Raw genomic sequence first — 72,089 nt, forward strand, 5'->3', positions numbered from 1 at the left:
GAATTTCAACCAGGGCAGAAAGTCTGGGTTCTGGAGCCTGTGGCTCCCCGGGCACTTCAGGACAAATGGAGTGGCCCTTACCCAGTACTAGAGAGGAAGAGTAAGGTCACCTACCTGGTGGACCTGGGCACCAGCAGGAGCCCCAAGAGGGTGATCCATGTGAACCGCCTTAAGCTCTTCCATGACAGGGCTGATGTAAATCTGTTGATGGTAACAGATGAGGACCAGGAAGCTGAGAGTGAACCTCTCCCTGATCTCCTCTCATCAGACCCTAAAGATGGCTCAGTGGATGGAGTGATCTACTCAGACACCCTCTCTAGCCAACAGCAGTCTGACTGTAGGAAGGTCCTGCAGCAGTTTGCTGAACTCTTTTCCCTAACCCCTGGTCAGACACACCTGTGTACCCATGATGTGGACACAGGAGACAGCATGCCTGTCAAAAACAAAATATTCAGACAGTCTGACCAAGTTAAGGAAAGCATCAAGGTGGAAGTCCACAAGATGCTGGAATTGGGAGTAATTGAGTACTCTGACAGCCCCTGGGCTAGCCCAGTGGTCTTAGTCCCCAAACCTCACACCAAAGAAGGAAAGAGAGAGATGAGGTTTTGTGTGGACTACAGAGGTCTTAATTCTGTCACCAAGACAGATGCCCATCCCATTCCTAGAGCTGATGAGCTGATAGACAAATTAGGGGCTGCCAAATTCTTAAGTACCTTTGACTTAACAGCAGGGTACTGGCAAATCAAAATGGCCCCTGGAGCAAAAGAAAAGACAGCATTCTCCACACCTGATGGGCATTATCAGTTCACTGTTATGCCCTTTGGTTTAAAGAATGTCCCTGCCACCTTCCAAAGGTTGGTGAATCAAGTCCTTGATGGGTTGGAATCCTTTAGTGCAGCTTATCTTGATGATATTGCTGTCTTCAGCTCCACCTGGCAGGATCACCTGGTCCACCTGAAGAAGGTTTTGAAGGCTCTGCAATCTGCAGGCCTCTCTATCAAGGCATCCAAATGCCAGATAGGGCAGGGAACTGTGGTTTACTTGGGACACCTTGTAGGTGGAGGCCAAGTTCAGCCACTCCAGCCTAAGATCCAGACTATTCTGGACTGGGCAGCTCCAAAAACCCAGACTCAAGTCAGGGCATTCCTTGGCTTGACTGGGTACTATAGGAGGTTTGTGAAGGGATATGGATCCATAGTGACAGCCCTCACAGAACTCACCTCCAAGAAAATGCCCAAGAAAGTAAACTGGACTGTAGAATGCCAACAGGCCTTTGACACCCTGAAACAAGCTATGTGCACAGCACCAGTTCTAAAAGCTCCAGATTACTCCAAGCAATTCATTGTGCAAACAGATGCCTCTGAACATGGGATAGGGGCAGTTTTGTCCCAAACAAATGATGATGGCCTTGACCAGCCTGTTGCTTTCATTAGCAGGAGGTTACTCCCCAGGGAGCAGCGTTGGAGTGCCATTGAGAGGGAGGCCTTTGCTGTGGTTTGGTCCCTGAAGAAGCTGAGACCATACCTCTTTGGTACTCACTTCCTAGTTCAGACTGACCACAGACCTCTCAGATGGCTGAAGCAAATGAAAGGTGAAAATCCAAAACTGTTGAGGTGGTCCATCTCCCTACAGGGAATGGACTTTATAGTGGAACACAGACATGGGACTGCCCATGCCAATGCAGATGGCCTTTCCACGTTCTTCCACTTAGAAAATGAAGACTCTCTTGGGAAAGGTTAGTCTCATCCTCTTTCGTTTGGGGGGGGGGGGGGTTGTGTAAGGAAATGCCTCCTTGGCATGGTTACCCCCTGACTTTTTGCCTTTGCTGATGCTATGTTTTGAATTGAAAGTGTGCTGAGGCCTGCTTACCAGGCCCCAGCACCAGTGTTCTTTCCCTAACCTGTACTTTTGATTCCACAATTGGCACACCCTGGCATCCAGATAAGTCCCTTGTAAGTGGTACCCCTGGTACCAAGGGCCCTGATGCCAAGGAAGGTCTCTAAGGGCTGCAGCATGTCTTATGCCACCCTGGAGACCCCTCACTCAGCACAGACACACTGCTTGCCAGCTTGTGTGTGCTGGTGAGAACAAAACGAGTAAGTCGACATGGCACTCCCCTCAGGGTGCCATGCCAGCCTCTCACTGCCTATGCAGGTATAGATAAGTCACCCCTCTAGTAGGCCTTACAGCCCTAAGGCAGGGTGCACTATACCATAGGTGAGGGCACCAGTGCATGAGCACTGTGCCCCTACAGTGTCTAAGCAATACCTTAGACATTGTAAGTGCAGGGTAGCCATAAGAGTATATGGTCTGGGAGTCTGGTTTACACGAACTCCACAGCACCATAATGGCTACACTGAAAACTGGGAAGTTTGGTATCAAACTTCTCAGCACAATAAATGCACACTGATGCCAGTGTACATTTTATTGTAAACTACACCCCAGAGGGCACCTTAGAGGTGCCCCCTGAAACCTTAACCGACTATCTGTGTAGGCTGACTGGTTCCAGCAGCCTGCCACAACCGAGACATGTTGCTGGCCCCATGGGGAGAGTGCCTTTGTCACTCTGAGGCCAGTAACAAAGCCTGCACTGGGTGGAGATGCTAACACCTCCCCCAGGCAGGAGCTGTCACACCTGGCGGTGAGCCTCAAAGGCTCACCCCTTTGTGCCAGCACAGCAGGACACTCCAGCTAGTGGAGTTGCCCGCCCCCTCCGGCCACGGCCCCCACTTTTGGCGGCAAGGCCAGAGAAAATAATGAGAATAACAAGGAGGAGTCACTGGCCAGTCAGGACAGCCCCTAAGGTGTCCTGAGCTGAAGTGACTCTAACTTTTAGAAATCCTCCATCTTGCAGATGGAGGATTCCCCAATAGGATTAGGGATGTGAGCCCCTCCCCTTGGGAGGAGGCACAAAGAGGGTGTACCCACCCTCAGGGCTAGTAGCCATTGGCTACTAACCCCCCAGATCTAAACACGCCCTTAAATTTAGTATTTAAGGGCTCCCCTGAACCTAAGAATTTAGATTCCTGAAACTACAAGAAGAAGAAGACTGCCGAGCTGAAAAACCCCTGCAGAGGAAGAACAGAAGACACCAACTGCTTTGGCCCCAGACTTACCGGCCTGTCTCCTGCCTTCCAAAGAAACCTGCTCCAGCGACGCTTTCCAAAGGACCAGCGACCTCTGAATCCTCAGAGGACTGCCCTGCTTCAAGAAAGACAAGAAACTCCCGAGGACAGCGGCCCTGCTCCAAAAAGACTGCAACTTTGTTTCAAAGGAGCAGATTTAAAGACCCCTGCAACCCCCCGCAAGAAGCGTGAGACTTGCAACACTGCACCCGGCGACCCCGACTCGACTGGTGGAGAACCAACACCTCAGGGAGGACCCTCCGGCGACTCCAAGACTGTGAGTAACCAAAGTTGTCCCCCCTGAGCCCCCACAGAGACGCCTGCAGAGGGAATCCCGAGGCTCCCCCTGACCGCGACTGCCTGAACTCCATTTCCCGACGGCTGGAAAAGACCCTGCACCTGCAGCCCCCAGCACCTAAAGGAACGGAACTCCTGTGCAGGAGTGACCCCCAGGAAGCCCTCTCCCTTGCCCAGGTGGTGGCTACTCCGAGGAGCCCCCCCCTTGCCTGCCTGCAACGCTGAAGAGATCCCTTGGTCTCTCATTGATTTACATTGAAAACCCGACGCTTGTTTCTACACTGCACCCGGCCGCCACAGTGCCGCTGAGGGTGTACTTTTTGTGTGGACTTGTGTCCACCTGAAAGGTTTGCTGGAATTTAAGCGAAAGTCAGAGTTCCATACGAAAACACACAGACAGTTAACTGTTAAGGTTGCTTAGTTCCAGTGGAAGAATGTAATAAAACAAGTTGAACTTGAACTGAAGGCGCCAATTGCGCAAAATGGATCCATGGGGTTTGTACCTTACTCAATGAGGTTCAGGTTGGGGGTTCGGTCCCTCCCCCGACCCCACACGCACACACCCGAAGGGAGACCACACAGCACACTCATGTTCAGTGGCGAGACGTAGTAGGATCTGCAAAAGAAAAAAGTATGACTTTTCTTGCAAATAACGTTTGTCATCTGAAATGTGCCCTTCCTCTTCCTTTCCTTGCTTTATAATCAGCAGGATGTTTTTGGGGCCCCTTGTTATAATTTCTGCATGTTCAGGAGGGTCACCTGGGGCTTCAACCCACACCTTAGCACTGAGGTTTTTATCTGCTGCACCACAGCATCCCTTTCCTTGCACTGTCAGAAGGGCTGGGGCAGACTCATTCTTTACCAAACCTCCATTCACTGCACGTTTGACAAGTTGGGCCATTCTGTCTCCAATCTGTATGAATGAATCAGATTATTTTCTAGTTATCAGCATAATTTTGATTTCTCCTTGATAATCTGCAGCAATCACTCCCCCTAAAACCTGATCAATTTGCCATATCTGTCCTGGTGACTTTCCTCTCTCCAACTGATCTTTGACTGTTTGTGGGAAAGATTGCTGTTGTGCGTGCTGAATGACAGTTTTTATCAAATCTAGGCGAATGTGCATCTCTCTAATCACTGCCCACCTGTAAGTGGCTTTTTCTCCCACATGTCCACATTTCTGGTGCACCCACTTAGCCATCCCTACTAAGTCAGAATTCTGGGTGGACACTTCTGTCTCTGAATTTTTCTCTTTAACATCTGCAAGGGAATTGAACCAGTTATGTACAAGCCATGTGGCAAACCAAACGGCTAAACCATTGGCAGTGAACCAAGAATCAGTGTAAAAATGACACTTCTCAAGCAGCTCTTGCTTTAAAGTCTGACACACATTGTACAACACGGTTCCTTCTCCTGTGCTAGACAACAACTCTTCAGTCAATGAATCATTAGTCAAACGAACATGCTTTTTATCCTCAGGGGACACGAATTCAAATGGTGCACTCAATTTCACTGGTGACCCTTTTAGCTGTGGTACTCCCTGCACCCTCTCCACGTCCTAAAAAGGGGCTTGTGACACCTGTTCATGTAGGGCTGCAATGACTCTAGCCCTGTCATGCATGTACCAGATCCAGTATATGATACTAGCCTCCTGTGCCTGTCTTAAACTGTGCCACCCACCTCCCATGTCGTACAATCAACTTACTTTGTGTGGCGAGGAGGACGTCCGCCAGGGAACGGGACCAGGCACTTGCACCACCGACAGCGCCCGCCATCAGGACACTGCCAGGCCGTGTTACAGGTTGTGTCCTTTTGGCGGGCGGGGCCGGTGGTGGAACTGCCTCTGCGCCTCCAACCGCTAGCATGACTACTGGAGGATTTCCACTCAAATTGTGGCCGAAATCCTTCAGTACTTGTAATATGGTGGTTGGAAGACTGCCAGCACTGGCGGTCTTCTGGCAGCCACGCCTGTGGCTTCGGCGGTCTTAGGAAAAGACCTCTGAAGTCATGATGAGGGCCTAGATTCTTCTGAATACTTTCTTTGCATTCTTTCCTTAAGTTCAAGGCAGACATCCCAAATAGTATTCTTGCTGGTAGGAGTTTCCACTTGTGGGAGGTTGTCAAATGCCTGCTAAACCTAGATGATTAAATAAAAGTGCTAGTTTTCTTATGGCAACTATAGCAGTCAAATAGTTCTCAAAAATGCGAAGCCACTGTTTACATTTTATTTCTGGTCTACCATTACTTTGAAGAAAAGGCAGAGACTGGACTACACTTTGATTTGTGGCCATTTTGTTAAGTTTTTGATGATCAAAAAAGCAGTATTTACCCAACACACCTCTTTTTTCAATAAATCGTGTTTGAGAATAAAACAGTATATAAAACAGACTTCTAACTGTAAACCCACCAGTGTTTGTCAGTTATGCTGCAACCAAATTGCGTATATTGGCCCAAACCAGTGTGCACCGAGACTCGACAACACCAGCACTGAGGTAATATTCATTAAGCATTGGATTCCCCAACTTGAAATGACCCCCGATGTCAGGGTATTGAGGTAAAACACTGTTCCATGTGGTCACTTTAAGTTTGAGCACTTCTCACATTCAGGTGTGCAGCAGAGCATGGCGTTCACATAACGTCAAAACCATTCACGTCATCTAGAGGAATGAAGAACTCTTGGAGTTCAAACATGCACACATCAGACATCTAACCACGGCCATAAAAAAGTGCAGACATTTCTTCAACACAATCATAAGATTAGTCGTCAACCTTCCTCAAATGTGCTTCAAGTTGGTAGCAGTCATCTTCTTGAGATGCAGATGTTTCCTTAGTTTGTAGAGAAATCTCCACACATCTCAACCAAAGTTAACACACCAATGGCAGCTGCTCTCTACAACCCAAATTCTGGTACCAAATAAAGGGCCTGATTTAGAGTTTAGCAGAGGGGGTAACTCAGTGGCAGCTCCTCCGCTAAGGTGGAGGAGCATCTCCCAATTGATCTGAGCAGTGCAAAAAAGGAAAAATAAAATGATAATAACACAATGTTATCATCATTTTATTTTTCAGTGTGGAGCTAGATTAGGGCGGGGTGGGGTTGGGCTGTGTCACAGGAAGGAGGAGCGATAAGTGCACCATAAATGCACATGATGATTTCCAAACAGACATGTGCACTTAGCATTTCTCCACCCCGTTGTATTGTACAACTCAGTGGAGAACATGCACAGGCTTCCACTTCCTGTTTGAGTGCCGAACCAGGCTCCTCAGATCAATCACAACATTGCTGCCATTCTGGTGACAGCAGCATTGTGATTCACCTAGGGGAGTTTGGGAGCCTGTGTGCTTCCATGCTGCCGGGAGTCAGGAAGGAAAGAGAACGGAGGAGAGACGGCAGCCGTACAGAGGTTAATGTTCTTTTTTTTTTTTTCATCCCCCCACACCCCACCACCCCTGTTCCGTAGCAGCCACCACTAGGGTTACTCTGTCACAAAATGTGACAGATATCCCGTCCACCATGTTAGGATCCCATTAAAGTCATTGGAGATCGTAATACAACAGATGGGATATCCGCCACATTTGTTATGGAGTAACCTACCTGCTATACTCTAAATCAGGCCCATAGTATTTTGGGTGGAAAGGAAGCGTGTGCAAAGAAAAGAGAACCCAGCCTGTATTTTCTGAAGGTTTATTCCATTATCTCATCCCGGTACAGCAAACAAGCCTGTATGGTTCCCACATCAGTAGCATCTGATCTGTTGAGATCCTGGTACCACAGTTATACTCTAAAAGCACATTGAACACCTTGCAATAACAAATTGAAATACAAAATTTTACAAGTACTATAAGCAAAAGCCTTCCAGGATCTAATCAATGACTTTTGGGTATAATATTGGATGCAGATGTGTGTTGTTTGTTTTTCAGTCTGTTGTTTATTTTCAAAAATATTTTGTTGCATATTTAATTACTTTAGTTCATAAACACAACATACTTTAATGCAGGTACAAATGGTGAATGATAATGATCACAAAAAAAACAATAGCAAGATGCAACTGGCCAGTCCTCTTACACTCTTGAATTAATAGTGCTGCCTCTTAGCATGGGACTCTTCTAGATTTATAGCATATTTAAGATTCTGTTTTAAGTAAACTAAACTAACTCAAAAGGAAACTACACAGACTCAAAGGGCACTGGAAGTTATATTTTGTGCCATATGAGAGATTCCATATTTCTACATCAAATACAAGAAAAACTGGAATTAACATCTGGAACAATAAGAACAGGGTCCCAGATTCCGAACATATATACAACGCCAATCAGATTAGTTCAGGATGGACATCAGTGAATAATAAAGATGAAAGAAAGACTAACTGGGTTGTGTGGAGGTTCAACAAAACTATTAAAGGAAGCAAGCAAATAGATAAGTGCAAAGAAAAAAAAACAAGCAGGATGAATGGCAAGGCTCTTTTCACATTATTCAGGGTAAAGAAACCGAAAACTGGATATATTGGAACATAAGTTTGGAGAGGGTACTGATTGAAAGTAAATGCAGGAAGAGAGGCGAACAAGCAGCATTGCAGGAATGAGGAATAAGATAAACCAACTGAGAGTAAGTGAGTTAAAGTGTCTACAAAAAAGAATGATTGGTCTAAATTCACAAACCTATTAGTTATGGTCAAAGTTTTTATGAAGGAATATGGAACTTGATACACTTTGGAAAATGTGTGAGTCAAAACTGATTTGCGTGACATTGTTCTGAAGGCAGTGGTGGTGGTTTTTAAACTACTGATTTGAAGTCTACTAATGACATGTCAGGGCAGTTGAGTAAACAACCCTGAGAGAGGAGATTAATACATTAACCAACGTATGTAAAAGATTATATTCTTCAATTAATTCTCAACTGTAACTAATTGAATTGTATTCATTTAGAAGTTATGCATATTTGTAGATATGGGATTGTTTTTTAGCTATTCCTTGTGACTCATCTATCTCTCTTCTTGCAAAGCAGATGCCCTCTTTATTTTCATGGTTAAGATTTTGGTTTGGAAGAAGCTCAGTTGTGGGACCTTCATGTAGTAAGGTTCTTAACAGAGTAAAACAGTTCATGCTACCCCTTCCGTAGTCTGTTGCTGACTGAGAGGTGAATGGGGCACATACAAATCAACTTAATTTGAATGTACATCATATAGGCCCTCATTATGAGTCTGGCGGTCCACCCGCCATATTATGACCGTGGCAGAGCCACCATGGTCGGATCATCCCCACTGCCAGGCTGCCACCACCAGGCAGCCTGGTAGTCTCGGCGTTTCAAATCCGACAGGGCAGAGCTGTGATTATGAGTCCCATTCCACCAGCCTTTCCATGTCGGTTAACCCCGCCATGGAAAGGCTGGTGCAATGAGGGACTCAGGGGCCCCCCATGCACAGCCCCATCGTGTATTTCACTGCCTGAATTAGGAGCTGGGCATCAATGTAAAGGTCCTGTTTCCTGCTGGGTTGGTGGGCAGAAACAGTGTATCCGCCCGCCAGCCCAGTGGGAAACTCAAAATAGGACCGGCAGGGACTTGACCAAATTGGCGGTCAAATTGCGACACCCCCGCCTGCCAAACTCATAATGACTCCCATAGTCTCAGGGGTGTGGAATTTAATAAAATATCTACTTGTCCATGGGACAGGTTGCTTCATTAATCTACTTGTCCTGTAAAAAAAAACTCTACTTGTCCCTTTGGTGCCATGTGGTGCAGCAACAAATTATGGCAGTAACCTCATTATATGAGAGTTCTGATAATAACCTCTCTGATTATGCTGGGGCTAGTACTATAGCAGGGCTTGAATACTAGCAATTTTAAGTCCTATTATAGCAATTTGCTTATTTTGCCACTAGTTCTAGGGCTAGAATGCCTTTGAATCTGTCAAACCTACTAAAAAGCATGTTTTAAGGATTTTCACCAACTCTTCTCTAATATTCTCCACATCAAGAAAGGTTGGAAATTTACTCCTGACAAGGGCAGAAGTAGAAGTTCTTCCAGGGTTGGGAAAAAAGTGGTTGGAGGGAAAGTGAAGACACCACGACTGATATCGATGCCGGAATTTGACACCTTGGTAAAATCTGTGGTCCTGACCACCCAATCCACTCAAATACGCAATTCAAGGCTGACTGCCTACCAACACACGCCGAGACCAAGAGAGCAGGGAGGCCAACGGAGGACAGGCAAGAGCGGAGTCCGGTGGCTGTAGGCAGCTGCCGCCAAGAGTGTGCCCACAGCCTTGCAGAAGCGGCCCGGCAAGTGCTGGGTACGGTTTGCAAGGCTTTGTTGAGCCTCACTCCTAGTGCTTAGCCATTTCTCTGCCCAGATCTCGCTCAGGCCCAGCTTGCCCCACCACCGACTTGCTATTCCTGATTACCTAAACCGTAGTTGACTTTGTCCATCCTGCCCATCTTTACCCACTTCTGTCTATCTCTGTCCATTTCTGTGATACAGATGCCAACACAGATGTCTGCAACACAGCCTGCAATGCAATGCAATGTAACGCATTCAACACTGCCTTCACTGCCTCCATAGCCCTCAAATGCATCCTCATTCATGGACACAAGCAGCGTTCAAACCATGCAAGGCCATAGATAACGGCATAAGAAAGCGCTCAGCCCCATTAAACAGATCAAACCCACACCTGCCTGCCTGGAAATTATCGTACTTACTGTCTTTCCAAAACTGATTTAACTAATGGCAAGGCCTCTCATGGCCAGACGGGCCTTTAACTCAGGACCATCGAGAACATTACTGAAAGTTCCCCAGAAAAATCCAGCAAAAGCAATCTCTGGAGGCTCATGCCCAGTTCTGTCCTAGCCCTGGAAGCCGTCCAACATCCTGAGGCTGCATCACTGGGACAATAACCAGCCCAAAGGCCTCACTAAAGTGACACTATTTAGCCCAGCGCAAAGCCACGATTTATTAACAGATAGATGCCTAAACAGGAACAGTGCTAAAGTAACAACAATAAGAGAGGGTAGGCCAGCTCAAAGAACAGCACAAAGAACAGTCTTGGACTTCTTTAAGAAAGCACCAAAACTACTGAAAGCACTCTTAGATTAGCCTTCCCCAGGTGTTACTCTAAGTGCCGTGAACCCCATTAAGCAACGCTCAGCAAAGCCCTTGGATCAGGCACACAATGGATCGGTCTAGCCGAAGGATGACACAATTATAGAAATATCAAACAATATTATAGACTCAAACCATACAAACTTTGATGAGTGGATTGAACACGGTATTAGAAATATTAGAAATGTCATCACAACCAGTTTTCTAAACCCTTCAGCTTCCCTGTGGGCTCCACACAAGTGGGAGCACAGGGTCCCTGCAGCTGCGAATCCCACAGCACCCAGTCCATTGACTAGATACCCATCAGAGAGAGATTGCCCTCACCTCAGAGTGAAACCAACAGGGCCACTTGCTTACACGCAAGACCCATACGTCACCACGGAAGGCAGACAGGGGGTCAGCAGTGAAGGAAAGTACACTGACTCGCTTGAAACCCAGCACTACTCGTCCAACAATCTTAGCCAGACGTGCTTACCAAGCACCCAGAAAAGGGTAGCCTCACTGATACTCCAAATGGATGACGACCAGAGCGATCTACTGGCATCAATCAATACAACCTTGACTGCCACAATAAATGTCTTTACTTCACAGTCGGACAAACTAGAGATGCTACTGGACCTCATACAAGTGCTAGCCAAATCCATCAATACGCTAGAGGCAAAGTTCACAGCTCTGGAACAAAGAGGGATTGGCATCAGCACTAAAGCACCCAGCATTACTACAGCTGCATGCCCTTGCACGCCAATAGTAGACAAACTATCTACCTTGCTGGAAGTACTGACTCCCCTGATATCCGAATGGAAAATAGCCCTGCAAAACTCAGGTTCTACTAGGCTGTCAGAGTCTGACCTAATGTGAGCCAAATCAGTGAATCAGACTTCAGAGGCCACACCAAAGTATAAAGCAATCCAAGATGTGCAATCATCTCCAACACCAATCCCATTTTCGGCCTTTCTGCTTCAGTCCAACAACTTGCCCAACCCCTCAAACACCAGAGAGAACATGCAAACAGAGCTCCATACTACTCCACAACAATCTTCCACTCCGCCCCAACAGGAGTTGGAGAGAGATACAAAGAACAGAGATCCACACTGGTCAAAGGCGCTATCAAAGAGAGCCAAAAAGAGATTTAAAAAGGCATAAAATAAAGCAACAAAGGAAAAACTGCAAGCTCAGCAAAGCATGGAACAAATCGGAGGGTTCCCTAAAGAAACAAGCACATATCCAATCTTTAAGTGCAGAACAATTGACAAAGAAAAACAGGAAAATCAGAAATCCCTGCAAGGGTTAGCCAATCAAACTATGCCGAGCTCTCTAAGAAACCAGTTACCAGCCCAAGCTTGCGCATATTATAATAGCAGTACATGTATGAAGCCCAATGAGCTGCCCAGCTATCTGACCTCAATAAAAGCTACACTAGATGCCAAATTTGTCACCTCCATTCACTCGGCTAAATCAGTTCTGGCCAGCGCCGATGTTTTGCCCTAAAAGCTCAAAGCCCAAAGGCCAGCGAATCCAGCACCTGGCATGTCATGACCTGATGTCACAGCTGGATTTAAATTGGGAAAATTAAAAGCTACCGAATTAAATAACCTGGAAGGAATGAATGCTCCACAAAACTGGCACAAACGCTGCCAAGCTAGTCCTTACACCCCAATACCGCTCAGAAGGCAACCATGATGTTCTGACTCGCTCAAACCTAATACGGTTACTTAAGGCACTACCAGAGGTGGCTAACATAAACTCTGATGAAATCTTGAGAGTAGCATTCAAGGTGCTACCATATTACAGTAAATACTGTGAATCAACTATATTGACCTTAAGCTCCTCTGCATTGGCCGAAGGGGTACTGATAAACCAGCTAACCCTCAAGGAATGGTGTATAATGATAGAGATGATTGCTCAGCCTAAATACCCCATCCCCTTAAAAAATCAAGAGAAATCTTACATCAAAAATCCAGCACTTATAGTATTTTAAAAGGGATGGACTACTCCAAGCCACTGGGGTCCAACAATAATTTTTCCATATGTACTTACCTGACTACAATGAATTGCATTAGAAAGGTGTCCCTCGAGCCTGGAAATGAAAACAGCACAATTTGGAGGCCCACTACTTCCCACAGTAATACCCAACAACACTCCTAGCAACGACAAACAGGCGCTGACAACGGAACATCAGTTGTCAATTGTCTCTTGGAATGTGGCAGGCCTGACAAGACTTTTGAAAGAGGATACAGATCAACAGCTCTTGAGGAATGCTGACATATTATGTCTTCAAGAAACTTGGCTAACTTCCCCATGGTAATTCCTGGATTTCATGAAGTGCAACAACTCGCAACAAAAAGAAATATCTTTGGGCGACCTTCTGGTGGCCTTTTAATATATCTAAATGTCAATCAAGATTTTAAAGCCTGCAAGGTTTTAACCTAAGATCCAATGCTGCAAGCAATAAGGCTGGAAATCCTTACACCAAAAGGCCATACGCTAAAATCCCTAGTAGTTAACCTCTTCTTCAACTTCTTCAGCCAAGTTAGAGCAGAAAGGATGTCACAACTAGCAGAGACCTTGGATGTAGTGCTCTGCAACCATGCTGGCTACAATACCATTATCTGCAGGGACTTTAACCTTAGATCCTTAGGAACAAGGTCAGATGCTCACCAGCCGGTATTTTCAAAAGCCGAACAAGTTCAAAACATGTTCAGCAAACACGGCATCTTTTCTATCCAGCATATTCTAGAAACAAGCTCCCTTGCACAGACGTTTCCAAAACCTTTTCACGGTAAGAGCACCTTGGACTACATCTTCGCCTCAAAGAAAGTTATTAAATGTCTGGTAACCTTTGAAATTTTACAAATTAATGCCAGCGAGCACCTCCCACTCATAGCAAATCTGGAGGTGAAGCCAAGGCATCTGGAAACCCAAAAGTCAATAGTAACCTCTTGGGGGGATGAAGATTTACAGACAATTAGGCAAATAAAATGGGGACCGATTGCAACTCCTGGAAAACTTCCAATGGCTCCACTCTGTTGACAATGTCGGGCAAAACCCTTCAGACTAACTGGCCAGAAATCACTAAGGATCTTCTACAATGAGCAGGATCCTCCATCGCCCCACTACGGAGCCACATAAAGGGCCTTCCTCAGCATCCCATAATGGAAAGCATGCGGAGACTTGGCAGACTGCAGAGATCATATGGCCCAACTAGGAACTCCTCAACAAAAACAGAGCTTGTATTAAGGCTATGGGCTCATGCTAGGCAACACAAGCAGCTGATCTGGTCCCTAAAACGCAAACACATGGAAAGGGAGTCTGCCTACATTTACTCACTGCTAAACAAATATAATAATGGCGAATTGTGGAGATTTACCTATGAACTAATGTGACAAATGAAGACTCCTGGATAAAACATGTAAAAAAACTACAGGCAGCCGACCCATTCCCCATAGAACGACAGAGGGATGAACCCTGCACGCATGATGATAACTACCCGGACCCGGGACTTGCCCCTTCTCCGGGCGAAATCACCATCATCCTGCTTAGAATGAGGGCATCTGGGGCCTGGGCCCCAATGTTACCCCAGCACTAATTTCCAAGGTAGATATGGAGCTTTAGTCACCAATACTTTCCTCCCTTTATTGCTCCTGCCTTGAGTCTCAGGAAATACCACCCACATGGAGGGGCTCTATATTACATCCAATCTATAAAAAGGGGATAGGCAAGATCCAGCTAATTATCGACTTATTGCCCTGTTGCACATCAAAGAAAGGGGATTCTCCTCAGTTCTCCTAAAAGAATTACAAAGCTGTATGGAAGCCACAGGGAGAGTTTGTTTCTGCCAAACTGGTTTCAGGGCAAATTCTACGACCATAGACAACGTCGTGGCCCTCTCCTCTTTATTATATCAGGCTGCTGCTAAGAATCCCCCCCCCCCACGTTTTACCTGCTTTGTGGATTATTCTGCAGCCTTCGATAAGGTGGACATGAATCTGCAATGGAGCAAGCTCCTAAGCTGAGGAATCCCCAACAAGCTATTAAGGGCAATAATTTGACTTTCTACATCCACCTGTGTTAGGGTCAAACAGTTGAACTCTGCCATCAGAAAGGAGATCCCCACCACCAATGGGTTAAAGCACGGATACGTGCTAGCACCCCTTTTATTTAACCTTTATACAGCAGATATGCCCCAGGTACTAAGACATGCAAATCTGATTCCACCAAAAATGGGGAACCTTAAATTAGCCCTTTTATAATATGCAGATGATATTGTGTTGCTGGACCATTAAAGAATTGGGCTACGAAAGGCATTAACTGCCCTCCATGGTTATAACCTGGCAAACCCAATGTTCATCCACATCATCTGAAGATAAAGGCAGAATTCATAATAACCAGATTATGCCAGATAAATAATCTCATAGAAAGTCCTTCTCCAAGGCTAATTCTCCAAGTACTCAGAGCCTCCCTTCTCCCAGCCCTAAACTATGGCCACAAAGCATATCCAGGACAGTTCACCACACTGGGGGATAAGCTCCTAGTTAAATCTTACAAAAGAGTGTTACCGCAATACATAAGGACCCATCTGATAAGGCTAGAACTTGGTCTAGAAGGCCAGAATTGGGCCCACATGGGCACCTACCTGAAATTCTACCATAGGATAATCATGGCCCCACCTAGCACTCTGAAATCATCTCTCTGCCCTATTTTTGAAACAAGAATGAATCCCCGGTCACAGTACCTAATTACAGCATTAACTGCCCTTCAAATAGATCAAGCAGAACTAACTAAATTGGTGCAGTCACGTATTTCTATCAAGTCTGTGCTAAAAAGACAGATAAAACCTCTTACCCAGGTAATTGACCTGAAAAAACTGAGCAACACTCCTGCAGAAGAAGCGGTGGTGGCATCTTACATGAATGGTTCACAGCGCTTAGCAGCTCAGCCATACCTGGCCAGCACAATAAGGAAAGCTTGTGTGACACAGATCATCACTACAAAGCTGTTTGGCCTGAAAATAAAGGAGCTGAACCCAAAATTAGCACTCTCTTTCTAAAATAACAAATTGCAGGCTCTGCGGATATAAATCAGAGACATTTAACCATTTGTTATGCTGCTGTACGGCAATGACGAATGCACATCGCACTTTATTAAGACCACCCTTTCTTAACCACAGCACAAGATCCTGCAATGAGGCCAGATCACTAGTGTTTGCCCTAAAGGAGCCAGCTGAACTGGCCAAATTCGGGAAGTTCATTTTTCAGCTGCAAAGAAATCTGAACGAATGCTCCACGCTCACCCAGACTTTTTAATTTAAATCAGACATTGCGCTACAAATGCAAATTAAATATTGCCAAAGCTATGATACTATTAATTCTTTGTCATTTTTAATTGTGTTTTCTAATTTTGAAATGTGATAATATATGCAAAGGTTTTAATTAAGTATGCATAATAAACTTACTTACTACTTACTTACAGTTTACAAATATCATCTAGGAGTATGAATTCCTGATCTACTTCTGTAAGTTCTTGTGAATTCATGAAAGCCAGTAATGCAAAGACATATACCATAGGAGAACTTTTGTGACTTTATTTAAGAATTGGGGCCCCTGTTAGGTCTGACGTTAACCAAGACATTTTTGTTTTTATGAAAATTCTATTTCTCTCTCTATCCATCTATTGGCTGGCTTTACTGTGAGTGGTATCATTCTGCTCTTCCATGAGAAGCATATTGGCAAACAAAGTAGTTTGTTCAGTGCCAGGAACTATTGTGGCAAAGTGTGCTTTTTGCTACCATTGTGGTTTCTTTTTTTTGCTTTCTCCCAATGTTTGTTACAATGGTGAGGGCCTGGAAGCTCCCACAACAATAAACTGCTCCAGAAGTCATCAAAACAAGACAGGCATTGAAAAACCCAAAAGACTGACCACCAAATTCGGATTGGTTGGCTTAGCCAGTGCTTGTTTATTTCCATGATTCCCATATTCTTGTTGAAAATGGTTGCACTGATTTTCCATTATGAGTATTTTTTGGATCACAGTTTACTAAATAATGCTTCAATGAAATAGTGCCTAAAATGTTACAGTAATTTAGCATAGCAAAACGTGTTTTCCCTACTTGATTTTTTTCCGACCAATTTATTTTGAAAGCAAAGAAATAACAATCTTGCTTACAATCTTCTGCAAACATTTGCATTTAGTCAGAGAGCATTCTGGGAGCACTATAAGTAGCCTCACATTGTTAAACCTTTCAAATTTATGTACACCACACTTTGTACAATTGTATAAGTAGTATTTTTTTAGGTTTCTACATACTTACAATTTATGGGTGAAATAAATGGGAACCCCATGGATTAACTCCAAAACCTAGGCATTTCTGAAAAATGACAATATTCAGAAATCATCAGTGGGTCAGTTTTGTAGATTGCTCAGGAGTTTCTCAAATAAACTAATAGTTGAAATAAAAAAGTGAAATTTTACTGGGAAGAAACCAGTACCAGAAATACCAGTAGGCCCAGAACCATGAGGAAAAGAGCAGGGAGAATTAGAAGGATTAGCAGCAAGAGGACCAGGAACAGGCCTAGGAGGCTCAGTGGGACTACAACCATAGAGGCAGGCCCCTGAGTACCAAGCGGAGCAGAAAGACCAGGACCTGAGGGTAGCAGGACCAGGATGAGGAAGATCAGGAGGGCCAGAACAGCTAGAGCCAGGAGGATGACTAAAATGTCTGGACCTGGATTTCCAGGAGTACCAGGACCGAAATGAAGAGGCTCAGAGGGACTCAAACAAAGAGAACCAGGGCCATGTAGGCCCAGACCATTGAGTGAAGTGCCAGAAGCACCATAAGTACAAGGCACAGGAGGGCAAGGTTGATCCAAACTAGGAAGACAAGGGCTATGAGGACAATGCTTAAGAGGGCCAGGACAGAGGAGGCCAGGTAAAACGAGGAAAGCAGCAGGACTAGCAACTGATGCGGTAAAGAATCAGATGAGAAGGATGAGAAGGATCAGGGTGACCGGGGTCTAAATGAACAAAGGTCAAGAGGATGAGCAAAACAAATAACTGGATGGAGGGGGGCTGAAAAGACCTGGATGGTGAAGAAGGCCAGAACCAAGAGGATTAGGCATACAAAGACCCAAATAAGGAGGACCAGAAACAAAAGGATCAAGTCTAGTGGGCACAAAACCAGGAAGGGAACACTGATGGTGAGGACTAGGAATAGGAAGACCATTGCTAGGAAGACCAGACTAAGAATGAGGAAGACTAGGAGAGCAGGATGTGAAGAGTCAGAGCAGATGGCCAGGCAACCAGAACAAGAAGAACAAGAGCTAATAGGACCAGGGCATGGAGGGCAACAAGAATAAGGAAAAGGAAGCTCAAGCTACAGAAGCCAAGGAGTATCAGGACCTGGTATACCAGGACAAGGAAGGGCCAGGATGATGGGAGCCATGAAGACCAAGCTGGGTGTTTAGGAATAGGATGACCTGAACAAGGAGGATGATTACAGAGTGAGCAAGCCAGTCAATGATGACAACGAGCAGGAGGACCAGGGCCAAGAGTATCATGGCATGTTGAAGAAGACCCAGAAAACTATTTGGGTCAGGAGCAGGTGGGCTAGGGCCGTTAAGACCAGGGGCCAGCTGGGGGGAGGATTAGGTGGACCAGAAGACTCAGGACCAAGAACAGGCCTAGGAGGACCTGAATGGTCAGCTCCAAGGGGACCAGGACTTGGCATTTTAGTGAAGCAGGAGGGCAAGGAACGGGGGGATTAGGACTGGCTAGCGAGGATCAGTGGAACCAGAACAAACAGAGCCATGAGGACCAATAGAATCAGAGCAGGACCAAAATGACCAGGCCCAACCCAAAAGGATCTAATAAGGAGGACCAGGACCAGTGAATGCGATACCAGGTGGACCACAAAGCCCGGGGAAAGGTGAATCAGGAGAAACTAAATCAGGAAGAGTAGCAGTTCCAGCCCTAAGTGAACCAGGACAACTGGGCTAGGTGGATAAATACTCAACAGACCAAAATGATCCAGTTGAGGATCAATATTACAAGATTAGGTGGCCCAGGAAGGGCAAATACGAGGATGAGCCAGAAGCAGTTCCTAGAAGGCAAGGGCTAGGAAGGCATAGGGACTGAAGCTTGGTAGAGGAGTTTAAAAGTGGATGGATGAGAATGAGTGTAGTCTGTGAAGGATGGCAGAAAGGGTTTGAGAAACTCAGATGGCTGACGTCAGGAAAAATGGTTAATGGCTAACAAAGAGGTAAAAGGGTTATGGCAGCCAGCAAAAGAGAGCTCAAGAGTATGCAGTAGATAAAGAGATTTCTCTGAGGTGTCAACGTTAGTAACCAGGGCTGCTCTTTTGTCTGTGCCTGAGGTCTCCGTAGGAAGGCAGATGACAACCAGGTGCTGAGATCTCATGCTTCACTGTGTCCTTCTTTTGGATACTTCTGCCATCCCCTAGCACAAACGTTGTTTCTAAGCTTCTGCCAGAAACATATATTTGAAAGGAAATCACCCCAAATCAGTTCTGAAACCTCAATAGTGTATCCACATCCCCTGTCTGAAAAATTAGTATTAAAGTGAAACTGTGAAATTATCAATCAATGGGTCAAAAGAATAGAGGTAACAAAATGTCTCTGTCCATTCGATGTCTTATTTCTTACACTAATTGTAATAAAGTAAATTAATAAAAATGTCTGTGAGGTTCTTTTCTTCTGTGTCCTTAATGCCTGTGTCTTTCTCTGATTTACTGTGAAACTTAATTCATATTCCAATGACATTCGGTTCAATTAACTATAGTCCCATTCCTTTGCTTGTGGCTCCTCCATGAAATATTTCCTCTGATAGCCCAACAGAGTAGAGCCATCAGAGTTTTTTATCCTATTTGGACTAAAACCTGGCTGTAAGGGACAGGACAAAATAATGATCCAGTCATTTTGTTTTTCAGACACAAAACATTTTCAAAATATTTGTTGGCAAGGCCATCATGTCTAATGGTACTGTCTTTCAAACGTTTGTGCATAGACTAGAACTACCATGACAGCAGTTCCTGTCAATATAGGGAATTTTCCACAAGGCCAGTGGACAACTCTAAATTTGGAGATCATTATGGCGAATGTATTGCCCTCCTTCATCCTGACAGAGTTAACTCCATCCAGGAAACTCCAAATCAGGCTCATAGATGTTTTTCCTTCTATCAAGAGATTTAAATGAAACCTCTCAATTATAATGTTTGAGTCATTTCATGAGGAGCCCTATGTAATTGTTTCTATTTTGATTTAAAATAAATCACCCTAAATATAAGATGGCTCTATGTCAGTGGGATACACTATTTCCAGTTCTGGTTTTCGCTTTTGCATTTCAGGTGTTTTAGTCTGATGTGTTCAATTGAACTGAACCAGAATTACTAATTCAAGAATGTACTGATTTCCTGCAGGAAAAGAGGTGTTCTGTTAATATGGAGGATTTGGGTATTCCTACATCTGCCCCTGGTACGCTCCCATGCCTTTGTAAGAGTGAGTATACAGTTGAAGAAAAGTAAACAGTTTTAACTAGTGTTGCAAAGGTTCTAAAGATCTTTCTCATTAGTCACCTCTGAGGGTAAATATCAAGGATTGTAAGTATTTGTGGAGCATGGACAGCTCCATAAAGGCCCTTACAAGTCATTATGTCTTAGACCATGGTGTAAGGGAGAGGTATTCTGTGCCATGCCTATGAAAATAACTTGGACACATTCAAACATTTGGAACCTTTAGACCTCTAAGTTAGTGCTTGCATCAGTTTTGCACTTAGGGCTTCATGTCGTGAAATTGTTTTGGATCCACAAAAGTGCTTATCATTATATATAAAATCATTTTTATGAATTGGAAACTTCTTTCAGCTCGTAGACTACCTTTTGCAATTGTTTCTGAATTACAAGTAGTAGGGTTCATGAAAGGAGTTTCCTCCCTCCCGCCTCTTTCCAATGCAGAAAGGAATTTATTGATAGTTTGTGACTGCAATTGCTATCGCAAACCATTAAGGAGCTAATGACCGCTGAGTTGGGGTGGTAACTAATTTGCAAAGGAGAAGCTGTCCCTTTAGGACCCTTTGGAAATCATGCTGTCAGCCTCAGGGGGGGGAAGTTTTCCAAACCCCAAAACATTTTTTAAACCATCACTGGTTCCTATAAGGAATGGGCTGCTTTGGAAACAAACTGTTTTCCATTTCTTAGTTCAGTCATAGAGAAGGTGGTGTACTGTCCCTTGCTGGCAACCATCCCTGTGATTAAAGGCAATCACAAATGGTCGCAAATTGGCACCTGCATAATGAATATTGATTAGCCAGATTGTTCTGCAACCCTCTGTGATTCAGTATCTTGTAAACGACTTAAAAGTATATAGGTTCAAAATACTGTTGTATTCACTAAATATATGTGCGGAATATGCGACTACTTTTTGTGCAGGATATAATACACCAAAACCCGAACTTTCATATAAAGATGGATGCCAAGTGTGTTCACTACTTGTTGCAGATCTACCTGGCGTAAAAACAGGTTGAAGTCTGTATAAGTTATAATAAAATTAAATTTATGCTGTTTATACAGCAGTCGGGTGAACAGTGAAGTTCCTTTGCTATTTGCCTGGCTACTGGCTACTTTGTGCACACCATCTACTATTTAGCAAGCCACCAGATGAATAATTAAGTATCTTTTCAACTTATTTGCAAGGCCACCAGCAATACAGCACATCATTTCTGACACTTAGCCAGCTGCCAGGTAAATATTGAAATGTATTTGGTACTTGCCAGGCTACTGGTCAAAAATATATAATTTATACTATTTGACAAGCAGCCACATACATAGTTAGGTTTATTTGCTATTTGCATGGCTGGTGGCCTAATTGTGCATGCCTGTTGTTTTGCCAGCAGCTGGGTAATGAGTGAAGTTTTTTTGTTTGCTTGACTGCTGGCCAAATAGTCCAAAACCTCTGCTATTTAGCCAGTGGCCATGTAAATAGTGAGGTTTTCTTCTTCTTTGCACAGCTGCTGAAAAAACATAATAGAATCTTTATTATTTAGCCAGCTCCTGAGTATATAGTGACTTTTTCTGCTATTTTTACAGCCACCAGTTGAACACTGCATAACCTCAACTATTTAGCCAGTAGCTGGGTAAATAGTTGAATTTTTCTGCTATTTGCATGTCTGCCAGCCAAACAGTGTAGAATCTCTAACATTGAGCTAGCTGTGGGTAAACAGTGATGTTTTTCTACAAGTTGCACGATCACCAGCCAAACAGCAGCGAATCTCTATTATTAAGAAAGAGGCCAGGTAAATAGTGATGCTTCCCTTTCATTTTCGAGGCCTCCATCTAAATAGTAAATAATATTCACTATTTACTCAGCAGCCAAGTAAACAGCAGAGAAAATTCACTATTTAGCCAGCAGCTGGGTAAAGAGCCGCTACCAGGGAAATGACTTCCACGGGAAAACTTCAATAGCAAAATAGAGTCAAAATCGGGAGCCAGAGGCCCTTCCCTACACAAAGGCCCCAGTGCCACAGCGTCTGTTGCACTATTGATAGCTCCGCCCCTGCTTTGAGGGAGCCTGTTGTAATCTATCTGCTGGATTTTAACCACACCCATCACTATCACTGGTTCATGAGCTTGCCTTTCAAAAATCCTTTGTTATAATTGGTAAATGCTTTACATTTGTTCCTCCTTTGGGCAGTTTTGTTACCGCATTGGCCACTGACCCTGTTACATGGGTAATTGCACGTTTGCTGATATTTTTGACTGTGAGCGAATGTCTTTTTCCTTTTGTTTCTTTCCTTTGCACTAATGTTCATGAGAGCCGTGGCGCTTTGAATGGGCTTGCTTATGTCACCTGTTTTACTTTTCATTTTCTATGTATGTGGCATGAAGAGTCCAGTTAGGTATTTACAATGCTAAAAGCTCTAGCTCGAGCAAGATCGAGACCCATTGCTTTGCAAATGCTTCTTTCGTTTTGCAGGTACAAGAACAGTACAAACAAACACAAGGCCTTATTACACAAACAAGTCCACAAGTATTTTATTTCATATACAACTGTACAAAAATATAAGACATTATGTGCATAAAAGAATACTCAGAACCACGCGAGGAACTGAAAGTAGGAGGATCTATGATATGGAACTTTTCAGTTGCTTTTGTGAGAGCCATAGCGCTGCATATTTTTCTGGAAACTAATGGGTTAAGGTGCTATATGTGAATAGCGGTCCATATCAGCCTGCTGATGAGTTTCAATCAGTGATCACAATTCGTTCAACTAGGGCACGGACAGCTAAAGCAATTTACACAAGGGCAGTGGTGTGCTATGAGGCTGCGGGATCAGAACCCCAGATGCCCACTTCAAGCCCAATATTTTATCCACCATTGCAGTCCGTTAAATCATAGGAATGCTAGCACATATCGAAGCACGTACACCAACTTATCGGCCTACTTCTATTTAGCTTTAGCGGTAAGTGATAGTGAGGCCTATATGTAGATGCCTTCTGTGGATCAAGTTTTATCTTGACTCGAGGCCTAGGTGATTTATTGACGGGCATATCTTTAAAGGGAAAAGCAACATTTTATGTTGCAGAGATGGTAGCTTTATCTGACTTACTCAAAAATCAAGTTTTCTTGGAGCTACCAATCTAAGCAAGAACGAACAGAAATTATGTACTCTGCAGCACCGCAACTTGTTTTACTGCCTTAAGAAACAAAAGTACATTGCGTCCGGTTAGCGCTTTCATTTACACGCGTCTAGAGAGCAGCACCTTATCGAGGTCTTAGCGAGAGACCAGAGAGGATCGACTTCCGGGTTGCAAAGAGATGGATTATGAGAGTCCAGACAAAGGGAGGTGATGCCGGTCCTCATGCAGGCTTTCGGGCCAACACACAGTAGTACTCGGCTACAAAGTCCACCGTCGTGTCCATGGAAGTGACGCCCAAGGTCTCCAGAATCCTGTGATAAGAAAAGGGCACACATTTATAGACAAAAAAACACGTTTAGTGTTTTCAAATTTGGATAAAATGAGTCTCTTATTTAGAATTTGGCGGATGGGACACTCCATCACAAATGTGGCGGATATCACATCTGTTGCATAAGAACTGCATTACAGCCTATAGACCAACATGGATGAAATATACACCACATGTTGACATACTAATCCATTTGCCAAACTCTAAATGGGGCCCTAAGTTTTCTTTTGCATTATTCTGAGCACTGCCAGTCCCGATTTCCATGCTAAGGGCTCTGCAGACTGACAGAGGAATTTAAAAGGTTTTCTAATGAAGCATTAAACAGCTGCAGGCATTTATACTACTGTGTTAATGTTTTTGTAAGTGTATTGCATATGAGTAATGCATCGTACTTCTCTTCTTTTAGTACTAAACCCATTAAGCATTGAAGTGCTACTTTAACCTCATCACTTAGACAAAAGAAGAAATATACCATGTGCAGCTTATTTTTTTCAAAAACACAAAGTAAATATGAATAAATTCAAGTCAAATTAGCAAAAAATAAATATGGATATATACAGACATACAAGTGTAAAAAAATAATTCAATAAGCCCTAATCATAATATTGGAGAGACAAAATAATTGAGTTTCACACACGTGTAGTGTGCACTGGCCTGTATCACGCTGCATTGTTCAACCATGAAATCACTAAAACAAACACATGAAACATGTCTCTTTTCATGGGCACTGGAACTAGGGTGCTGGAGGTAATGCAGCACCCCCCAAAAGTTCAAGGAGTTTAGATAGAGAATGAACAATAAAGGGCCCCCTTCAAAGATTTTTCTTCTGGCAACATATTTTATTATCGAATGAAAGCTGTCAAAAATCCCCTGGGACTTTAATGAGGAGACTTTGTTGAGCAGCATCTCTACTCTTAATAAGGTTCCTGCACCACTGTCTCTTTTATACATATGTGCGAACATTTGTTTTTTTTCCTTTGGGCTGGTTTGTTTAGTGTCATCACTTTGCCTTTGTAACATTTCAGAACGCTAATAGACTATGGGAATGAGTGAGTGGATTTTTGAGGCTTGGTAAAGTTCGGTGCACATGCATGCGAGTGGTAGGAGTGAATAAAGTAATTTATTTTGGGTTAACAATTTAAATTCCAGTTTTGTATTCATTCTTGTAGGGGATTTTTATAGTAGTTCCGGTTAAAAAAGGTGTTTTAAAGCAGAGCTGGCAACCAGATTGTTTATTTTTTCAAATGTGGAGAGTTTCACAATATCGCTTTTTTAGAGAACCCCAACAGACATATGGACAATTTAGCTTATAGCTTGCCAGGCTAACTATACCCCCAATTAATTCAGATGTTAAAGTACATGTATCCATCTAAAAATTGACCGCAAACAAAAACATTAAACTTTTGTTGCTGAAAGTTAAGTTGCACCAAAGGTAGTTTTTTGTCCATTTCGTAGAAATTTTCAATTGGTAAATTCTGATGTATTTGGGTAAAAAATGTGTGGTGAAAACAAAGGTAATCGACTTTATGGTTGTTATTCTAAAGTATCTGAACTACTGCTACCCAGTACCTAAGCACAACGTTTTTGAATACTCTATTTCTTACCTTTTTTGTGTTTTTGGCAGGAATTCTTTTGCTCCCTCTGGATCGAGAGCCTTGTAGGTCTGGTACATGTAGAGAGACTCAAGGAAACCCATCAGTTCTGTCACCGTCATAGGAAATGTCTCAGAAATGTCATCATCTCTGTAAGAAAAGGACTCGTATAAGGCTACAAGCTGAGTCAGTAAAAGTAGAGTAACACCAATCAGTTGGTGTGCCACTGAAGAGGAAGGGGTGCACAAACTTTCAGTGACATAAAGCAAGGTTTGGCCAAGGCAATTAATATTCTTCAAAACTTTTTTACGTATTATATAATCAACAGTTGAATTAAAAGTATACATTCCTGCATTATGTAATTTAAAAATGGGTACTCTATCTTTTTTATTCTTAGTGGAAACAAAGAAACAGGCCAGGTAGGGAGTTATAAAATAATGACTACTGTAACTGAGTACCATTAAAAAATGGCCTCCATACTATCCAAGATGGTACCCACATTTGAGCGCCATTCAAAGACAGCTCGTACGGCTATATTGCTACCCTGTTCAGTTCCTTTGTGGCTGCTACTGTCCTGAAAATTTGTAGTATACATGCTCACTAGCAGCTTTGCCTAGAATGAACTGGAGAACACAGTGCCTGCCACAGAGAAATACATAATCAGACGTGCACGAACCTAGGGACAGTCAGACACACATACATGGGCATCCAATGTATATTATCTTACTTCTTTTTGTCTGTATATGGTATAGCTTCATATATCAGCTGGTATTTGTTCCGAACATGGATAAAGCATTCATGAGCATACTGAAAGAGGAACTCCATGGCCTGTGGAGAAGAAAGCAAGGCAGTCAGTGCGCTGCAGCCTTATGGTGTTGCATTTCCCCAGCATTCTCTTGACTTCCAAGTCAACAAGTTGTCACATTTACTATTATAAAACATTTCAGTGCACGCTGTGTGGAAGAAGACAGCATGCATTTTATATATTTACATTTGAAACTACATTCCATAATTAAAAATAAAAGTAGCAGGCAGATGCAAGCATTCCAGTTTGGTAAATATGATCGTCTGCCATTGAGACGGTATTTCAATGTAAAGTTTCTACTAACTTGCATTTTGGAGTAGATTAATATTGTGGTGGGTAACAATCGGTCCTATTTTGACTTTAAAAAAAGTTGAACTGTAAAAAGTAGGATCATCTATGAACTATCCATGTGATGCTTGGGTCATAATTAGGGTCATAACAAAGTATATGAGCACTGGGCTGCATGATCTGTCATATTGCCTTGTTTAGTCTAGAAATGTGCTTAATCTGATGACAGATCTGCAGGAACAGATAGTTATTTTCTTTAATCCAAGAAAAGAGCACTGAGGATTCTCTCCAAAGCCGATTCACATGGAAAACAGTTTGTTAAAAAAATTTGCATTTTATTTTTCAGTTTGCATTATGACAGGTCTTAAGAAATCTTGATTGCTGTCAGCATGAGAGCCACGATGCTATGATATATCATCAGTATATACTACCGTTTAATTGTACACTTCTACTGTTTACCATCTGGGTGTCATTTTTATAAGGTACTGGGATTTTCATTAACTTGGTGACTTTGTGTGTAGGTGTGTTTCAGTAATGAAGATTGGGTGAGTCAATATATTATGTAGCAATAGTTCATACTAGTATTAAAAATAAAACGTGTCCAAGCCTTTAAGTGACCCTTGTAGGTGTACGTGTATGATGGATGTGCCAAAGGGCTTGCCAGTTTATTTTGTTCCATTGGGATGAACAGTTCTCCATTACCCGGCTTGAGAAAAGGAGTGTTTCCTGGACTCTGTCACAGCATAAATGCATTGTTGTGCACTTGAGGGTGTGACATGGTTAAGCGAACTTATTCTGTACTGTTATTAGATGGAAATACTTGTTCAGAATCCTTCGCCTCAAACCCTGTCCTATATTTTTGTAAATTGTAAAGCCAGAATAAGTTATTTTCCAGTCCTCACCTCCTTGAAGACGGCAGATATACGCTCTGATCGGTCCTTATAGTGCAGTGGAATGTACCCTGACAGGGTGTGCAAAGCTAGGCAGCCATTGGGTTTGAGGACACGATCCGCCTCCTTCATGAACTTCTCGAAGTTGAACCAGTGGACCGCTGTCGTAGAGGTGACCAAATCCACAGACCCATCTTCAAACGGCAGCTGGTCTGCTGTGGAGATGCTGTAAAAAGAGGTGAGAAGCTCTGAATGTGAACACGAGCGTTTACATCCATCATTATTTATAGTATAAAAAGACTCATTTTGTGGCTCTCCTCTCTGTGGAAGCTGATAGAGATACTGATATCTCCAGCACAAGGTTACAAGACAACTTCATGTCACCAAATCACATTGTACAATCCAGTAATTGTTCTGTATACCATTGTAATGCAGACATTTAGCTTAATTCATTCAATTATGTGGAACCAGGTCTACATCTCCCAGAATTAATTACATTGTAAAATGAAAGCTTAGGGCAAGAAAGTGATGGTAATTCTATCATGGTGTTATCCAAGAGGGTGGCTGATCCATAGGAGCATAGGTGAGTTGACACCCTACTGTGAGCAGCTGCGCCCCTGACAGACTTTATATCGTGATGCATTTCGTTCCTGTACGGTAGGGGCGGGGCTATGGAGCATGTGGCGTGGGTTGACTGTGGCTGTGTCATTAGCTCCCATGTAGTGTGTATTATGGAAGCCAGAACTGTGCATGTCAGATTGTCTGTGTTGTTTGCGGTGGCCAGCATGACATGCACAGTTCTGGCTTCCATAATGAATGCTGCATGGGAGCGGGAAGACACAGCCCCATCCCTCTCCAACAGAGTGCCTTGTTTCCCTGACACAGCCAATCCTGGCACTGCACTTATGCTGATGGTATTAAAAACAGCATGACAGCAGTGCTTGGATTTGCTGGGATGATACTGCCAGCATGCACAGCTTCGCCTTGCAGCATGAGTCGGGAGGACCACCTCATCAAGGTATGGATATTTTTCTTTATGTTTACGTATTTGAATTAAAGTTAAATTAGTATTTCAAATATGATGGGTACACATTCTATATAAATAAAATATACCTATAAATATAAATATAAATAGAACGTGCCCCGACCAGCTCTGCAATACAAATGTAAGCATGTCCGTTCTTTAAAAATTAATTTAACTTTGATGTGCTGCACACGACCACCGCCATTAGCGTTATCTATAACCTTACCCCATGCGCTCCCATAGCTCCTGACTGATGAATTAGGAAGATACTTGGCAGTCATTGCACATTTTGGATAGTCATCATATTGCTTTGGGTGAGCCACTAGGTGAGGATGAAGAGGCCCAGAGGATGACTGCAGTGTCACCATATACTGTGCAACAGTGAAACCTCATGACAGTTCGTGGTGTAGCACTGGCCGAAGTCATTTGGTAGTGTGCAGAGAGAAACTGTGCTTTAGTGACTCCAGGTGTGCATTCAGAATATGATATCACTGAAGCCCTGAAAGCGCTCACAGACGTGTGCAGGTGTCTGGCATTGGTTAATACCCCGGGAGGCCTGCAGGCTGCTTCTTGGAGACAGAGAAGTTTGAGGCCTGTACTGGCTCTGGAAACATGGGAAAAAGGTAGTGGATAGAAATAATGATCTGCAAGAATACACCCATCCTGACCTACTGCCATTCCCATTGCCATGCAAGGACAAGAAAACTCGAGTGGCCAGACGTGACATGAAAAATGCTTTCTTTATCACAGTAAAATACATTTTCTTGTAAGAAACATAGAGTTCAACATTTTTACATGTCATTAAATGAATTGATGTAATGAAGTTGAAGGGGGGTGTTCATTTTACATATATATATATTTATATATATATATATATAGAGAGAGAGAGAGAGAGAGAAAGAGAGAGAGATGAATTTCTAAGCTGTACATGTAGTACGGTAAGAGAACTTGAGATCTTTTTTAGTAAAAAGTAGCGGACGCCCCGTCTGCTGTATTTAGAATGCCGTGGACAACAATGCACTTGTAATACGGTGAACAGGACCTCTGCAACTTCTTGTAAGGCGTCCTTAATCTGCCCTACTCTAAATCGCTATTTACAGTCTCATTTATAGTACTTTGCTGATTCCATCAAAAGATTAGACCTACCAGTAGGAAATGTTGGAGTCCAGGGTGTTTTGTTTTGCTTCTGAGATCTGAGCTTCACTTACATCTACTCCAATCACTTTCTCAAAGTATGGTGCCAGGCCTCTTGTGCTCTGTCCTGATCCGCAGCCGACATCAGCCACAAGAGCAAAGGGAGGCTGTCTCTATAGATGGAAAAACAGAATACTGCATCAAGGTGCTTTCCTTTTTGATTGCTGTTCAACCTCAATGACGCTGCTGTGAAAGTTATACAGACTCTAAATGCTTCCTAACTTAGGGCCAATTCACAAAGTAAACTGTAAACTTCATACTTGTATAGCACTCTTTTACCCTGAGGGAATCTTGGCACTTTTACACATACCACTGTGGAACCCTTTCTGGCTTTCCCTGTGAAGTGCCCACTTCTGGGCACCCCCAAGGGGGAGCCAGGCATCCCTAGCACTGTTGGGGCCGTTGTGGAGATTAAGCAAGCTATTGCCCAGAGTTACAGAGTGGGACCCCATGATTAGATTGGCACCGACGCGAGAGTTATCAGGTCTGAGGAAATTGAGCCCAAGACCCACCAAGGCAGGAATTGAACCCTGGTCCCAGGTCACACCTCTGCATCAGGGTCTGCTGCTCTAACCATTGAGCCACACTTCTCCACCGTGCATTTTGTAGAACGCCAAGTCATACTACAGTGGTACTCCTCATATATTATCAAAATGCAAATTACAACCCTATGTCACGAGACCTGCGCTTCTGTGTCTTTTCTGGGCGGAAATATCCACACAGGCAGCGGCAGCTGCAGCCAATAATGCTTAGTGGGGCAGCGTGCGGGGGGAATAATAATTTTTTTAAAAAACACTTACCTGCTGCTGCCAGATGCAGCCACGGTGTTCCTCGCCGCCTCAGTGCGCTACCCAATCCAGATGCTTCTCCCATGCTGTTACTGAGTATGAGAGAATAACTGGGATTGGTTTGAGCGGGCTGAAATGCCACTCAGTTGTAGACTGGGAACCTGCGCTGATTCTCCACCCGGCTGTGCAACACAGCTCGGGTGAAGAGTTCTAAGTGCGCATGTCGGTTTGGCGGCCTTAGACGACTGGCCAAAGCAACTTGCACACTTAGAGTGCACCTACCACTCATCCTACCTGATGCTGACGCAGAGTATGGCCCTACCCTAGACTGGCAGACTGGATAAGTGAAAAATAAAATGCTAATAAAATAGTTTTATTATTATTTCATTTTTCTGCTTTCTGTAGCCTTTCAGCAGTGGGGCGACCCTCCTCTGCTATAAGTGAGGGGATGCCCCCGCACGCAGGTATGCAAACATGTGATAATAGATAAAGGACACCGATGATATGCGTACGAAAAATGTGGAATTATTGTTAGTAAATTGGAAGAGGTAGGAATGTTTAAACAGGGGTTTGGGAGGGACATACTAGTAGCAATGTGGTGCCTGTGGAGTCTGTTTTGGGAAAGAAAGGTGACGTGGTTTGCAGTTTGGGAGTCCCAGGAAGTGCTGTGCTCCTATCATTTTAATGTCTGAAAATATAAATGTATTGGACTGCCCCACAGGCAAATGTGAAGATTCCCATCTATTTCTGTTGCCTCTGTCTCCTCCCGATTTCCCTCATCTGCCCTTTACAACTCATCCTCATCTCACCTTTTCCTTGAGATAATTGTAGACCATTTCAGGAATCTCCGGCGAGGGGGCAAACCGGAACTTGCGGTAGAGATGTGCATGTTCTTCACTCTTGTGTGAGTGGATGCTTGGGTTCGAAATAGCCTGCTCCTGCAAAGGTTCAAATAAGAAGTCATATTTCCCTACTTTACTAGTTAAAACAAATACTCTATTATGTCAATTTCACAATTCACATAAAAGTGTAATAAATAACACGCATTGTGAATGCCACATGTGACCTGCTGGTTTCAGACTGAGGGGCATATTTACAAGAAAGTGTTGCATCACTCCTGACCTGACAGGCCTTACTGAGGCCATTCTAAAAGTCAATCAAACTTACAGAAACTCTTCATGTTGGGTTCACAAAATTACTTCTGGATAAGATGCAGATCATTCAAAACTCGAGTGATCTCAGTGTTGATAAATTTGATCACATCACGCCTTTGGAGCCACCCATAGAATTAGCATCCCAGGGAAAGGAAACTCCTAAAGTCACATGTAAGACCCCCCTCCGCCCCCTCCCCCGGGGCATCTACGATACCAGACCCTCTTTTGTGGTGAAAAATGGGAGCTCTTTTCAGCACAGAAGGTGCTTTACCCTCACTCACCGTTTACATAAAGTGGTAAGATATCATATAGGGAGGTTTATAGTTACAACGTTTTCTTTCATTACTTTACGTTGGGGAACATTGACTTACTGCTTGACTGCAACTTTTCGCCGTTTACAATGATATGAAAAACATTGAGCCCTATCATGGTGCAGTTTAATGTTTAATGCAAATGCCGTCTGTGCGTTTGTTTTTGCTGCCATTGCGCGGACACCACGGCATACATTAATTTGACAAATCGACGACTCAGCACACGGGCTGCAGATGTCACAGCTCAGACACAGAGAGCACTAACTACAAGTTACCGAACTGTGCCCCTGGATGTTTTTCATCAGTTAATAGATATTATTTGCAGTTACATTTTTTACTGAGGCTTCACTGTGAAATCATTGCAAACTATTGATAAACATATAAGATGACATGTATCAGAGTTTCACCCTTTACGTGAAAATAAAAGAGTACTATTGTAATTACTAATATCAACTACTGTTGAAGTACCTGCTACAAGAGAGCATAGTTTTGGACTGTTTGCTGCACAAAAAAGGAGCTATAACACAGCAATAGGTTTTGCTCAGTACATGATATCAATTATCACTATTATGCTATTAGTTCTTCTAGCATGCTAAGCACAACTTACCTTTGGTACATAGCTTTCGGGTTGCGGGAAGAAGCGATCTGGATGTGCTCGGATCTCGGAGCCCAAATTCTGCATTCTGAGGAGAGATGGTGCTTCAAGCAGTGTCTTGCAGGCACTAGAAGGTGAGACCGTGCTATACCTGCTGCTCCTGCAGGCATATATGTGTAAGGGAAAGAAGGGCGGGCCGCGGAAAGAGTGGGATTGCTTGGGTGTGGGCGCCCAATGGTTCTGGGCAGATCAGCATCAGGCAGCCAGCCAGGAAGACAGGCCCTCAAACTAGGGTTTTCCCAACATGATGCCAGGAATCCTGACAAGGAAAAACAGCCCACGTTAACTTTTATTCCTAATTTACTTCCGTGACATGCTTTGCATAGACTTTTGGTAAGACACTTTGGGCTAATTTACAAGAATCTGGTGCATTCGCTTTAGATACGTCAGATTTTCTTGCGCTGCCCTGCGACCCCCTAACGATGCAATGGATGCACTGTATTTACAATCCAGAACTCCATGACGCACGTTTTCCCAGATGCATCAGGAATTCTGACGCATCTGTGGTGCTAAACTCACACATTGCTGGACTAGTGTAAAATAAATGATGCTACTCCAGCAATACCAGGAGGCCCCTATTGAGAAAAGCCATGTGTCAGTTTTACGCCTGCTCCGAGCTGGCAGTAAAATTCTGACTCACTGAAGTTGCAGAATAACGCAGTGAAATATAAGGCTTTACAAAACGACGCATTGGGCCCAATGCATCCGTTTGTAAATCTGGAGCAGTGTAGAGCACTGCTTGCGCTACTGTTGCATTAAAAAAATGACACAACCGTGGCACAAAGGCCTTGTAAATGAGGCCCTTTTTGTCTTTATTAATGACCATCTCTGTATATATATAATGATGATGTTGCAAATGTATTGAGGTGCTAGATTTTAAAAGAAGTGAAAGTCATCATTGCAGAAGATCATTTCATTTCATGACAATAAATTAATGAAATAATACATGTTGCAGCCAATTTAACACGTATTTTCATGATGGTAAAGATAACAACCAATCCTAATCCTATTCCGCTGTGAATATTGCTTGTTCTAGGAGGAGCGGTTTTAACTTAAATAGTGCACACTTTTTCAGCTCCTTGGGACCTCAGTGCGTTAGTAATATGTTCTAGACATCAGCAAGCAGTTAGTCAGCTCTAGAGTAGTGGTTCTTAACCTTTTGACTTTTGTGGACCCCACTGAATAATTAATGGAAACCGAGTCCCCTCCCACCCCCGTTTACAATTTTGATGATTTGAACCTCAAAACCGTGCACAAAAATACAGGAACAAACAAACATTCATAAAAAAATACACAAATAACAAAATCCTTTAATAAATTCACAAAAATATTTCAGGCGTTTCTAAATGTAACTGAATCCACCTATCATTGATACTATATTCTATTTGATGCACCTGCACTGCTCCCACAAATCAATCTGAGAGCAATACCTTAATTTAGTCTCCAATTTCAAATTCCCTGCATTTATAGAATGACCTAAAATGTTCAATTGCACATTGTGCTTCTTTATTTATATACAAAGCTTTGTTCTTTGAATATTTGATTTTATAAGTCATATTGAACCACTTGAGTAGGCTTTACAGACCCCAAGGGTCCCCAGAACACAGGATAAGAAGTGCTGCTCTAGAAAATGGTCTGTTAGTTACTGACAGTAATGGCAGCATAGGAGTGAGATTACATTCCTGAGTGAAAAAAAGGTATTGGATATTGTGTGGGTTTACACCAGCTGCTCATAGGAGTACCTCTTGACAAATCAATCTTTCATCACACCACTGAGTAGTGTCTGCCGCACAGCAGCAAAACTAACAAGGAGAATGAGAAAGTATAACTAGATTACCACATAACTGCACTGTCTCCCCCTGCAAACCTGAATCACTTTCAAGAACTGCTGCACATACAAAACTCCATGCTTCTGGCAGGTAATATCTCTGATGGTGCACACCACCATCATAATAAGCCATGGCATGTCCAGGCTTCAAGCAAAGAAAGAAAAGATCAGGAGATAGCTCCCTCCATGCTACACACCAGAACTCTGGAATTTCGTCACAGCATAGATCCGACAATTAGCTTCACTCCTCCACTTCTGGAAGAAGCTGAAAACTCTCCTTTTCACGAAACAACTTATCCATAAGCAGATCTACTGTGTGCCCATCACGGAAGAACTGTAAGCCAGGTTTACTTGACCTCTACTATTGTACAGTGCTCCATTGCTCTTTATATACTTGCTGACTATATAAGCATCCATGAATTCATACAAACAGATGCAGTGAAAACAGTCACGTAATAAAGCGAGTCTCAAAGTCCCAAGTACCAGTTATGTCTGCTCACTAGTAAAGGATGCAGAGAGGCATCGACTACAGAAAGTTATCGTAGTTCATTCTTGTATGAGAAGATGCCATGTATGATATGTGCCAACCACATTTCAAGTTGGCTTTGACACTTTAACATGTTGGCAGCCATTTTCGATTAATTTGATAAACACGAAGAGAAAGTGATGTAATGAAGACATGGAACAATTAAAGAGGATTTTTTACTTCCACATTGAAGATGGGAGGAATGTTGCACCAAAGCAGAGGATTGAAGAAACAACCAACTGGTTAAGCCCTCATGCTGAAGTAGTTTTCCAGATCACCCAGGCTCTAGGCCACTGTGAGGCCTTCGTTTTGGGTCCTGGGACAGTCCCTGAGTAGTATTTGTAATGGGTACTGTCAGTTGTCACCAGTGTCCTAGTGACTGATGCTCTTAGTTGGTTAATCAAGGTACTCTCTTTGAGCATTTGACTTTTCAGGTATAGCAAAGCAGACTGGTCAAGACTTCTTCTCTGAGAAAATAATTGTTACAAACGTAGATCAGATTCTAAATGACACACTTCATTCAAAGCAGGTCTTTATTTACTGTTGATACTGGAGCACCTTAAAGTGTGTTGTGCATAAAGCAAGCAACTTCCTGGGCCAGGTTTCGACCCTGAAAACATTTATGACTTTACACGCTAGCTTTTGTTATATATAACAGAGGGCCCAATTACCAGTATTATCCTTTGAGGTAAACATTGGGGCCACATTCTCTCGTCATTTTTATATATTTACACAAAGGTTTAAATCCACGTTTGGAATACTTATGCACGTTTTCGTATTCTAAGTAATGTTCAGTAGCACCCACTGGACGTCGAAACAGACAAGGCGTATATCATGCATAAACATTTACATATTCCGAAACTTACATGGTGATTTTGTGTGAATGCTTAGCAAAAGGGCATTTTTACATGGTAACGTTTCTTTGTTTGTCCATGGCCGAAAAATGTTCCCAGGAAGAAAGCACTTCTCCTGAAATAACTACCAATTTTATAATATCCCCATCCCATTGTCAGCCTGGATGTAGATTTACTTCTACCTTTGACAAGAGTAAATCTTCTATCATATCCAGGATGGAAATGTGCCACACAAGGATGTTTGTGCATTCCCACCGTCCAAACCAACCCCTTCTGCGAAAAGCAGATTTACTCCCACATAAGGAGTAGCAGTATTTGTAAATAAATACATTTATGTTTGCAAATTTATATTTTGTGAATTGCAAATACACATTCATTTGTAACTGCTGCCATTTGTGCACCTAGGTTGCGCTTACCTGCTCAAATGTCTTTTTTGGAGCAGGTGTGTTTGTGGTTGCTTTTGGAAATCTTTGATTGTTTTATTTATTTATTTATTTATTTCGCTCTTAGTCAGTGAAGCAGAGGTGCCAGACATAGAGAAACAAAGGGGCAAGTTTATGAAAAGTGGTGCATCATGTCATGAAGCGCCACTTTTCTTGTACCCCATTGTGACCCCTAACGCCACCATGTGTGCGCCGTATTTATGATATGGCGAATGCAAGTTATGGAACTAGCGTAAAAAATGTTGACGCTAATTTGGCGCTTTGCAGGATTATTGCCAATAATATTGACTCTAAACCTCTAAAGTGAAGGGAGGCCCATTGAAAACAATAGGAGCCTCATTTTAATGCCTGTTTTAGCAGGCTTTAAAAATTACGCTAGTAATGGCGCAGTGGAATCTCACAGATTCCACTGTGCCATTTTTCTGGGCCTTCTAATACAGAAAAACTCCCCTTGCATACATTTTGCCTGGTGCAGGCATAATATGACGCAGGGGTTTACAAAGTGGGGCAATGCTCATATTGCGCCATTTTGTAAAAATGGCATGGCATTTTAGCCAACCTAATGCCACATTAGCGTAAAAAAAAAATACGCAAATGTGTCCCAAGGTGGCACTCGGGCCTTCTTAAATTTGGCCCACAATATCAAGCTGTATAAGATCAGCCCTCTACACTAAGGGCCTCATTTACAAGAAAACTGCACATTGTGATCGATGCACCAGTTTAGTCAGGGAGTTCTGAAGCACTCAGGCAGTCACTGGAAGTACATTGTGCAGATGTACTGGTTGCTATTTATAGTTGGCTCCTACAATTATACCCTATGTGGACCCCACAATTCAGGTGTCTTTATTAAAGCGATGTCTCAAGGTAGTCAAGATTTTAAGTTGGCTGAGACACTAAAAGAACAGGTCAGGATAGGACAGGGGAATTTCTTAGACATTACATGACACGGGGAATTCATTAAACATTAAGTTCCATAGTCCATACTTGAAACAGGTATTTATGGTCAGTTGTATACCTCCACTTTAATTGCGACACATCGCGGGAGCAGATACGGCTAGGAAGACTATCTAATGCTTCTGGAAACAAGACAATGTGCTTGGGTACTATCTAATGCCCTAGGGTGAAAACACCTGCATGTCTACGGTCTGAGGTCGAACTTGGTACAAACCTGGACTCACAACTCTGGAGTGCATTTCTGTAACTCCTCAACCTCTTGTGATGCAGTTTCCTGTGGACATTCTGGCCAACTGAGTTGCAGGTTCTTCTTGCCATAGGCAGTACAGCTGCTTGAGGCGTTATCCATGCAGATATATGCCAGACGGACGTTGCTCTTTGTCCTCTTGGTAAAGAACCTGTTCCTATCCCTTCACAATGAAAGCCAGCTTTCCTTTCTTTCAAGCCAAAGTGCTCCAGAAGGATGACAGCAGCAAACAGGAGCACTGGTGAAGAACCAGAGCCAACCAAAATGGAAGCTTCATATAAAAACCAAATTCTCAAACAGTTCAGTGTGTGTTTTCCAAGTTTTTTACACAGGGTTTCTTTCTTTTTAGGCTATCCCAAGTACAACCCCAGGAAAACAGAAAAAGTGTATTTTTGATAAAGTAGAGGAACACCGGTTTGGCATGCCTACATCTATTTTTCCCAAAAGACAATTACAGTTTTGTAGCAGTGAACCAGTAAACAAAAATAAGATTTGTGGCATTTTGTCAGTTGGTTATGATGTTGTGCCCCCTGAATATCAAATCAACAGTATTGATGGGGCAAAATATTGAAAAGAGAATATCAAAAACAACATATTAACAGGTAAGTCTAGATGTTCTATACCAAACTTCACACATATGTACCTACACTGTGCACATATCTTCAAGGTATGTAACACCTGGCGACCAACAACTAATACCAACCCTACAGTCGCTGGAAAGCACACTCCAGGCCCACTCCTCACAATTCGAAAAAGTGCGAAAGGCAATTATGGACACTAAATCCTCATTGGAAAACAGAATAGATATGGTATCGCAAGACCTGAACCTACTCAGAGTAGACCATCGCAAACTATCTGAGAGAGTGAAGTCAACGGAAGAGGTGCTAAGTGAACTGCCTCCCACGGTATCGGACAACCAAAAACAAATTCTCCACCTAGATGCAGAAGTGAAGACACTGTTGAGAAGAGCGGAGGAGGCGGAGGGCAGATCCCGTCGCAACAACGTACGGTTCCTGGGATTCCCTGAAAAATCACTGGATCAAAACTCGGAACTCTTGCTGGAACACTGGCTAATCAAAGAAGTTCTGAATGGGGCACCATCGAAGTTCTTCTCTGTGGAAAGGGCGCACAGGATCCCGGGAAGACCCCCGGCTCCGAGCCAATCACCAAGACCGCTGATAGCCAGGTTCCTAAATTTCGGAGACCGCGATGCAATACTGCAGCAGTTCCGCAACAAAGGCCCCTTCAGATATGAGGACTCAGTCGTCAGCGTCTACCCAGACTTCACTCAAGAGGTACAAAAACAATGCCACTCCTACGTCCAAATAAAGCAGCGTCTACGTGAGCATGACCTAAAGTACGCCTTACTGTTCCCCGCTAAATTAAGAGTGTCAACCGATGAACGCACCCACGTGTTCACCTCCCCGTAGGATGCCTGGACGTGGATCCACGCCAAGGGGCTCGCTCGCCCCCAGGAGGGCGATGGCACCGGCGAGGACTGGCTAATATCCTCCCCACGGAAACGCACCAAGAGGCGCACCAGGGGACAACCCACGGAGAAACAGGCCGCAGAATAAAGAGCCAAGGTCCTGAAAGAAACCCCCTGCTAACACAGAACTCTTTTGAGGCTCTCAGGTCACGCCCCGAGGATGGCTCGGAGTAGGACTCGATCAGTTTGGACTCTACACTAACAGATGTGCTAAAGGGTCCGGAGTTTACCCCCAGAACCGCAGACACACTTTGACTGTGTACCGCTGAGTCACCCCTCCGCCTGAACTGATTGTCAAAACTGAGGAACAGCGCAGGACAATGTGTGCGCTACTAGATGTGGGTGGCTACCACATCTGTAGCTATGTATCTTTTGAAAAATGTTCCTATACCCAAATGGCGCACTGTTGGCAGCAATGGAGTACGGGGGAGGGAACAGCCTACCCCGGGAGCGCCCAATACTATTTGCAGACCGGGTCTGCGGAAAGATGTGAGCCCCATAACGAACGACATCCAGTTGGTAAAAATGTTCCCCCACAGACATCCACATGGACACAGTTTTGCTCACACACCCGTGGGGTGTGTAGTTTGTTACGAGTTCACAGTAGGGTAAGGGATCCAGTTGGAGAGGGAAGGGGGGTAATAGTTAGTTTGTACACTACAGACCCGCTCATAATGCAGGGAACATTGCCGAGACTGATGGGGTCAACCACAGACATGTCAGGGCTGGGAGGTGCTTGCTGGGCCTTAACTGGCGGCAGAGTGTCAGGTGCAGTCTCGCAAATCAAAACATGGCTCAAACCGCAATCCACATCACGCATCAATATGAAATAGTCACCTGGAACGTCAGGGGACTGGGGACGCCGAGTAAAAGATCCCGGGTGTACGCACGCCTCAGGCACCAGGGTATACACATTGCAATCCTACAAGAGACCCACCTATGGGACCCCGACCTGCAAGAACTGCGGGGCAAATGGGGGGGACAGATAATAGGCACATGATATTTGGCCTTCGCTAGAGGGGTCCTCATATGGATAGCTGGTGGCGTCCCCTTTCTCCAAACATCGCATAGGATAGACCAGGGAGGCAGGTATGTGGCAGTGGAAGGTCGGCTTGACGGCAGACAATTATCGCTAATCGGGATATATGCCCCCAATAACGCGTCATCTGAATTTCTGGGCACACTCACCCCAGCATTACTGGTGAATCCTGAAGCACCCGCCATATGGGGCGGGGACTTCAACTGTATACCGAACCCGGCGCTGGACAGGTCAAACCCCCCCACACAAGCGACAGCTAATAGAAACGCCAGACGCCCACTCCAGACGTGGGCTGGCGATATGGGTCTACATGATATATGGCGCGTGAAACATCCACTGCAAAGGGAATGCTCATTCTATTCAATACCACATAAGGTACACACCAGAATAGACATATTGCGGGGCACCCAAGAAATCTGCACAATGGCCAGCGGGACAGAATACCTAGCTAAAACACTATTGGATCACTCAACGCTTAAAATGACACTGAACTGGGGTAGGAAGCGCCCGGCGATCCCCACGTGGAGACTACAGGTGGAAGCCCTTCACGATCAGGCATTCACAGACACGCTGAACACAGCACTAAAACAGTACTGGGAAATAAACGTTGGATCCACAAATCTAAGAGCAGTAGAGTGGGATGCACATAAAGTAGTGGTCCGCGGCCACTGTATTTCAACTACCTGGGGGGTGAGACACACACTTCACCCTGAGGTCAGCAAGCTGGAAAAAAAATTAAGAGCATTAGAAACTGCAGTAGCTCGCAATGAAATGCCTTACACGGTGCTAAAAGACGCGTGCGCAGAATATGCTGACGCTGACGCCACACTCCGCCGACATGATTATAAATACCACTTGATGCGACTACAAATGGAAGGCGACAGATCGGGCAGGCTACTCGCGTGGCTCCTACGCGAAGACCGGCAGCGCTCACCTATCGGGCCATAGAGACAGGCGCAGGCACAATGGCTATCACACAGGAAGAAATAAACGACACGTTCAGGGAATATTACACAAATTTATACACCAAACGCACATCATGTACCAGCCAACAACTTGTGTCCTTCCTGGCGGGCTCACCCCTGCCCCTACTCTCACAAGCAGACAGGGAGACACTAGAGGCCCCCCTAAACTTGGCCCTGGCACAACTGCCTAGGAATAAAGCGCCAGGCGCAGACGGCCTTCCACTAGAATACTACTCTACTTTTGCGACATGCTTAAACTCCCATCTCCTGAAAGTATTCAAGGAGGCGTGTGCCAGTGGGACCTTACCCCCAACGCTGAGAGAGGCAATGATAGTGGTCCTTCCTAAACAAGGACGCGACCCCACCGATGTTAAATCCTACAGGCCTCTGTCGCTGCTAAACTTAGATTGTAAAATACTTGGTAAAATACTGGCCAACAGGTTAGCCCCCTACATGCACACCCTGGTACACGAAGACCAAAACGGGTTCATCCCAAAAAGCAACACTTTTCTTAATAACCGGAGGCTGCTGAGTGTGCTGGGTGCAACACTCTCCTGCATGCATACGAGGAAATGGTCATCTCACTCGACATCAAGAAAGCATTCGACACACTAGAATGGGATTTCTTGTTCGCCACCATGCAGCAAATGGGCAATTGGTCCTAAATTCACACGCTGGGTACGGACATTGTACACCAACCCACAGGCTAGGGTGAAGACGAGTGGGGTCATATTAGGGAGTTTCCCGATCAACAGGGGCACACGACAGGGCTGCCCCCCTATCCCCCCTGCTGTTTGCCTTAGCAATGGAACCACTGGCTGCACGCGTTCGCGCGATGAAGGAAAGGTGGCGGATAATTAGGAACGGGACCTACCATGCAATATCACTATATGCAGACGACGCCTTGATATATGTACGGAAAGGAGGAGAGGTGCTGCCCTCAGTGATATCGCTACTGTCTGAGTATGGAGGGATCTTGGGCCTAGTGGTAAACTGGGGAAAATCCTGTGTATTCCCACTAACCAGCTGGCCCCTACCGAAACAAGAAAACGCCCCAGTGGGCCGCCTGAAATGGTGCTTCGACACATTTAAATACCTAGGAGTTAACATCTATCATAGAACAGAGGACCTCAGGGATGGTAACCTAGGGAGAGCTATGGCCTCCATGAAGGGGTCAATGTGATTCTGGAATAAACTACCACTTTCACCACTGGGCAAGGTGGCCTCAGCAAACATGCTGATACTGCCTAGATTGCTATACTACTTTGCGGCACTGCCGCTCATTATCCCTAAGAGTTTCTTTAATAATTTAAACGCTGTCTTACTACAGCTTATATGGGGAGAGGGCAGAAGGCGGGTCACAATTTCCACGCTACAGCGCCCGGTCGACACGGGTGGACTGGGCGCCCCTAACTTTGAACTTTACTATGCGGCCGCGCAGCTACAGTGGATACTGAACTGGATTCATAGGCCTAATATGGCGCAAACCACCTGGCTTTCGACCCGACTCCAAGGGCCCCCCCTGCTCGCATGGCTCACAAATAAAAAAATAAAGAGCGCACGCGAAAACCCACTGATGGTAGTGGCCCACGCATGCTGGAAGAGGTACATCCAAAGAGATGCAAAGGAACTCCCCTACTCGCCGCTCATCCCACTGGAACGGCTTTCCGGATGGGCCGAGACTGGATTACATTCGCCCGCAGCCTGGGCGGAACCGGGCATACACACAGTGGGAGACTGCTTTGAGGAAGGTAAATTAATGTTGTTTGAATCCATGCAAGCCCTCACAGCGGTGAGCCCGGGACAATTCCTGGCCTACCACGCCATATGTCACTCAATCAGAAAAACATGAGCGGCTGGAAAACTAGAGCCAGAGACCTCCCCCGCACTACACCACATGCTGAGCTGCGACGCCCAAGCAAAAGCAGTCTCGAACTCATACAAACTCCTGAATAAGCCCCTTGCACCAATTTGGTAAAAGCCAGGGAGAGGTGGAACGCCGTCTTGCCGGCTTTGATCTCACAGGAAGAATGGTTAAACGCCTTATACCACACCCGTGAGGTGTCAAGAAACCCCAGATTCCGCTACACGCAGTTCAATTACATACACCAAACATATTTAGCACCAGCTAGGCTCAAACGTATGTTCCCCGGGTCGGACCCGGCCTGCCCCAGATGTAATGCCCCAGAGCCACAGTTTTACCACATGGTCTAGGAGTGTCCCCGTGTACAAAAAGAATGGGCCGGGGTGGTAAAAACAATAGCAGAAACGACGGGCCTCGTCCTGGACATGGACCCCAAGTCCTGCCTGCTAGGACTCAGGACAAGGGCGCAAAAAACACAAACACTTACATAAGTTTGCAGACCTGGCATACGTAATGTACAAAAGACTGATAGCCATGAACTGGAAAGCTTCCAATGCGCCCGACTTGAAAGCTTGGCACACCCTCACGCTGCAATGGTCCCGCACAGAGTACCAGGTACTAAAGAAATTTGCGTGCGAGGGACTGCGACATGCGGGTTGTGAAATATGGAGCACATTAGTATCTAAGCTAGAGGCAAAAAACGATGAGAAACCTCCATAATTTGTGAAATAACACAAACATCCAGACAGTCATTGGTATGCAGCTGGCTACGACACAACATCCCAACAGGGGACACACCCAACTTCATCTGCAACACTTCACACCCATTGACAATACACCAGACACCGAACGCACGTGCCCCATGCAGTACCCACTCGCCTGCACAACCTAAACACTCGACACTAGCACCCCAACAACCGGTACCCCCCCGCTCAACATTAATGAGTCAACCCTGGGCAGCGTGGAGCCACTCCACACCAAAATACACCATTTAACGGCACAGGCAATAATTTAAAAATACTGGATAGATAATTCGGACCTAGATGTGTACAATCTGTTTCAGTTGTTTGGTTGTTTTAAGTTGTGCGAATTTAAAAGATTTGTTAGATCACTAACATCCTGTCATTGATAACACACGTATGTAGCACAATGTTTGGTTTTGAAAAATTCTATAAAAATATTTAAAAAAAAAAAAAAAATCTTCAAGGTACGTAGAAGTGAGTTAGGAATAGTAAATCTATTATTCCCTATATGCACCCCAGACTGGAGAAAGGTTGCACCTACGTTTCTAGAAGAATTCAGCAAGTGAAAAGCAAGTTTCTAGAAGTGCCACTGTTCAAATTCCTCAGGTCGGTTACAGGTCCTATAGTCAGGGAGTTCTAAAGCACTCAGGAAGTCAATGGAAGTACATTGTGCAGACGTACTGGTTGCGATATGCATTTACCTTTCTATATTTTGTCTCTCAATATTCTGTCCTCGATATTACTATGTCACTATATTCTTGGTGTTGATATTCAATAGGACGATTGTTGAGATCATGTGTAGAACAATGGCTATGAGAAAAATCAGATACCTCATAGGGTGTTTGTCCTTAATCATTCCACTAAATGGACAAGCAAAATACCATTAAATGTTAGATGTAAGAATGTCTGTAGCATCCCATTCATTTAGATGAATATGGTCGAAAATCCATATGCCGTATTGCGTAGGTACATCACATGATCAAGGAAGCGTTTCTCCTTATTGCAAGGCCTACCATTACTCTTATCACAACCATTATGCTATAAAGGAGACCATTATTCCTGCTGGTATCTGTACAATTTGCACCAAGCTTTCCGACCACAAAACTTGATCCAAGCTGTTATTTCGCCCCCAAAGCCAAGCATTTGCACACATATGGAAGGACGAGACGGGTGTTGGTTAGTGTGGCTTAAGTGTAGAGCGGAAGAAATCTGGGTGATTACTGGAGAGTTGTACCTGCTGTTTTTCAGAGTGCATTTTACAGATGCATGTACAGAACCTATTGTTGAGAAGGTGTGACGCTGGTACCACACGTGTTAAAAAATGTGGCAGGGAGTTGTGTGTGAATGCAGGTGAGTTCTGCAAGTGTAAGCACTTTCGCCATCATGACTCACCAGGTGTGATGTGCAGCTATGTGGTGGGACAGATCAACAGATGCTGGCGAGCAATATGAAGGTTGGTTGCGTGTGAGTGTTGCATTGAGAGGGTGCAATTAATTTTATTTGTTGATGCTGTGCTTGAGAGTCAGATAAAAATTCATATAATGACAATACGAAGGGTGACTTCAGTTGGGAACAAAGGAGTGCATTCTGAATACAAACTAATTGTTTTTTGCTTCGCTGGAGTGTTGTCACACCTGCCGTAATGTGAGTAGGACCATTAACGTCTTCAAATATTTGCCCCAAATATTGTTCCCTGTGTTAACTGACCATGATAGGCTGTTACCTCTTTGCAGGGTAATATAACCATGCATTTTATGATTTTACCTCTGAATTTTCCTAAAATAAGAATATATACACTACATTGTCTGCAACATATATGCCAAAATTGTATTTTTGAACATCAGGTCATGGACTTTTTAGGTCTGGCCTTTAAGGCAGCTTTAGCTGTCTTGCAAAACTATTGTTAAAAAAAAAAAAGTATTAATGTCCATAATTTGAGTCTTTTTGGTCGACGAGCTTCATCCATTGGCCTGTTCAATTGTCATTCACATTGTGCTTCTGCCCACAACATCATATAGAATAAGCATAGGACAATTGGTCAGCCCACTTGGCCCATTGGCTTCCTTCACTTTGAGCAACTGCACAAAGACAGAGCACATCCTTTACATCACCTTAAAATTAACTTCCTTCTCTTCAGAGACAACCCATTTCCAAGTGGGCTTTTTTTTTTTTTTCTTACCATATCCTTAAATAGTGTCTATTTATTTTGCCTACATTTTGAGTGCCCGATTGGATGGTGATTTCTTTTCTGTCACCTTTCCAACGTTTTAAAATGTTTAGGTGATATTGTAACAGTGTAGCTGCCTGCGACTTCAGTATTTGGCTAAGTGGTGGTTCATTCATTTATATTTTACAATTAAAACTAAAACTCATGGCACATACTGTAAAGCTTTGATATAAAAAGCATCACTAATAAACCGGAAGCGCTAGTGTTTTTTTTTATTTACATTTTTTAATTGATCCATGTGTTCCAAAGGTGCATTAATTTTACTTAATGTTATATTTACTTTAAAAAGGGGCTATTTATTTTGCCTGCACTGGTAGGCAATGCTTTATTATTCTATATTTTCTCTTGTTATTCTATAGCAAATCTTCCAGTTTTGGACCACTGAGTAATCTACCAAGTGCCATGGATCTAAAATAATCTTTAACTGCTTTTCAGTTGGAGATTAAATGGAGGTTAAAAATGTAAAAACAAACGCCTAGCCTGGTGAAGGATTTACATCAACCCGAGGATAATATATTTCCTGAGAAACCTCGGCGTTATGTGTGAAAAATTTAAAACAGTTGAAGACTACGCATTAGATTATTAAGAGCTTCTCTAAATGTTGGCAAGGGATTTGCCCTTTTTGTGCAAAACGATTGTTCTGCGTGTAAATAAAATTCCAATCATCTCCCAATATTGGTGGGCAGGCATTGCAGCTAATTCTACTCCCAACTTTAAGATGAGAAATGATCTTATTTGTGCTATATACACTAGCTACGTACCCATCCCTTAAATTAATAGTGGTAAGAAGCCAGTGGTCCTGCTCACAATGAGGGGACATCACTAATGTTTCAGCAATATTCTCAATACCTAACTATGTCCGTGCCCTTTATTGTTGAGTCCTCTTGAGTGGGTGGATATTGTGGTCCACTGCGAACAGGTAAGCCTGACTTGGCTGGCCATCATGTGGGTATCCGCTAAGAGCATAATGTTTACTTTTGAATCAGATATCATTTGCAGGACAGACTTTGTTGGCGGAATGATCTAATAGTCTGTTTTCATTCTAGGAAGCAAATGAAAGATTTTTAGCGACCAGGCTCCAAGCACAATTGTTGAAAACTTAGTGGGAAGACTGGTCATGGCCAAAAAATGATCATAAAAACATTTATTTTTTTAACTTTTTCGCTCCCATTGTAGAAAAATGTGTAACTTCCAGTCTGTGCCTTCCCCCCTCCCCTTTTTAAGCTAAGGTCCTACAGAAAAACTCCTTCCCAGTGTGCTGCAGCACCACTGAGCCCCACCAGACCCCTGGGCTGATGCGTGTGGGTGCATTGGGTGATGATAAAGGCTAGAGCCACCTCCAGAATCAACATCTCCCTCAAAATACTTGTATTTATGACATCACTGTTTTAAATTAGTACTGATCGTTATTAACATGTGAAACTGCTTCTTTTGACATGAGGATTCTAACGGATAACAAGAGTTTGAGCAAGTATTTCTTTATTACATTTAATTATGATTTAGCTCATTGGTACACCAAATAATGTTACATGCGGCAAGTGCTTAATTCGTGAATGAATGAGTGCTGGTGCCCGAATCTCTGCTCTAGCCATTTAAACATTGGTGCACGGCAGTTAGTAATTTGTGGTTGTTGTTTCAGGTGCGGCACTTTTTTCTGAGGGCAGGCGCTTAGTTTTCTGTCTCAAGCATTACTGCGAGCAAAAGACACGTGGGAAAGGAAGAGAAAAAGGGAAAAGCGCCAGAAAGGGAGAAAGCAGGAAGCTGCAAAAGTTAGCTGACGGGGCAGGGAGTGGGTGTAAATTAATTGAAGAGGCCCGAGGTGGCTCCAGGATTACGCTGCCTCAGTATTATGTGCTCGCACTTTTGTAGCAGCCGCCTGTTTAAGAGGGGAGCTTTGAGTACCGGCACATTTTATTTACAAATTAAGCACTGGTGCGCAGAGTACCAAAGCTTGTGGTTTTTAATCCACTACCAGACACTCTAGGCCCCTTTCCTCTCTCTAGCAGGTCCCTTTCTTTCTCCCTTTGAGACGGTTTTGCAGTTTTGATTTTCCTCCGACTTTCCAATCTGTGCATTTCCCTCTCTTGCGCTCGGTTAAAATCTGATGCAGAAAATTAATGTCGGTCCACAAAAATAATTGCCGAAGGCCCCCACCGGCAACAACCTGCTCAAATTAAGCATTGCTCGTGGCTGTTAGTAATTTCAGCAATCCTTCCCCCCCCCCCCCCCCTCAAAATAAAAAGCGGCGAAGGAAGAAAGAAGCTCCGAAAAGGAATGTGAAAGAGTGAGCTAAAGTGCTAAGAAGTACGGGCCAGGTGTAGAAAAGGGTTTTACCCATTTTTTGTCTATGGGAAAATATGTGTTCGTACATATGGCCCTATAGGTTGGCGGAAAAAAACAGAGGGACGCAGGTTTTCTGAAGACTTGGTAGTCCGGTTATTCGGCGACGCGACTGCTCTCTCCATTGATCCCCGAGAGCTTGAGACACTGAAGGACAGTTTCTGATGCCCCACAGACGCCGCCTTTGTCCCTCTCTCCGGCTCACAGAGGGAGGGAGAGAGAGTGCAAGAAAGGAGGGAAAGAGACAGATATGAGGGAAAGAGAGCGGGCGGTATGAGAAAGTACGAGAGAATGAAGAGAGAGGAGGCAAGGAGAGAGACAGAGAACGGATGGATGGGAAGAGAGATTGGGGGAAGGGGCTGGTGCAGCTCTGAACATGTTTTTTGAGTGCGCTGCTTTTGTTTCCCAGTCAAGACCTCCATTTGGATGGACCGACAACAGGCACCTAAGAAAAACCTCGGGCTCTTCCACTTATTAGTTGTTTATTTATGTAAGTACTAACTAAGCACTGGGGAAATTACTGGATACATTTGCATATTTATGGCTGCCAGTTACCACAATGTGTGTACTTCAGTTAATGGCTGCATCCTCGAGGCTCGCTATTCTAAGGACCCTTTGAAGACCATTGTTTAAGCTTCTTCCTAAAGTCTTTGGTGGTCCTGCGTTGTTTGCTCAATGGTGGGAGAGCTCCTTCTGCCTGCCTCGTACCCCCGGAGGAGTTTAACTCCTACATCTTATTATTGAGTGATGCAAGTTGATAATCTGTCCAAAGCGCTGGATCTGTTTTCTAACTTTGATGTGTAGTTCTGAATAGTTTGCTTTTACTACTATTTAAAGAAGTGTAAAGTTACTTCTCTGTTCCACGTGGAACAGGTGAAGGACTAAAAAGGCCCCCTTCAGGAGGTCAGGTTTATTTAATTTATGTATTTGTTTAGTGACCATATTGTATGAGTCCATGTGGGATTCAGTTTTTTCTGTTCTAATGTCTTTTAGTCTTTTTCTTCAATGTTTTTCCTTTGTGTTTTTAAGATGTGCTTGCAAAATTACTTCATGCAGGTGTCAGTTTCATTTTAATCCATGTGTCTCCCATTGATGTATGAGACTGGGATTCGTTATGTGTATGCCACTATGAAAGGCATTCATTAAATTGGAGCAGGTGTGTCCTGCAAAGACCCTGAAGGCCCGAATGCATGCCACATTTTTAGGACGGTCACTGATTTTCCGAATGAGTTCTTTGTAGAGTAATTGTATACAAAACAGTCTTATGTAGATATCCTAAAAAACTGACACGGATTTGGCCATTCTGGACCTACAATGAACACTCCTACATTAGAGGGATTTTCACATCTTCCTTTCAGACATCTCCGATTATTTAGCACGTTTGAATTTAATGTTTCAAGTTTCTAATCATGATGGAGTCGCACATCATGAATTTGCTGTCTTAGTATGTCACCCCAGTAGAGTTAAGAGAATGTGTCAGAATATGTTCTTGCAAGAGAACTTGGCCAGGAAGGTTTGAGGAGCAGAGGGCCCTTTAAGTTCAATTAGGGCGAGTTTGAGTGCTAATTAGAATGTCCTTAGGTAGGTAGTAGATATTAGACTGAGCGCGATTCTTTGGAGGGACTCAAAGGGTAAAGAAACCTGAAACGTGATGTGAGTTTTGGAGGAACCATGGTTGAGGAAGTAATCTTGAGTTGTATGAGGGGGGGCAAATGCTTCCTCGGTGTATGCTGTGTGAAGAGTAAGGGGTAGTTAAGGCCACAAAAGAGTATGATTGCTAGAATAAGAAACATGGATTTAGGCCTTACAGTGGTGAAGGTGGATTTTCCAGAATTTGAGTTGGAGATTGAAAGCAGAGGAAATGAAAGGGAGCATGCACACTTATATCTTGCTATGTGTTTGGGAGACGTAGGAGAGATATGGAGTTGAGGTGTGAAATTGTTTTAAAATTAGTTTGGAGAAGCTGAGCATTAATCAATTGGTAACCATCCCCAGTATCATATGGAGGTCAGCCATCTGTGCTTGAAGTGGTGATTGAAGTGTCTTTTTTTCTCCAGCACTAAAATTTGCCTGACAAACACCCATCCTCAGCCAATCCACCATATGCATTTTTCCATACTTGCAAAGTGGCTGTTGCTGTTCCGGAACATAACACCTAGTCTCAAAATGGTACCCGACCAACATCTTGACCTCCCCTAGCAACTACCATGGTGACACTCAGCATTAGCACCTGTGCTTCTCCCGACTAGTCAATCTGGACTGCAACGTCTCCATTGCAGAATACACAGTGTGGTATCTGCCTGGTGGCAGTGTGATGTGGGAAGGCTCAGATAGCTGCATGCTGGTGGAAGTTGGGGGAGATTTTGATCTGTGCCAGGTCCCCACTGGTAATTTGGGCACACTAGCCACTTCACTGCAGTTTCAACATTGTCAGCTCTTTGCCTCAGCTGCATCCTGCTAGTCTCATGGCTACTTCTCCTGGTGGGCCCTTCATGTGTGCCTGACAGTCCACAAGTAAACAGATCATCTTGCTCCACAGCATTAACATACCCCTTGTTTCAACACTCTTTAACATTCAGTATACCATAAGATTACACCCCCCACAGTTTCTATAAAGAAGACAAACATGAACAAGGAAATCATTTCGTTTTCATTTTCTGGGAAAACCGATTTGTGACACATAGGTTCAGACATGATAATGAGGCTTTTAACTCAGATCTCTCTAGGCACTTCCTAATTATTTTACACCATTGCGCAAACAAAATTTGAATTGCAAAAGTACATAAGTGTAGGAGTAGGCGAGGCAAGGTTTTGAGGTTGCTACAGATGCAGGCGTCGTCCCTGGACAAAGTGTTTTTTAGAGAGATAAATGCTTGAACGGAAGCAGATTGGAGACTTTCAATTGCTCAACACGTGCAGGAAATACCAATAAGGTTTAAATATTTATAGAACAGATCTAATTATTCTTTTCCCACACCACAAGGACGGGAGACTTAAACACTCTGAGCAGCCTCAACTCAGTTTCTCTTTGGGGTCTGTAGGAATCCTTCCAAGATTTCCCTGAAATGCAAGCATCAGTGAAAGGAGAGTAAATGATCGGAGAAATGCAGGTTACTGACGTAGACAGGGTGACATAGTAGATTCATCCAGATTGTCTAGGCTTACCTGGACATTTGTATGTACACCCCTTTCTACATGGGATCCATAATATCGAGGTGCCACTATCTGCGAGGCAGGACATCAGTCTATTATCCAACTCTTTCCTCAGAAACAAACATGTCCTTCAAACCATTCATTTATCAGTTTCTGCTTCTAAACCATTAGCAGAGGTAAATATGCAACAGAAAACATTTCTAAGAGCAACTGTACATAAGTCGGGACCAAAATATGGAACTGCTGTGTGATAGCACTGAAAACAGATTCACTCAGGACTCCGCCATGTATTGAGATGGTCTAGGAGGCTGGCCTGGTGTGTACTGGGTACCTATGGTACTTACACCTCACACCAGGTCCACTTATCCCTTATAGTGTACGCAGTGTCTAGAAGCCAGGCTCTCTAGAGGTAGCTGTGGATGAGCAGCCAAGGCTTATCTAGGAGACGTGCAAAGCTCATGCAATACCACTGTAGCCACACCTAGGGCCAGATGTAGCAAACGTTTTGCGACTCGCAAACGGCAAAATTTGCCGTTTGCGAGTCGCAAAACGCGTATCCCAATGCAGAAATGCATTTTGCGAGTCGTTACCGACTCGCAAAATGCATTTCAGACTCGCAAATAGGAAGGGGTGTTCCCTTCCTATTTGCGAGTCGCATTGGGATGCAATACCATTTGCGACCGCATATGCGGTCGCAAATGGCATCGCAGTTCCAATCGCAAATTGGAAGGGGTCCCCATGGGACCCCTTTCAGTTTGTGAGTGGAGCCCAAAATATTTTTTCAGGGCAGGGAGTGGTCCAAGGGACCACTCCCTGCCCTGAAAAAAAACCGAAACTAAAGGTTTCGTTTTTTTTTAAAGTGCAGCTCGTTTTCCCTTAGGGAAAACGGGCTACACTTAAAAAAAAAAAAACTGCTTTATTTAAAAGCAGGTCGCTAACATGGAGGTCTGCTGACGTCAGCAGGCCTCCATGTTAGCGAGTGCCTATACTCGCAATGGGGCCGCAATTTGCGACCCACCTCATGAATATTCATGAGGTGGGTCATTGCGACCCCATTGCGAGTTGCAGTCGGTGTCTGAGACACCGTACTGCATAGCAATTTGCGACTTGCAAATTGCGAGTCGCAGGGACTCGCAATTTGCAAGTCGCAAATTGCTTTTTTCCTACATCTGGCCCCTAGTACTTACACACATGAAAGAAAACACTCAGTGTTATAAAAATAAAGGTACTTTATTTTGGGGACACAAATACCAAACATACAATAGAGACTTTACTCCCTTAGGAGGTAAGTAATATACAAATGACATACACTAGTATGCAGAAATAGGCATAACACAGTTAGAAAACAGTACAATTAGTGAAAATCACAATAGTTAGAAATGGGCCTAGGGGGAGCACAAACCATATACTAAGAAAGTGGAATGTGAAAGTCGTTCCCCACCTAGGCAAGTGTAGTGTTTAGAGGGGATCTGGGAGTACTAAGAAAGCCCAAAGGTAAGTACCACAACCCCCCCGTGACCAGGAAAACAAGAGTACATCACAGAAAGTTTCCCAGGACACACACAGAGAAGTAAAGAAGAATATTGCAAAATCCAGAAGAAACTGCAAGACACCAACAGTGGATTCCTGGACAAGAAGACCTGTGGAAGAAGGGGACCAAGTCCAAGAAGTACAGAAGATTCCAGGAAGGGCTCGAGCTCATACCCATCAGGATGAAAGTGCAAAAGGTGAACCACCGACGAGGAAGAAGAGTCAGCACTGCACCCAAAGAAGATGAAGTCGGGTTCCTGGAGGGTGCAGGTGATGTCCCAAGCCGGATGGAGGATTGCAGTCAGATTTGCTTCGTCGGATTCTGCCAACAAGACTTGGCACACGCAAAGCTCATGGTTAGCAAAAAGTGGCGCTGCTGGGGACCAGGAAGGACCAGGTGAACTCTGCCCAGAAGGGGGAGTTGGAAGGGGCCCTCAGCAACACAGAGAGCCCACAGAAGACCAGGCATCACAAAAGTTGCAGAGGAGGCCCATGCAGCACTACAAAAAAGGCTCCCACACCTCCGGAGAACCACTCAGCGAGCTGTGCGTCATAGGATAGAGTGGTGGGACCTGGAGCTTCAAGATGCACAAAGATCTTGGAAGACGGATGCCAACAAGCCTTGGCAGCTGCAATGACGTGGAGCATGGGGGTACTGTCCTGTGTGGGGAGGCAAGGGCTTACCTCCACCAAAGTTGGACAGTTGGAAGAGAAAACCGTTGGGACCACTCCAGTCCACCACCTGTGATGCAAGATCCATGCAGCTTAGCAGGAGAGGGGATCCATGCAGTCAGTCGTCGTTGCAGTTAGTGCCTGCAGAAGCAGGGGAGTGACCCCTTCACCCCAAGGGAGATTCCTCTGTTCTTCTGATGCAGGCAGAAGGCGGGCTGTTCTCAGAGGATGCACAACCGGGGAAATGTTGCAGTTGCTGGAAGGAGCTGGAGTTACAATGTTGCAGAAGGTGTCTTGTTTCTTTGTTGCAGCTTGTGGGGTCCTAAAGAGTCCAGATGCAGTTTATTCGGTGAGAAGTTGAAGTGCAGGATGCAGAGGATTCCTGCTGGAGTCTTGCAATCTGAATCTGAGGAGTCACCCTAAAAAGAGACCCTAAATAGCCCTGAAACAGGGATTGGTCACCTAGCTGAGTGACCACCTATCAGGAGGGGGCTCTGACATCACCTCCTTGCACTGGCCACTCAGATCTCCCAGAGTTCCCTGCCAAACTTGAATCCAAGCTGGCAAAACGCACGGACCCTCTGAAGGAGCACTGAGTACGACCCCTGGGGTGGTGATAGACAGGGGAGTGGTCACTCCCCTTTCCTTTGTCCAGTTTCATGCCAGAGCTGGGACCGGGGGTCCCTGAACTGGTGTAGGCTGGTTTATGCAAGGAGGGCCACAAGTGTGCCCTTCAAAGAATTTCCAGTGGTTTGGGGAGGCTACTGCTCCCAAGCCTGTAAAACCTATTTCCAAAGGGAGAGCTTGTAACACCCCTCTCCCAAAGGAAATCCTTTGTTCTGCCTTCCTGGGCTCGAGCTTTTCAAGCAACAGGGGGGCAGAAACCTGTCTGGGAGGTGGCAGCAGCTTGGGCTGCCTGAAAACCCTCAGAACGCTGAAATGGTAAACTGGAGGTCCACCAAGGAGCCCCCAGAGTGCATGGAATCATACAACCAGTGCTTGCAGAAACCTTGGGGTATGATTCTAACATGTTTGATACCAAACATGGCCATGTTCGGAGTTACCATTATGTAGCTGGACATAGGTAGTGACCCATGTCAAGTACACACGTAAAATGGTGTGCTCGCACTAAACCAAGTCTGGGAAAATGGGCCTGGAGTTGGTGGGGGTACCTCTGCTAGTGCAGGGGTGCCCTCACACACAGGTTCTTTGCACCCTGCCCTGTGGGCTAGAAGGCCTACCATAGGGTGAGTTATAAGTGACCTGGTTTAGTGAAAAATGGCAGTAAAACCCTTTCACACAGGCTGCAATGGCAGTCCTACAGCAGCCTTTGCATGAGCTCTCTATGGGTGGCACAATGTATGCTGCAGCCCATAGGGATCCCCTCGAACCCCAATGCCCTGGGTACCTAGGTACCATATACTAGGGACTTATAAGGAGGCACCAGTGTGCCAATTGTGGGTGAAATACTGTGATAATAGTAACGAACAACTAAATTTACAGGAGAGAGCATAACTACTGGGGTTAGCAAGATCCCAGTAGACACAGTCAAACACACTGACAAACAGGCCACAAGTGGGGGTAACCAAGATAGAAAGAGGCTACTTTCCTACAGATGGTGCACTGGTTCACTCACCACATTCATGAGTGCCTGCCATAGTCACCTACATGTTTCCTTCCTTTGAATTATCCCATCAATCACTGCATTTGTAAAGCGCGCTACATACCCGCAAGAGTCTCAAGGCGCTGGGGAGGGGGGGTGCTACTGGTCGAAGAGCCAGGTCTTGAGGAGTCTTCTGAAGGCCAGCAGGTCCTGGGTCTGTCGTAGGATGGTGGGGAGAGTGTTCCAGGTCTTGGCGGCGAGGTATGAGAAGGATCTGCCGGCGGCGGTGGTTTTTCGGATGCGGGGGACTGTGGCGAGGGCGAGGTTGGCTGAGCGGAGGCTTCGGGTGGGGGTGTGGAAGCTGAGTCGGTTGTTGAGGTAGGTGGGTCCGGTGTTGTGCACTGCTTTGTGTAGGTGGATCAGGAGCTTGAAGGTGATCCTTTTGTTGATGGGGAGCCAGTGCAGGCCTCTCAGGTGGAGTGTGATGTGGCTGCGGCGGGGGACATCGAGGATGAGTTGGGCCGAGGCGTTCTGGATGCGTTGGAGTCATCTCAGGAGCTTGTTTGTAGTTCCTGAGTAGAGGGCGTTCCCGTAGTCGAGTCTGTTGGTGATGAGGGCCTGGGTAATGGTTTTTCTCGTGTCGAGGGGGATCCATTTGAAGATGCTGCGGAGCATACGGAGGGTGTTGAAGCAGGAGGCGGAGATGGCGTTGACTTGCCTGGTCATGGAGAGAGTGGAGTCGAGGATGACCCCCAGGTTCCGTGCGTGGTCCGTGGGTTCCGGGGCTGTGCCTAGTGACGTGGGCTACCAAGAGTCGTCCCAGGCTGATGGGATGGGTCCGAGAATGAGGACCTCCGTCTTGTCTGAGTTCAGCTTCAGTCTGCTGTCCTTCATCCAGTCGGCTACGGCCTTCATTCCTCGGTGGAGGTTAGCTTTAGCGGTGTGGGGATCCTCGGTGAGGGATATGATCAGCTGGGTGTCGTCGGCGTAGGAGATGATGTTGAGATTGTGTTGTCGTGCGACGTCGGCGAGGGGGGCCATGTAGATATTGAACAGTGTCGGGCTGAGGGAGGATCCCTGTGGGACGCCGCAGATGATCTCAGTGGTTTTGGAGCGGAAGGGTGGGAGGCGGACACTCTGGGTTCTGCCGGAGAGGAAGGATGTGGTCCAGGTCAGGGCCTTCTCTTGGATACCGGCGTCATGGAGGTGTGCTGATAGGGTGCGGTGGCAGACTGTGTCAAAGGCTGCTGATAGGTCCAGGAGAATGAGGGCGGCTGTTTCTCATTTGTCCATCAGGGTCCGGATGTCGTCAGTGGCGGCTATGAGGGCGGTCTCGGTGCTGTGGTTACTGCAAAAAAAACGGATTGGGAAGGGTCCAGGATGTTGTTGACTTCGAGGTAGCGGATCAGCTGTTTGTTGACAATCTTCTCGGTCGCTTTTGCTGGGAAAGGGAGCAGGGAGATGGGCCGGAAGTTCTTGAGGTCCTTGGGGTCCGCCTTGAGCTTCTTCAGAAGGGCGTTGATCTTGGCGTGCTTCCAGCTTTCTGGGAAGGTTGCTGTCTCGAAGGAACAGTTGATTGTTTCCCGGAGGTGGGGCGCGATGGCTGCGCTGGCTTTGTTGAAGACGTGGTGAGGGCAGGGGTCCGATGGGGTTCCGGAGTGGATGGAGTTCATGGTTTTGATGGTGTCTTCATCGCTGACGCTGGACCAGACGGTCAGGCAACTGGTGCGAGTGGTAGTCGCAGGGGTGGTGGACTTGGTGGTGGGTGCGGGGGGGTCGGGGTTGAAGCTGTCATGGATGTCGGTGATCTTGCGGTGGAAGAAGGTGGCCAGGGAGTCGCACAGGTCTTGAGATGGCGGGATGTCATTGGTGATGGAGCTGGGGTTGGAGAGTTCTTTCACGATGCTGAAGAGCTCTTTGGTGTTGTGTGCGTTGCTGTCTAGGCGGTCCTTGAAGGCGGTCTTCTTGGCAGTCCTAATGAGTTGGTGATGTCTGCGGGTGGCGCTCTTGAGGGCTGTGTGGTTGTCTGGTGTTCGGTCGTGGAACCATTTCTTCTCCAGCTTCCGACAGGTGTGCTTGGAGAGCCGGAGGTCCTCGGTGAACCAGGCGGCTTTCTTGTTGGTGTGGTTGGTTGTAGAGGTCTTGAGAGGGGCGAGGGTGTTGGCGCAGTCGTTGATCCACTGTGTGAGGTTGGTCGCGGCGGTGTCTGGGTCGGTGGGGTCGGTGGGTGGTCTCAGGGTGAGGGAGGTAGTCAGTTGGTCTTCGGTGACCTTGCCCCAGCAGCGGCGTGGTAGTTGTTGGGTGCGGTGGTGTGTGGTGGGTTTTCTGAAGGTGAAGTGGACGCATCGGTGGTCGGTCCAGTGTGGTTCGGTGGTGTGGTTGAAGGAGACGTGGGGGCTTGCAGAGAAGATGGGGTAGAGAGCGTGTCCAGCGGCGTGAGTGGGTGTCGTTACGAGCTGTTTGAGTCCGAGGTTGGCGAGGTTGTCGATCAGGGTGGTGGAGTTGGCGTTGTTGTTGTTCTCGAGGTGGAAGTTTAGGTCCCCGAGGAGGATGTAGTCCGTGGAAGCGAGGGCGTGGGTGCTGATGAGGTCGGCGATGGTGTCACTGAACTGTGGGCGGGGTCCGGGAGGTCTGTAGATGAGAGTTCCTCTGAGGGTGATGTTGGGGTCGGTGTGGATCTGGAAGTGCATGTGCTCGGCGGTGGTGAGGGTGTCATCGGTGTTCGTTGAGATTTTGATGGAGTCTTTGTGGATGATGGCGATTCCTCCTCCCTCTCCGTTGGTGCGGTCTCTGCGGGAGATCTTGTAACCCTGTGGGATGGCTATGGCGATGTCTGGTGCTGAGGTGGCATTCAGCCAGGTCTCCATCAGGAAGGCGATGTCGGGGGCGGTGAAGTCTAGCAGGTCCCAAAGTTTGATGGCGTGCTTGCAAGCGGAGCGGGTGTTGAGGAGGATGCAGCGGAGGTGGTTGGGTTCTCTGGCTGGTGGTGTGGAGGGTTGGATGCTGGTGAATCTGCAGTTCCGGCAGGTTAAAGGCCCCTGAGTGCGTTTCGGGGTGGCCCGGTAGCAGGGGTAGTCTCATCTGATGTTGAGTGCGTGGAGGGTGCTTGCGTCGTAGTGCAGTCTGGCGTTGCGGGGGGTGCGGGTTCCAGGGGTTCTGGTGCTGGGTGCGGTCCAGGCATTGCATGATATCCTTCTTTATGCAACATATTGCTGTCCACCAAAGTGCTGTAATATAACAATGAAGCTGTGAGGAATACCAGGGAAAGTGGTGTTGTTTACCATATTGACTTTGGGATATGGCCCTCCATTCTCTGTTTAGTGCTTAGTAAGACCCACTGTGGGGCCTTATGGTGGGAGAAGTATAGCAGGATGCACCTGCTAGGAATTCATTTGGGTATCTGTTCTGCTTTCCTTCTCTTCTCACATGACCGAGCTTACAGAACCTCTCTGGAATGCACTTCTGAGTTTAAAGAAGACATTTATTGTTATTATTACTTCACCACGAGGTTCCTGAAAGACGAAATGAGTAGGTTGGAAGCACACGTTCAAAAGTAGTCGCAGCAATGAAAGCAAATACATCAAAGTACTTCTCAGTTGCAATGTACACAGCAAATACATGTGATTACATTGTAGCATAACTTCAAAGCAAAGCATAAAAGTCAAAATTGCATCACCGTAGGGCTGTGGGACCTATCCCTATGCTTCATCTTTCTGAGGGCTGCAAGTTGATGACTCCGGTTCAACTGCGAGAAAGAGATTTTCTACCCAAACGGGAGCCAGGCAACTGACTTCTGGTTCCTGTCTGAAGTCAAGATAGTTTCAATCTAACTCTGCTGTAGTCCAGAGCCATCCTTAAAAGCAAACTCAGTGTGAGAACCGAAGAAACTTGGAGAGTGGCCAATTCTCCGAGCCTCACTCGTTCTCAGACTGGATTGAGAGGTAAACACAAAATCTACGTGCTCTTATCAGCTAGGGTCTGGTGTGAAAAACACAGCTTGGTCTATCATGTGGAAAAACACAGCTTGGAAAAACACAGCTTGGAAAAACACAGCTCATCTGCAATGTCTCAACTGCAATGTCTAACTCCACATTAAAGCCAATAGGCAGCTAACCTACATACCAAATGTAATGTCTAATACAATGTTAAAGCCAATAGGCAGCTAAACTGAATACAGAATGTAATGGCTAGTGCCATGTCAAAGCCAATAGGCAGCTACACTGAATACAGAATGTAATGGCTAATGCCATGTTAAAGCCAATAGGCAGCTGAACTGAACACAACATGTAATGTTCTACTGGTGAACATTGAGCAACTAATATGCGTAATGGTGAAACACCAAGGGGGTGATTCTAACCCTGGTGGTCGGTGATAAAGCGGCGGCCAACCCGCCAACAGGCCGGCGGTCAAAAAAATAGAATTCTGACCCTAGCGGGAACCGCCAACACAGCCCGCCACATTAACACTCCGACCGCCACGGCGGGACCGACAAACAGCGCAGCGGTCACCGCCAACAGCCATGCGGCAGACAATGTACCGCCCACACTATCATGAGCGGCCAATCCGCCACCTTTTCCTGGGCGGGAGCACCGCCGATAAAAACACGGCGGAAACAGACTACGAACGGGAAAACGCGCACCTCTACGCACTCCACGAGGAAGGAGGACAGCATGGAACCCGAATTAAACATCCTACCTGCTCTCGTCTACCTGCTCATCTACCACGAATACGAACGCCGGCGCAGACTACAACGGTAAGTACTGCACCTACGACACAGGGGAGGGGGGAGGACGAAAGGTTACGTGCACACACATACGCGATACACCCACCCCCCCAAACCATGTACACACCAATGCAGAGCAACAAGTCACAGGGAAACCACCCAAACCCCCGTAAAGAAAACAAGGACATAATTAAATAGTGACTCGAAATTTATGGGAAATAAAAACCACTGATAAGTCACGGTCAAATAGCAATAACAAATCAAAAATCCAAATTCAATATCCAGTGCATACGATAAACCGAGGCAATAAGTCCTGCACATCTAACGAGATTCCAAGTGTCCGTGGGCCAAAGTGTAGCAACACAAGGGCAAAGCCCACACAGGAGACCTGAGTCCTTTGGAGAGAACACTGCAGGGGCATCTGATGAAAAAACCACAGGCACCTCAGGGGGAAGCGAAGGGGGGGGGCACCACAGCCACATGATTCCACGACGCCAGATCCACGAAGGGGCCACCATGCCAACTCGGCCATCCTGGGGAGTGCAAAGCCACAGTCTCTCAAGTCTCTACAGTGGGTGGCTTGGCCACTCGGCCATCCTGGGGAGTGCAAAGCCACAGTCTCTCAAGTCTCTACAGTGGGTGGCTTGGCCACTCGGCCATCCTGGGGAGTGCAAAGCCACAGTCTCTCATGTCTCTACAGTGGGTGGGTTGGCCACTCGGCCATCCTGGGGATTGCAAAGCCACAGTCCATCAGGTGGATAACAGTCTCCACCGGTCAAGGAGGAGGCATGGTGGACACAGTGAACCGTGAACAGTAGCTCGAGACAGATCCGGCACTGTCATTGTGCCAGTGGTGCTTGAGACGGCGGGGCCCAGCGGAGCGGTGTATGAGACGGCGGGGCCCAGCGGAGCGGTGCTTGAGACGGCGGGGCCCAGCGGAGCGGTGCTTGAGACGGCGGGGCCCAGCGGAGCGGTGCTTGAGATGAAGGGCCCAGCGGAGCGGTGCTTGAGATGAAGGGCCCAGCGGAGCGGTGCTTGAGATGAAGGGCCCAGCGGAGCGGTGCTTGAGACGGCGGGGCCCAGCGGAGCGGTGCTTGAGATGAAGGGCCCAGCAGAGCGGTGCTTGAGATGAAGGGCCCAGCGGAGCGGTGCATGAGACGGCGGGGCCCAGCGGAGCGGTGCTTGAGATGAAGGGCCCAGCGGAGCGGTGCTTGAGACGGCGGGGCCAAGCGGAGCGGTGCTTGAGACGGCGGGGCCCAGCGGAGCGGTGCTTGAGATGAAGGGCCCAGCGGAGCGGTGCTTGAGACGGCGGGGCCCAGCGGAGCGGTGCTTGAGACGGCGGGGCCCAGCGGAGCGGTGCTTGAGATGAAGGGCCCAGCGGAGCGGTGCTTGAGATGAAGGGCCCAGCGGAGCGGTGCTTGAGACGGCGGGGCCAAGCGGAGCGGTGCTTGAGACGGCGGGGCCCAGCGGAGCGGTGCTTGAGATGAAGGGCCCAGCGGAGCGGTGCTTGAGACGGCGGGGCCCAGCGGAGCGGTGCTTGAGACGGCGGGGCCCAGCGGAGCGGTGCTTGAGATGAAGGGCCCAGCGGAGCGGTGCTTGAGATGAAGGGCCCAGCGGAGCGGTGCATGAGACGGCGGGGCCCAGCGGAGCGGTGCTTGAGATGAAGGGCCCAGCAGAGCGGTGCTTGAGATGGCGGGGCCCAGCGGAGCGGTGCTTGAGACGGCGGGGCCAAGCGGAGCGGTGCTTGAGACGGTGGGGCCCAGCGGAGCGGTGCTTGAGATGAAGGGCCCAGCGGAGCGGTGCTTGAGATGAAGGGCCCAGCGGAGCGGTGCATGAGACGGCGGGGCCCAGCGGAGCGGTGCTTGAGATGAAGGGCCCAGCGGAGCGGTGCTTGAGACGGCGGGGCCCAGCGGAGCGGTGCTTGAGATGAAGGGCCCAGCGGAGCGGTGCTTGAGATGAAGGGCCCAGCGGAGCGGTGCTTGAGACGGCGGGGCCAGGCGGAGCGGTGCTTGAGACGGCGGGGCCCAGCGGAGCGGTGCTTGAGATGAAGGGCCCAGCGGAGCGGTGCTTGAGACGGCGGGGCCCAGCGGAGCGGTGCTTGAGACGGCGGGGCCAAGCGGAGCGGTGCTTGAGACGGCGGGGCCCAGCGGAGCGGTGCTTGAGATGAAGGGCCAAGCGGAGCGGTGCTTGAGACGGCGGGGCCCAGCGGAGCGGTGCTTGAGATGAAGGGCCCAGCGGAGCGGTGCTTGAGATGAAGGGCCCAGCGGAGCGGTGCATGAGACGGCGGGGCCCAGCGGAGCGGTGCTTGAGACGGCGGGGCCAAGCGGAGCGGTGCTTGAGACGGCGGGGCCCAGCGGAGCGGTGCTTGGGATGAAGGGCCAAGCGGAGCGGTGCTTGAGACGGCGGGGCCCAGCGGAGCGGTGCTTGAGATGAAGGGCCCAGCGGAGCGGTGCTTGAGACGGCGGGGCCCTGTTCAGCGGTGCTCCTCGCCACGGCGGGGCCCTGTTCAGCGGTGCTCTTCTGCACGCAGGGCCCTGTTCAGCGGTGCTCTTCTGCACGGCGGGGCCCTGTTCAGCGGTGCTCGTCGCCACGGCGGGGCCCTGTTCAGCGGTGCTCGTCCAGTAGGTCAAGGGAGCCAGACCTGGCCTGGACTCCCTGCTCAGTCGCCCTCCGACCGTGCTGTTGCTGGACCCTTCGGTGATGGAGTCCTGGGCCCTTTGGTGTCCTTCCTAACACCCGGGATGGGGCTTGTGGGCCCCTCCTGCTCCGCGCTCCTGCTGGCTGACTTTTCCGCCCTGCTGCCCTTTCGCTCCTTAGATGGGGCTCTCGGGCCCTTGCCTCCCCTAGATGTTGTGGCTGGTGAAGTGGGCGAACTTTGCTCCTTGGGGCAGCCGTGTCAGTCCTCTCACGGCGGCCCTTTAGCTTCCTGGTCTTCTTGCCTGGTGGGGGGCTGGCTGTCCCCTTGCTGCTGATTGAAGTGTCACTGCTGGCAAAGGGTGGGCTCCAGAACCCATGCACCACAGTGACACTCGAAGCTGGGCTGGTGGTGGCTGAGGTGCTCTTGGGACTCTTTGCAGATGGAGGGGGTGGGTCAGTGGAGGGAAAGAAGTCAAGATTAGCAAGGAAAACTTTCTTAGGACCAAGGTAAAAGGTAGGAGAAGTGGTGATGGAAGTGGAGGAAGAGGATGTGGTTGTAGGAGAGTCAGGTGTGCTGTCTTTGGGTGCAGGTGCATGTGCTGGAGGCTGTCGTGAGGTGGATGGCTGTTGGGTGGGTGTCTGCCTGCGTTTGTGTGTCTTGGAAGAGGGGGTGACAGACACAGTGGGAGAGGACACAGGGGACGTGTAAATGGTAGTGGGGGTGGTGACTGCACGTGTGCGGACTGGACTGGAGGGTGTGCTGGTGATGGAAGCACTGGCTGATGGTGGTGTGCATGCAGGTGTGAGTGTAGATGTCACAGGGAGGGAGGAGGGAGACGAGGAGGAGGGGGACACAGAGGTGGTAGTGACTGTTGGAATGTCTGCATCTGGGTGTTGCTTGCGTGAATGCTTGTGGGTTCTGTGGTGCTTGTGTCTGGATGAGCTGCCCTTGGGTGTTGAGGTGTGTGCAGGCTGGTCTGATGGTGTGGATGGGATAGGCTGAGGAACAGGAGACAGAGACAGGCTGGAGGCAGTCAGAAGAGAGAGGCTGGAGACAGGGACAATGGCTGCCGTCAGTGCTGAGGCCAGAGCATTGAACGATCGTTGATGGGCAGCCTGACCCGAATGAATGCCCTCCAGGTAGGCATTGCTCCGATGCACCTCCCTTTCTACCCCCTGGATGGCATTCAAAAGGGTAGTCTGCCCAACAATGATGGTCCGCAGGAGGTCAATGACCTCCTCACTGAAGGCAGGGGCCCTTTCCCCAGTCGCAGCAGCCATTGTCACTTCCAGACCGAGGTCACAGCAGCACTTGCAGTATAGGTCCTCTCCTGTGGATGATCAGGTCTCGAGTGATTAAGCAGATAGAAAATGGCAGTCACGCCCGCGGCGGTGCGTACCGCGGCGGTGCGTACCGCGACCGCCGGCGCACCTCGTCATTGGCTCCTGAAACCCATAGGCCTCAATGTTAGCCAATGCGGCTTCGTATAGCGGTCTTCGACCGCCTACCGCCACGGTGTGCCACGCCAGCGCATTGACCTCACATCCCATTGTCCCACTTCACAGGTCAGGCAGCTGCCATTTCAAGGGCCCACATGGCATTATTTGTACTGCGTCACACAGGCCTAGGCCTTGCATTGCCACACATACACGCCTTTCAATACATAGATAATCGTGTGCTATGCATGCAGTGGTGAACGTACCTGTGACTTGCTTGACTCTGTGCTCCATGTTGTCCTTCCTAGGCACCGTCCGCTGGGACTTGCGAGGAGAAGGATGAATCCTCGCGTGTACCGACCGCTGGTGGACCTGTCGACAATGGAAGAACGCCACATCATACTACGATACCGACTTGACCGAGCCACTATACATGAACTGTGTGCCCAGCTGGAGCCAGCCCTGATGTCCCCCATCGGCCAACCCACAGGAATTCCCCCTCTAGTGCAGGTTCTGTCAGTCCTCCATTTTTTGGCAAGTGGCTCATTCCAGACAACAGTGGCCATGTCATCTGGAATGTCTCAGCCTATGTTTTCTAAAATCTTGTCTAGAGTGTTGTCTGCCCTGACGAAACACATGCGGTGCTACATTGTATTCCCTGAGGAGGTTGATTTGGCCACTGTGAAGGGTGATTTTTATGCCCTTGGACATATCCCCAACATAATTGGTGCCATTGATGGGACCCATGTGGCTTTAGTACCCCCAAAAGACGATGAGCAGGTGTACAGAAACAGGAAAAGTTACCATTCGATGAACGTTCAGGTGGTCTGTTTGGCTGACCAGTACATCTCCCATGTGAATGCCATGTTCCCTGGGTCAGTGCATGACGCGTATGTGATGCGAAATAGCAGCATCCCTTATGTGATGGAACAGCTACAGAGACAACGTGTGTGGCTAATTGGTGACTCTGGTTACCCCAACCTGCCTTGGCTATTGACCCCAGTGAGGAATCCCCGGAACAGGGCAGAGGAACGGTACAATGAGGCCCATGGGCGAACTAGGAGGATCATAGAAAGAACCTTTGGCCTCCTGAAGGCCAGGTTTAGGTGCCTACATATGACAGGGGAATCCCTGATGTACTCACCAAAGAAGGTGTGCCAGATCATCGTGGCCTGCTGTATGCTTCACAATCTGGCATTGCGACGTCAGGTGCCCTTCCTGCAGGAGGATGGTCCAGATGGTGGTGTTGAAGCAGCTGTGGAGCCTGCGGAGAGTGAAGAGGAGGAAGACGAAGAGGACGACCCAGAAAACAGGGACAGAGTTATCCAACAGTATTTTCAGTAGCACACAGGTAGGAATCACCCACGCCATTTAACATTTACTGAATGCCCCCTGCATCTTTACTTTGTGTATTTCCCCCCAGTTCTTTTAAACTGAAGTTTACTTTTCCCTTCCCTTTTCAGTGCTGTATGACCCACTGCGTGACTTCTGCTCGGTTAGCCCATGGACTAATGCTTATTGACATCGGTATGTTGTCCACACATAAATAACAGAACATTATTGATAAGTAATGTGTTATACATTTGTAATTAATACAGGCTGACTCCAGAATGATTTATGTGCAATGAGTGATTTATTTTTAGTGCTATATATTGGTACATGATATTAAAACGGTGATGGGTGAGGGTGGAGTTATGTCCATGGCAGAGTCCAGTTCTCGGTCGCACAGGTGCATTGTTCATATGGCTGTGGAAGGATGGAGCAGGGGCAGTTCAAGGTTGGACAGGGTGACACTGTGGGACAGTGGAATGACATCCGGGGGGATATTAGGCTGGCGGGGGTCTTGGCATCCTACTCTGTCTTCCTTTGAGATCTCAGGTTCCTCTTGTGGGGTGGTTGTTCTTCAGCAGGAGGTGGGGTTCTGGTGGCCCGTCGTTCTGTGGGGGCCTCCTGACCACTAGCGCCGGCGGAGGTGGTAGGCTGTTCCTGGCTAGTGACAGGGGCCCTTTGCGGTGCCACATGGTCCCGCAATGTGGTTTCTATCCGGTTGAGGGCCTGGACTATGGTCCCCATAGCGGTAGCGATGTCCCGGAGTTCATTGCTGAACCCCATGTACCGTTCCTCCTGCTGTGCCTGGATCTCGGTGAACCTGGCCAGTACCGTCGCCATCGTCTCCTGGGAGTGATGATATGCTCCCATGATGGTGGTGAGGGCCTCTTGGAGAGTCGGTTCCCTGGGCCTGTCCTCCCCCCCGTCGCACAGCAGCCCTCCCAGTTGCCCTGTTTCCCCGGGCCTCTGTCCCCTGGACGGTGTGCCCACTACCACTGCCCCCAGGTCCCTGTTGTTGTTGGGGTGTTGGGTCAGCCTGGGTGCCCTGTAGTGGCGGACACACCGCTGAATGACGCGTCCGCGAGACAGAGGCATGGGCCCGCTGGGTGGGAGCTGTGCTGGTGTTCCCAGAGGGGTTTGGGTCTGCTGTGGCCTGTGTCTGTGTGTGGGGAACCGACTGTCCAGAGGTCCCCGATGGTCCGGGCTGGTCGTCAGGTTCTAGGTCGACAGAGCTGCTGTCCTCGCTGGGGGCCTGTTCTGGGGGTGGGATGGACAAATCTGGACCCTCCGTGGCGGTGTGTTGGCGTTCGGGCCCTGCAGGGGTAAAGGAGTATGGTTATTGTTTCTGTGTGTGCCATGGCGTGCATTTTGAGTGCCCTTGTCCCCCAGTGCTGGCATTCCCTTGTGGGAGGTGTTGTGAGGGTTTGGGGGGGGGGGTGTATGGGTATGTGCAATGGTCATGCTTTGGTGGTGGCTGTCTATGGTTTGTGTTGGCATTCAGGGGTTGGTGTTGTTTAGGGTGGGTTGTGCTGGTGAGACATTGGCAGGGAGGTTATGTGCTGGGGGGTGATATTGGGGGTGAGGGGGGGGGTTGGCATGCTGGTGGTTGGGGGGGTGAAGTAGTTGAGATTCGACTTACCAGAGTCCATTCCTCCGTGTACTCCAGCGAGGCCATCAGGATGCAGGATGTTTACCACCTCTTGCTCCCATGCTGTGAATTGGGGTGGGGGTCCGCCGCCAGTCTTCTGCACAGCGATGTTGTGCCTGGAGATCATCGAGCGCACCTTCCCCCGTAGGTCGTTCCATCGCTTTCTGATATCTTCCCGATTTCTGGGATGCTGTCCCACAGCGTTGACCCTGTCTACGATCCTTTGCCATAGCTCAGCCTTCCTTGCTATGGTGGTGTGCTGCACCTGTGTGCCGAAGAGCTGGGGCTCAACCCTCATGATTTCCTCCACCATGACCCGGAGTTCTTGGTCCGAAAACCTTGGGTGTCTTTGGGGTGCCATGGGGTGGTGTGGATGAGGTGTGGGGTGGTGTTTGTGGTGATGTGCGTGGTGATATGTGGTGATGTGTGCGTAGATGTGGTGTGGGTGATGAAGTTGGGTTCCTGTGTGTGTTGGGGTTTTCTATTGCTGTGCTCGCTCTCTCTATCTCTATCTCTCTCGCTCTCGCCTTCGCTCCGATTTCCAACTAGTGGGGGTTTGTGGGTGATGTGGGTGTGTGTTTTATAGTTGATTGGATGTGTGGGAGTGTTGTTTGTATGTGTCTCAGGTGTGCGTATTTCAAAATGTCCAATGTGGCAGTGTTTTGGAGCTGGGTGTGTATTTTGAGCGCGGCGGTGTGTACCGCCAATGGAATACCGCGGTTGAAAGACCGCCGCGTGGATTCGTGGGTCAGAATGGCATGGGCGTGTTTGTGTTGGCGTGACGGTGGAGGTTTGGTCATCTCCAGTTTTCCGCGGCCCGCTGATGTGGCGGCCTTCCTTGGATGTCGGATTTTTGGCGGTTTCACAGTTGGTGGTCAGAATGACCGTGGCGGTTTACCGCGGCCGCGGCGGTAGACTGGCGGACTTCTGACCGGCGGTAAGGGCCTTTTACCGCCAAGGTCAGAATGACCCCCCAAGTCATTGGTCAAACACAATTAATAGCATCACAGTACCACATTTGTGATTGATCTGATGGTAACGTTTGTATTTTGTCTCTTTGCTGCAGATTTTTCACACTTACAAGACTCTGGAACTTTCATGAAAACAGTGAACTCATGTGGGTGAGCATTTTGATGATCACAGTTATGAAGAGTCCCAGTGTCTGGGTGTGATGCTGTCCAACAGCTTTCCTGTCTGGATGTAAGTCTGCAATCTTTTGAAAAGCCTCAGATCCTGAACTCATACTCTGCGCTAGTCCATGAAAGCGCCAGAAGTAATGTATTTGAACTGTTAATCATATATTTTGTGTGTGCGAAATGGTAAAGTAAATATAAACAGCAGAGAAATCATGTGTAATGGTTAAGTAAGACTTTTATTTTCCGTCAGTCAGTCAAATTTCTTTTATTTCGGTCAACGTTTGACCATAAAAAGACATCATAGAATTTGATCAGAAATAAAAACAAATATATTGATCAATAGGAGAAACTGTGCAAACAGTACAAACTCAGCAAACATTTCAGATCTCCTGTATATTTACATCCTTTTCACAGTATCAAAACATACATTAAAACAGGCTAAAATATACAGAAAATGAATGTGCATATCTGCGTCTGATAGACAAAGCACTTGTAATAAAATTCACAACTGCAGAACATATCTCTACCGAGCCTAATTGTTGTAAAAAATTAAAGCTCTTCTGTGTTGTCTAATATTTGACAATTTTCAAACTGGTATTAAAAATCTCTTTTGAAGAATTGCGTACAATGAGCAGAAGAACATAAACTATATAGTACTTTGTGGAGTACAGTACTCACTCAGGCATTTTGGCAAGGATTTAAATCAAGAGCCCTGGGTAAGAAAGGCACATAAAATGAATAGTGCTCAACCTAAGTCTGGTCAAATCAAATCTATATTGAGTGTTGAGATAAAAGGCAATATGTGGTTCCAAGGTATTGGATGGACCTAGGTTTCGGTATGCCGTCACTGTATGCATGTTGAAAGCTTTCAATAGCCTATACGTGGAGGTAAAGTTAAGAAAGGAGGATTTAACCCTTTCCTTAGTGTGAGGAATTACCATTGTAAATCCAGCGTCTGTGTTGAGTCATTAAAGACTACCAAGACCAACATTCTCAGGGCCCCAAGGGAGGTCCATGGCTTTCCTGCTCACCTGTGTAGCCCAAGCACTATAAACCGCATCATCATTCCCTGCTACGTAGGCCATTGCCAGGCGAAGCCTGGCCCAAGCACGGGACATCGGCACCCGTCAGAGCACGGAGTAGGCTGGGCCACCCCACTTGGCCCCTATATTTGGAGTCTCTAATACCCCCCGTTGGCAACAAGTGAGAATGGGTAAAAGGAAAGTAGGTAATGGAAAAGGTGCCTCCATTAATGCCCCCCAAGCAACATTGTCTGTCACATCATACCTTACTACTGTTACGGGGGAAATGAACATGGAATTAGATCTGTCTGAGGAATGTATAGACCAAGTTCAGCATTAATCATTAGCCGCACCCGGCATGAGCATTAAACTCAGCTGAGGAATGTATAACCCAAGGGACCATTCCCCCAAAGGTCGCTAAGGCTATGACTGACTCAAATAACAATCATCGCTCTAAACAAATGCCTTGCATTAACATTAACTCACAGCTGGAAGTTATTGATGTGTGCCCAGGGACTGTTAACTCCCCTCCGATGAAAAGGAAAAGAAAGGAGCTCCAAGAGGGAGTCTATACAGTTCTGTTAAGATTGTCCACATCTCTCTATCATCATCAGCACTGCATGTTTGGGTCTGGGCATTTGTTAGAAATTGTGCCTCTAGTTTGAAGAGTTATACACCCTTGTCCCAGTAGGGACCACACACAGTCCTAGTCAGGGTAAGTCACAACACAATCCAAATTATCCTGTGCTCACCCTCTAGAAGCTTGGCACGGAGCAGGCAGACTTAACTTAGAAAGCAATGTGTAAAGAATGTGTGCAATAACTCATACAGGAGCACAGTAAAACGCCACAAAAATACTCCACACCAGTTTAGGAAAATAGATAATATTTACCTGAATTAAATAAGGCAAAAACAACAAAAATCCAATATGCAGAAGTCAAGATATCACTTTTTAAAGGTTTAAATGAGTCTCAATTCTTCAGAACCAGTGGTTGTATCCTTTTAACACACATTACCTGGGATGTGCCAAAAATAATGATGCACGGGGGACACAGAGGAGGAGATGCGTTGAAAAATAAGGCTCTGCATCAGATTTTCTGGCGCTGCACAGACGATGCGTTGTTTCTTTCCACACTGCAAAGCAATGCATCAATTTCCAGGAGGGCAGCCTTGGTTCCTCACTACGATGTAGGGATACTTTGCCACCCAAGGGCGATGCGTTGAAAATCCTTGACACGCTGGTAAGAAGTGTAGGAAACTGGCCTGGTGTGCGGTGGGTACCTATGGTCCGTACACCTTATACCAGGTCAAGGGTTCCCCTATTAGTGAAGGGTAGGCAGTGTCTAGAAGCCAGACTCTCTAGACATAGCTGTGGATGAGCAGCCAAAGCTGATCTAGGAGACATGCAAAGCTCATGCAATACCACTGTAGTCAAACAGCACTTGCACACATGAAGTAACCACACTGTGTTACAAAAATAAAGGTACTTTATTTTAGTGACGCAATTACCAAAAGTACTAGATAGGCAACTCTCCAATAGGAAGTAAGTAAAACACACTACATATGTACATTAGTAATCAGAAGTAGGCATAAAAAGCAATAGAAAACAGTGCAATAGCAAATAGACAATAGTGACCCTAGGGGAAGCCCAAATCATATACTAAAAAATAGTATGCGAATGTAGGACCCCCACCTAGGTCATTGGAATATGTAGGGGGAGCTGGAGGGACTAGGAAACCAAAGGGGTAAGTGTTACAGTGCCCCCCAGCAACCAGGAAGAAAGGAGTAAGTTACTGGATTTTCCCCAAACCACCAAAAGGACTGAAAAGAAGAAGAATGCACCACCCAGACTAGACTGCAAGAAACCAGTGGTGGATTCCTGAAGAGGAAGACCTGAAAAAGAAGGGAACAAAGTCCAGAACTCATGGGAGTGTCCGGTGGTGGCAGCAGCCACTACCCACCCGTCTGTGGATGCAGGAGTTGGTTGACGGTAGGACGAAGACGGTCAGCAGTGCAGCCCTGGAGTTGGTGAAGAGTTCCTGGAGGATGCAGTCGATGTCCCATGCTGGATGGAAGATTGCAGTCTGTCTGTATTGTGGAAAGGCCACCAACAAACCTTGGCAAAGGGAAGACTCATGGTAGATTAAAAGTGGAGCTGCTGGGGACCAGCAAGATCCAGAGGGACTCAACCCATGGAAGGGAGATCCAGGGGACCCACAGCAAGGCAGAGAGTCCACAGAAGAGGAGGCAGCCCCACAGAAGACCCACTGGAAAGGACCCAGGAGTCACATAAGAGTCCACACGTCCCATACTGCAGAAGAAGCACAAAGAGGGCTGTGCGTCGCAGGGAAGAGTGCTGGGGGCTTAGGCTACACGGAGCCTGAAGATCCCTTCAAGGAGATGCCAACAAGCCTTGGTAGCTGCAAGAGACGCTGTACATGGGGTACTCTCCTGCATAGGAAGGCAAGGACTTAACTTCACCAAAGTTGGACAGCTGGTTGAGAGAATCAAGGGGACCATTCCTGACTACCACCCATGATACAGGATCCAGGCAGCTCAGGGTGAGAGGAGATCCACGCAGCCGGTCGTCGTTGCAGTTGGTGCCTGAAGATGGAAGGGAGTGACTCCTTCACTCCAAGGAAGATTCCTTCTTCCTTCTCATGCAGACTGAAGACTTGCCACCCTCAGAGGATGCTCAGCTGGGGAAATGTTGCAGAAGCTGGAAGGAGTCATGGAAACAATGTTGCAAACAGAGTCTTCGTCGTGGATGCAGATTGTCAGTTCCTTGATGGTCCAGTCACCGTTCCGGTGGCCAGACATCAAAGTAGAGGTTGCGGAGGAGTCCTGCTGAAATCTTGCAAGCTGAATCTGAGTACCAATCCAAGAGGGAGACCCTAAATAGCTCTGGATGGGGCATTGGTCACCTAGTCAGGTGACCACCTATCAGGAGGAGGCTCTGACGTCACCTGCCTGACCTGGCCACTCAGATGCTCCCAGATGCCTCTTCCCACCTTGGATTCAAGATGGCAGAATCAAGGGACCCTCTGGAGAAGCTCTGGGCAACACCCCTGGGGTAGTGATGGTCAGGGGAGTGGTCACTCCCCTTTCCATTGTCCAGTTTCGCACCAGAGCAGGGACTGGTGGTCCCAGAACTGGTGGAGACTGGTTTATTCAAGGATATCACCAAATGTGTTCTTCAAAGTATACCAGTGGTTTGAGGAGGCTATCCCTCCCAAGCTTTGTAACACCTACTCCCAAAGGGAGAGGGTGTTACCCCCCTTTTCCCAAAGGAAATCCTTTGTTATGCCTTCCTGGGCTTGAGCTGGTCAAGCAGGCGGAGGGAAGAAACCTGTTCTGAGGGGTGGCAGTAGCTTTAGCTGCCCGGAAAACCCCAGAAAGCTGGTAGGAACAATGCTGGGGGTTCCTCTTAGGAGCCCCCAGAGTGCCTGAAATCATACTTCCAATACTGGCAACAGTATTGGGGTATGATT

General features: G+C 46.6%; 1 protein-coding gene across 1 annotated transcript; it reads right to left on the reverse strand.

The window, feature by feature from the left end:
- Positions 1-22,527: 22,527 nt before the first annotated feature.
- On the reverse strand, positions 22,528-32,292 carry LOC138285549 (putative methyltransferase DDB_G0268948). The gene is made up of 7 exons (XM_069225621.1): positions 32,142-32,292; positions 30,879-31,007; positions 29,234-29,394; positions 27,076-27,289; positions 25,808-25,908; positions 25,093-25,230; positions 22,528-23,471 (listed from the first exon to the last, which is right to left on the reverse strand). The coding sequence occupies exons 1-7, from the start codon at positions 32,214-32,216 to the stop codon at positions 23,381-23,383; spliced, it is 909 nt and encodes a 302-aa protein (XP_069081722.1). The 5' UTR covers positions 32,217-32,292; the 3' UTR covers positions 22,528-23,380.
- Positions 32,293-72,089: the final 39,797 nt, after the last annotated feature.

This window comes from Pleurodeles waltl, chromosome 3_1, assembly GCF_031143425.1.
Source record: "Pleurodeles waltl isolate 20211129_DDA chromosome 3_1, aPleWal1.hap1.20221129, whole genome shotgun sequence".
In the NCBI taxonomy this organism is placed as follows: Eukaryota; Metazoa; Chordata; class Amphibia; order Caudata; family Salamandridae; genus Pleurodeles; species Pleurodeles waltl.

Bases quoted from the DNA above. Each gene is read 5' to 3' on its own strand.
- LOC138285549 (XM_069225621.1), bottom strand. From the start codon at position 32,216: ATGCAGAATTTGGGCTCCGAGATCCGAGCACATCCAGATCGCTTCTTC. The intron at 25,909-27,075 runs GTGAGGACTGGA...TCTTCTCCACAG, and splicing joins TATCTGCCGTCTTCAAGGAG to GCCATGGAGTTCCTCTTTCA. The intron at 23,472-25,092 runs GTAAGAAATAGA...TTCTTATCACAG, and splicing joins CTGCCAAAAACACAAAAAAG to GATTCTGGAGACCTTGGGCG.